The sequence below is a fragment of the Parus major genome, chromosome 2 (assembly GCF_001522545.3).
Source record: "Parus major isolate Abel chromosome 2, Parus_major1.1, whole genome shotgun sequence".
Classification (NCBI taxonomy): domain Eukaryota; kingdom Metazoa; phylum Chordata; class Aves; order Passeriformes; family Paridae; genus Parus; species Parus major.
Window position 1 is genome coordinate 130,313,723 of NC_031769.1, and position 71,371 is coordinate 130,385,093.

At 42.7% G+C, this 71,371-nt stretch overlaps 2 protein-coding genes and 1 long non-coding RNA gene across 18 annotated transcripts in view; 1 reads left to right on the top strand and 2 right to left on the bottom strand.

Annotated features, from left to right (window-relative positions):
- Positions 1-10,532: 10,532 nt before the first annotated feature.
- PABPC1 (poly(A) binding protein cytoplasmic 1) lies at positions 10,533-26,453 on the bottom strand. 2 transcript variants are annotated; one of them, XM_015619160.1, is made up of 15 exons: positions 25,733-26,379; positions 21,065-21,258; positions 20,857-20,972; positions 18,912-19,051; positions 17,566-17,660; positions 15,923-16,060; positions 15,731-15,826; positions 15,047-15,319; positions 14,780-14,873; positions 14,503-14,613; positions 13,388-13,542; positions 12,858-12,942; positions 12,559-12,689; positions 12,179-12,274; positions 10,533-10,974 (listed from the first exon to the last, which is right to left on the bottom strand). In XM_015619160.1, exons 1-14 carry the CDS (start codon positions 25,923-25,925, stop codon positions 12,182-12,184), a joined length of 1,914 nt encoding a protein of 637 aa, XP_015474646.1. In that variant the 5' UTR covers positions 25,926-26,379; the 3' UTR covers positions 10,533-10,974; positions 12,179-12,181. The 2 variants fall into 2 exon arrangements, 1 of the variants encoding a protein (XP_015474646.1); XR_004496189.1 differs by lacking the exons at positions 10,533-10,974; positions 12,179-12,274; positions 12,559-12,689; ... (3 more) ...; positions 14,780-14,873; positions 17,566-17,660 and having other exon boundaries at positions 15,214-15,319; positions 25,733-26,453.
- A 331-nt stretch (positions 26,454-26,784) lies between these two features.
- On the top strand, positions 26,785-47,839 carry LOC107199996. Of its 15 annotated transcripts, none has more exons than XR_004496196.1 (7): positions 26,786-27,675; positions 27,951-28,153; positions 28,426-28,492; positions 28,771-30,710; positions 43,745-43,869; positions 45,399-45,528; positions 47,682-47,839. It is a non-coding gene; the product is annotated as an uncharacterized LOC107199996 (long non-coding RNA). The 15 variants fall into 15 exon arrangements; XR_004496197.1 differs by lacking the exon at positions 47,682-47,839 and adding an exon at positions 46,790-47,675; XR_004496195.1 differs by lacking the exons at positions 43,745-43,869; positions 45,399-45,528; positions 47,682-47,839 and adding an exon at positions 33,024-39,712 and having other exon boundaries at positions 26,791-27,675; positions 28,771-28,895; positions 29,366-29,434; positions 30,252-32,313.
- A 12,752-nt stretch (positions 47,840-60,591) lies between these two features.
- Positions 60,592-71,371, bottom strand: part of YWHAZ (tyrosine 3-monooxygenase/tryptophan 5-monooxygenase activation protein zeta) — a 23,147-nt gene continuing 12,367 nt past the window's right edge. The window contains exons 2-5 of the mRNA XM_015617837.3: positions 68,705-68,828; positions 65,077-65,240; positions 64,892-64,987; positions 60,592-61,651 (exon numbers count right to left, since the gene is read on the bottom strand). Of these exons, the coding sequence (XP_015473323.1) occupies positions 61,592-61,651; positions 64,892-64,987; positions 65,077-65,240; positions 68,705-68,828 (444 nt within the window). The 3' untranslated portion in view covers positions 60,592-61,591. The remainder of the gene's footprint in view (positions 61,652-64,891; positions 64,988-65,076; positions 65,241-68,704; positions 68,829-71,371) is intronic.

The following is a 71,371-nucleotide window of genomic DNA, read 5'->3' on the forward strand; positions in this document are numbered from 1 at the left end:
GTATAAGATTTTTTTAACTATAGGCAAACACTCTCAAGAGAAGGATAAGCTGTATTTACTTTCTCAAAATGCACATAACTAACACAGCAAAATACAGTATGCCTGGAAACATTTTTTAACCTAAATCAAAATGATGTGTCATCTGATCAGTAAAATGAGACTCCCTACAGAATGCTGAGACATTTCTACTAATTAAATTTATTCACCAGTATTCAACTTGGCAATTAGTATCATTAAATCATGTGGAAGATGACATTTTCCCCTCTGGCCCTTGCTACCTAAGTCTTTCACATGACTCCAGCAACCAAAATATGAAGGAAAAAAGTTTATTACTGCAAGAATTAGTGCTATCTTATTTTTGTTAGCTAAAACCTGGAGTGAAGCATAGAATCAAAACTGTTTTCCCTATGCTGGCAACACACCAGCATATCCAAGGTCTTGATTTTTAGATATAATGTGTGAATTGCTCAGAGACACACAGCATAAAAGAGTCAGATAACATGACATGCTTTGGTTTAATGTAAAGCTGACTGCAATAGTGAGTGTAGAGTGGTTTTTATCTTCAAAGCCCTTCCCATACATGATTTTCCTCCAGGGAAAACTTATCTCTGCTCTACAGGCAGGCAAACTGAGGAGACAGAGCAAGAAAATTTGCCAGGAGTCTGACAACAAGGTGGTCCCCTCTCTTCCCTCTGTGTTCAGCCTGTGCCTCACCTACAGAAAGTGGTGCTGTCTGTTATCATCACTTCACACAAACTGAGACTCTGGCCTACTTAAAAAAATAATTCATCTCAGTGCCAGCTGCTGGGTAAGTTTCTTGAAATGCAATTGTGTGTCCTCGGCATCTAGGCCACAGAGAAGACCAACTTCTTGCAACTAATTTAATTTTTTCACATCTCAAAGAATTAAAGGAAAATGCCCATAAACTTTAAGTGTTTATTTGTGTATGGTGCTGAAAACCCAGATAGACTGTTCCAACCTGGTGCAAGAGGTACGTTGTCTTTATCCAAGATTTCCACCTAAAATAGATAGAGTAGCTTTCCTAAATATGACAATGTTAAGCTCTAAGTGCTATTATCTTCAAAAAGAGGAGTAAAGACACAGGCCATAGTTGGTGCTGTTTCTTTTACATCTTTCTGCACTGAACATTCTCCTCCTCCTCAGCATGAGATACCATCAGTTTCAAAGTGTAGTTGACCAAAATTAATTATCTCCTACTTAGTCTAGTCCCATCGGTTTGTCTTTTGGTGTTAGTCCTGTCTATGCTGCCTAGACCAGCTGTTTCACCCAGGGTCATGCTGGAGATGTCCAGATCTCAAAGTCAGACAGAATAACAGAAACAAAACTGCTAAATTGTTAAGCAGCTGCAAAACTAAAAAGCCAAATGCAAACATCACATCACAAACATAGAAACCAGGAAAGGCCTGGATCTTCAGCAACTGTTTGATTTCAAGGAAATACAGTGACATTTTTAAAGCACAAACCATTGTCCAAATTATCTTGATCCCACTCTAGAAACTTCCGTAAATTAGTCTTGCAAGAGAGCCTTACCTCTCCATAAGCAGAATAAATCCCCAGAGCTCTATTAGGGGTGCTCTGGTCAGTGTGCAATACCCAGAGAACACTCAGGAGAGAGCATGACTACAGCACACAGCACTGCCTGGCTGTCCTTGGGTGAATCTAGGGTCAAAACTTAGATCCTTCAAATGCATATCCATCTGCCATCAACACTCCAGCTGAAGGTGTTCAGTCATTTGCAGAGAATGGCTGCACAAATCTCAGTTCAGCAAGTGCAAACAGCCCAATGTGTGTGGTGTGGGATTCATCACAAGCCAAGGCAGACTGCTCCTTCAGCTCTCCTTCCTTCTTCTAGTACTTAATAAAATATCCAGACAAAAGAGGAAAAGAAAACTGGATTGCTAGAGAAATTGAATGCTCTAGCTTCTCAAAGAAGAGGCAAAGGGGAGAACACAGAACCACCTCTGGACTCTCTTAGAGTCCAAACAAAGCCCCATCTCCCAGAGGAAGGTGAAGGCTGTAAATCCTCCTACCGAGACAGGCACCTGCTGTCAATCCACAGCCAAGTGCCTATGCAAAAGGAGAAGGGCTAAAGTTGCACCACTCTCCTCAGCATTTCTGCCAACCCTATCTAAGAAACTCACTTTAAGCAAGATCTCTTTTAACATATTGCTCTCAGATGATCACACTTCCCTCTATATGATTTTCCTTGGGTCCTGAGCTTAAAGCTGAGATCCTATAGGAGGTGAGGCACCAAGGGGTAAGTTGCTCACAGTCAGTATATCTGCACCTCCCCATTCAACAGCGTATCCAAACCATCATATACTCCATCACCACACAGTACCTCTGAACAGCTGCTCCCTTCAGACTGTCCTTTTTAAGAGAACAGCTGCTCTGGGAGACAGCAAGGAAGCAGTGTCTAGAAGTGTCAAACAGAAGCACTCTCAAACTAAAAAGTAACAGGAAGAAGGAAAATGCACAGCAAAAGAAAAGGGATAGATAAGACACAGCATCATAAACAAGAATTATGTGCCCTTTGCTTCACAAGTCAGGAGAGGAGTTTGCAGAGGTGGAAGAGAAGAACTTTGAAAATTGCTACCTGGGAAGGGGTACAATTAATTCAGCAGCTCATCCAACAGATGACAGAGACAGACCCTCCATAGTACTCAAGAAATACCCTCAAGGTAGCAATCAGTCTATGAAGGAATTTTATTTCTAATTTATATTATTTGCATCACGGAATTTTTGCATCTGTGGGACACTGTGGCCATGATATGTGATCTGGTCACATGTGGTGAGAATTCCTTTATCCTGGAGTAAGACTTCTCATACATGTACATTTTTCTACATTAAAAAGTATTTCAAGCAAGATAAACAGAACAGGATATAATAATTTTAGACAAGCAACCTCACAGAAGATTAGGGAAGGCAATTAAGAGATGGCAGTTGTAAACTTCAAGACCAAGTGCTACCAACAGCAGGAAGGAAGGAACTGAAAACAAAAATCAGCCAACAAGTTCTGAAGACCAGCAGGAGGCAAACTCTCAGTTACCAGGGATGCAGAGAAGGGAACAATTTTGCTGAGGGCACTAATGATGTTAAAACCTGTTGAGCAAGAAACAGTAGGCCTTTTAAAAATGGAAGCAAATGCATAAGCTGATTTATTAGTTCAGATAGGTTATCCAAAATGCTCCATTAACCAAAGCAAAATACTACTGTGAGAGGTCCCACAGCGAACAGAATCGCAGAACTGCAGCTCCAAGGGCACACCTCAGCAAACATTGCTTCTCATGGCAGCCCTGCTGTGACTCATCTACCTTTCAGCTGTGCTTCTCCAGCTGGCTGTGGAGTCACACCGAGTTGGGAGAGATGGATTGATATCCATCCAGGTTTACTGGCTTAAAAACTACTTCAGAGTGGTCCTATCACTGCAACTGAGAGCACAGCAAGTTGCCAAGAGAAGCACCTACCTAACCCACCAGCATAACAGTTCACCAAAAAGGGCCCTAAAATAGAGCTGGTGAGGTAAAAGTATGCTGCTTAGAAAACAGTGTGCACCCAGACTCACAGAGAAGCCAGAAGAGATTTTGCTTGAAGCCAAGGACTGGCAAAGGCCAGCCAGAGAGCAAAGAGAAAACTAGCAAAGAGAAGGCTGACAGACACTGCTTTCACAGAAAACTCAGCATCACATGCTCCCCCTTCACTTTCCTAAGAAATACAGAGGAATTGATAGAGACCAAAAGGACAGAGGGAACTCAATAAGGAACAAAGCAAAAGTAGAGATAAACTTGCAGATTCACCCTGAAATAATCCACTTCTGTTGCCTGGGGCTATACATTATTCCCTGAGGCTCGCTATTCCTTGGAGTACTTCAAGCCTGTGTTCCAGCTGTTTTGTAACTCTGTGTGGAAGGGGTCACTTCGGAGGTATTGACGTAGGCAATTCAAGATCCAACACTTGATTAATCCCCAGTCAAAAAAAAAATCTTGCATTCAGCTCTGCAATTTGCCTGGCCTGATCTCCATAAACTTTCTAGCGTTGTTCATGGGATTAATGACCAAAATTGAGCAGCTTCACCTCTCTCCCAGAGGCCAAGGAAAAGAGGGACTTGGAGCTGACAGTTGCTTCTGCTTGGCCATTGTTTGCCATTTAGCCAGCTTACCACACACTTCTGCCACAAGCCTTGGCTTTTTTTTTGGATTTGCCTCTCAGTGGCTGCTGGATTTCACCAGCAAACGTGTGCAAACATGTGCTGCACAAGCAGCACTCTGCCCCTCCGACAGGACAGCACCAGGAAGTTCAGGCAGGTGTGAGGGCCAGGTGTGAGGGCAGGGCCGGGGGTGGCACCAAGCTCACCCTCACCTGCTCAGAGCTGTGGCTCAGAGCTGCGGCCGTGCCCTGTGGAGCAGGAGCCCTTTTGTACACACAGGTCCCGCTGGGGCCCTGTAGCACCACCTTGCCCTCAGACCGGGCCACCCTCACACCGCACCCTCACACCGGGCCCCCCTTAGACCGCTCCCTCAGACCGGGCTCCCCTCAGACCTCGCCCTCAGACCTCGCCCTCAGACCTCGCCCTCAGACCGGGCCCCCCTCAGACCTCGCCCTCAGACCTCGCCCTCAGACCTCGCCCTCAGACCGGGCCCCCCTCAGACCTCGCCCTCAGACCTCGCCCTCAGACCGCGCCCTCAGATCGGGCCTGCGGGGCGACACCGGCACTGAAGAGCTGGGGCTGGGCAGGGCGGGAGTGCAGAATAGCTCGAAGAAGGAGCCTTCAACGTGGTAATTCATTATGAAGAAATAGTAATTCACTATTTCTCAAGGAACATGAACTAGTGACCATCTGCTGAAAGGTGTATACAGCAGGTTCGTAGGAAAACTAAATCCTTTTCTCACAAAGTGCCTCACTGAAGGTCAAGTGTAGTAAAATGGTGCATCTATCTCTGGCCTGGGACTTTAGTTTATCGCTAATTCCTAAACAAGAAGGGTGATTTATTCTTGCTGTTTTCTTTCTCGTGTTTCTGGTACCCTTGAGGGAAAGGCACTGCAGGACTGGGTCATTTCATGTGGAACTCCTTGTAGACTTATAGAAGTAACACTGCTGGAGATGTGGAATGTGCTCATTAACAGGGAAATGATGCCACTGCAATGCCTGCCCTGCAACTGAGGGCCTGAAGTGAGCATATTATGCTGGCCTCACCAAAAGACCCTTTTTCAGAGGAAGAAAATTGCTTTGCAAAGGCTGTAGTTGACTGGATGACCTGGGGAAACCCCTTCCCAATAAAATAAGGCTTACGCATATTTTTCAGGAAACAGGATTAACTGTGGGCATTGTGAATGAAATGGAGAAGAGTAAGTAAAATAAAATTATATAACGTGCTTGAGAACTTGGTTTGTTTTTATTTTTCATCTGTGCAGCCAAATGTAACCAGTCTGGAGATTTCAGGAGCACCCCACAACAATCATCTTACAAAGCCAACTTTGTAGCCTTGCTGTCACAGTTACCTGGTGTATCTGGGAGATGAGGCTCTGCACACCCTGAGGAGCCCTGGAACAGCTTTTCTTCCACTCCTGAGCAAGGTTGCTGTGTGCATCCTTGTTTGTATCCCAAGACATTTTGCCAATCCATATATCCACTTTTGTAACCTGGGAGGTTAAGCACCTGCAGAATGAGTTTAATGGGAAAATGTGAGGTATAGGAAGACAGAGGAAAGATCTACACTCCTGGTCACAGGAGTTTTCTACTGTTGTCATTCTAGGTTGCTGGTCTCTTCTCATTTGCCTAAATTTGGTTCCTGAAAACTAAAGGAGGAGGAACAACTAATTTTGGTGGTGTCCTGGTTGCAGGGTGGGGACATGGTGTGGCTCTGTTGCTGTTCTATACCACCCACGTCATTTCTGGGGACACAGTTTTGGGGGGAAGCAAAGGTGAGTGTCACCACAAGTGCAGGGAAAACAAACTCTCCAACAACATATTTTCAGTGTTAGAGACTTAGCATTAGGTTATTCTGGCCAGGATGTTATTTTGGCCTGGATGTGCAATAGAAATAATTTCATCCACACATACTTAGTTCTCTACCAGACCTTTCACATATTTATACATAAAACCCCAAAGAAATTCTCATTCATTGGGCCCAAATTACACAATTCTTAACATTCAATCTCCTATAGGTTATTGATCCCGTTGCCTTTGATGCTAATAGAATGATGGTCCTCATTCTGTGATTCTCTTACCAATCTTTTCCCAAACCAAGTATCTCTGACCACACCACAGGGTGATGTTTGTTTATATTTATCTCCTGTGTATCTTGTGGCCACTCCCAAACAGTAGATGTTAAACTCATCAAGCCTCACCTCACCTAGCATTGATGAACAGCCTTTTGAAGAGAAACTTCAATTCTCCTTTCCCTGAGGCAAAGGTGAACACTCCCCTAAAGCTACATAAAAAAAATTTAAAAGTTGTAAAATTTCCAACGAGTGCACCATTTTTGCCTCCCTCTCCCCAGTGGGAAGGCTGTCAGCATCAGCCCTGAGGACCCCGTCCTCTGCCATCTCCCCCTTTTTTCTCTGAGACACAGCTACAGGACATGGTGCTAAAGAAAAAGCATCAGAACACAGAATCCATATGGTGCTGAAGGACAGTGCTGGGGAACTGAGGAGTGGGGGTGAGCCCCAGTCCAGCTGAGCTGGAGGAAGCTGAGCCAAGCTGAACTGAAAGGAGCTGAGCAGAGTTGGGACAGGAGGGAGCTGGCAGCAAGAGAACAACCACCATCTTGGCCACTATCGTGCTGTTCCAGGGCCATGTGGAACTAAGTTGAGGTGGTAAACATCTTTTTGTGGGTAAAGCATCTTTTTTTTTATATACTTTTGTTACTAATATTGCTGCTGTTACTGTGTGTTTCTTATTCCATTGCTTGTTGCTTTCAATAAATTGTTATCCCAACCCATAGTCTCTGCCTTTGTCCCACCCTAGGACAAAGGGGCGGGGGGAAGTAGGTGGCTTATTTACAGTTTAATCTTTGGTGTTAGAAATTTGCCACAGGTGGCAAATCTCCAACAGTGGTAAGAGACAGGATTAAGTAAGCTTCCACTTAAAGATGTGACAACATAATATGCTTGGGGCTTACTTTTTGAAGAGTAACCCCTGTTTTATGTTATATCAGGTTTAACCTAGAACACATGTAACCCAAGGTCCCAGTTACTGAAATGTGACACAGCTATTTAGCCTGTCTAGGGCATCATTTTTGGTTTTTGAATGCATAGATATCACATGGTATATTTTAGAACATGCTCAGAGCTATAAAAAAGTACAGATGTCTGGCCAGCTATAGCCAATTGGTACATGACAGGATTAGGGATGTTTCCTTAGCAGGTGACATGGGAAATAGGAGACCACTTGGCAGATGTACTGCTCTTAGTACTTAATGTACAAAAGGGCCATTATGTTGGCCTAGCTTATCAATTCTTTTTTTTTTCTTAATGATTACTTTCAATCCCAATACAAGTGAGAAATCTAAATTTCAAATTATATTTTTGAAAATATTTTTCCATAGTTCTTGTTGTCCAAGTTGTAACTACATGCACACCTTGTGTTCTCAGTGTAGGTGGAAATGTTTTAAATTTGTATTCACTTCAAATGCAATATCCTAAGGATTTGTAACCCTGCCAGCTGTGTTTTCATTTCCATACATCTACTCTTTCTCATTGACCACGTCCCATAGAAAAAAAGTGAGACTAAAAGCTTTCTTCAGTGAGGTAGTCACACCACATGGACTCACATATAACTATGAAAATCTAGGGAGAATTGTGGTCCCAAGGACTGTGGCTCTTCTCTAGTATATTAGTTTGGATCACAACTCCCAAACCTATTGAAAAGAAATACAAATACTTCTTGTTTTGGACCTTTTTCTTTTTTTATTTCAGTTATCCCAAGCACAAATATGTCTACCAGATGTAGATTTCAGGAAATCTTTTTCCCAAGACTCCTAACTCAAAATGTTAAGTGGCCACCTTTGAACATCCAGCTGTCCATCACAATCATTAGAATGTTACCAAGGACACTCAAGATGCAAGGATTGTTCAAGGGTAGACACCTAATTGGCACAAACTGGCATAAGACACTGTCAGACTCTAGAACATCTTTATTTCCACCACCTTACCCCCTCCTCCCCTGGACCCAGTGAACTCAGAATTCCCTAGACTTCAGCAGAGCAGCAAAGAGAATGCACACAATCCAGATTACCTCTGCACCAAACCTTTGATTTAGTTGCTCATAAAGCCATGTCCTGCTTGGGAAAGTGATGGCAAATACAATACCATTCATTCGTTCATTCATTCAAATCACCACCAATTTCACAGGCAGGCTTTTGGCTGCTGCTAAATTCTGAAGTGTTTGCTGTGGTTAGGATGGAAGACACAGAAGACTGAAGCAATGAAATGCCAGAGGTTCCAGCAAAATCAGCTTAGCACTGACTGGCTGCAGTGTGCAGAGGATCAGTGTAAGACTCTGAGACACATAACAGAGAGAACGTGTGGCAGCAGAAGTGCCTGCCAGTCAGGCTGCCGATTAATTCAAAGGTCCAGTTCTCCACTATTGAAAAAAAATATTTTTATGCATGCTACATTGTTTTACAGTAGTGCTCCAAAGATGCACTGGTAGAGGCACTAATAAATGCCTTATTTGCTATCTTTAAGATTTAGACATAAAATAGAAGACATTTATTGAATAAGCATCTGTGGTATACAGCAGGGAATTACCATGTAATCAAGACTGTGAAGAAATAAACCAAATCAATCCACAGCTTTGTTTTCTTAGGCTGCCATGATCACCTCAGCAGAATTGCCTCACTGTTCCCTTCCATCACAGAAGTTACCCAGTATTTCATGCTGGTACAAATGCTAGTGCATGACACCTACAGGAGTCCTGTACAAATGGGAAGACTTCCTGTTCTCCTTTTTCAGTTTCCCCATTGGCAAGACATTAAGTAACTTGCTCATTCTTATAAAACAAAAAATTAGTTTGGTTAACTCCAGCAGACTCACAGAACACACAACCTATCTAGGAAAACAAGGAGAAGTGAGAAGTGGCCTCTTACTTTCCTGTGAGTACCCTGAGAATCCTGAAAATAGGTTTTTGTAATAGCCTTTAGACCTTCCATTAAATCTTTAATATCATCAGATTCTTCAGCATTCCTATTATGGCACTAAATATTTTTAGGTCATTAAAACAGTCTCCAAAGTTTAAATGTTTTTATAGTTGACATTACATAAAATGAAGGTTATACATTCAGCCTCTTAACATATACATATCTCACTTGAACTGCCTCTTTTGTAGGATTTACCTTGCAATTTCAAATATTCTTAATTCTAGTCACACACCTCAGCAAGACCACAAATTAAAGGCTATCCCAGTCTGCTGCCATCAGGACAGGACTGAGTGTAAGCATTACACAAGTTTAAACTAATGTGTTCACAGCAAAGGATTTTAGTTAGATTCCATTTACACCACATCACTTTCACCTTATTATGTTAGGCTTATTTCTCAAATTCTTTAAGAGGAAACCTGAAGATTTTCCCCTTTGCAAGAGAGGAAAAATAAGGGGGCTCCTGAACTGTATTTTGGGGGACTTCAGAAACCATACTGAAGGGCTTTGACTGCAACAGATCAGAGAACACTGGCATTTGTGAATTCCATAGAATCTGTATTCTTTACATATAGCAGCTGAAACCCAGAGATTGCAGTGGTTACCTCTCACATCTTCCTCCATGACCAACAGATCTTTGTGCCTCTTCCCCAGCCCAGCCTGACAGGTTTTACCCTCTTCTTTGTAACAGCAGTGCATGCCATTTTCACTTCTTCATTTCTCCCTTTGCATTATCAATTTTGAAAAAGCAACTTATACAGCCAATTATGGGCTAAACTGGGTAGAAAATACCCCTTTTTATTCCATAGGTCTGTAGAAAGGAGAAAACAAAAAAGCAAGGCAGCAACTGTAGGATAACACATCTGTGGATGGACAAACTTCAGAGTATCTGCTAACTCACACAGTGGAAGTTTGTTTTACAACAAAAGCCCTTTTACTCTTGTTCATGCATTTAACACTTAGGTTGGTTACACATTTAAGTAAAACTCCCAGTCTCAGTACAGTTCTGTAGCAAATGAAATAGCTCACGTGTTAGTGTTCCCTCTTCCCACTTTAGTGTCATTGGCCATTTCACTGCAAACCCCCTTTAGGGACACAAACTGACCTGATGACCCCATCAGCCCTGAGTGAACACAGAATTATTCCTGTGCTATTGTGCACTAGACCAGAGACAGGTCAAGCAGCAATTTGTTAAGAAAAACCCAAACACTTTCCCCCTCCCTTCACTTCTGTTATTTAGAAGACAGTCTACAGGTGTAGGCTTATATTTGCCACAATCCACTAAAACATACTATAGAACGGGATTCTAACTTGGCATTCTGGGTGACAAGCTTATGAAAAGTAGACTGTACAAAAGAAACCATCACAAGTAAGTCAGTGTTTAAGGAATTTTTATTAAACCAAGAATTTTATAATCCAAATTATGTTTCTTTGCTCAGCTATCAATTCTCACTGTCAACTAAAACAGTGGTGATAATCTGAGCTTTTCCACAGTAAAGAATTACAAAATTAAAGAAAGGAATGCTTTAAATTTTTGTACTGTGCTGAAAATTCTTTTCCCCTGGGTTTATAAAACATTAATTTGTATTTTTTATTTTACTATTTTTTTTTAAATTTTAAATCAATAAGTAATCTAGGGCTAGCATTTGTTTTGCTAGCCCCGGCGTTGCTCTGTACGTAAGCTTCAAAGTTTCCTTTCCTTTTTTTATTTATTTTATATTTTGCAATGTTTTTCTCAATATTTAATAGTTTTTCCATGTTTAGATTTTTTTTTTCTTCGGTGAAGCGAAGTTCTAGATTGTAGTCCCGGATAGTTCTGCAAAGAAAGACAATGGTGTTATGTTTTAAAACAAATGCAGCACCTTGTTTGTTTTCTGACTTGTTTACTATTACTGTACACCATGCAGCACTCCGGGCTTTCACTGAGTTTAAATGATACCAAAGTTCTTTAGAAACAGAATATCAGAAGTCCTCTCTCTTTTTAGGGACACAAAAATACTCAGAAGTCTGTGATCCTTGGCAAGACAAGACTGACTCTAGAACTGGAGAGTCCCTCATACAGCTCCACTTTAAGCACAGTGTTACTGTGATTGAGTGCAGGTCACCTCTGCTCTTGAGGCCAGCAGACTGAGGCTCATCAAATAACTACCCTAGCAGTATTTTCAATTTCCAGTTGCTAAAACAGAGTAATGGTCTCAAAGTATGGGTGCCTTAGTTTAGGAGAAACAACCTATTCAGCACTTATCTCTGTAGTCAAAGTGTCACTAGCAAAAAATAAGTATTAAAACAGAAATGTTAAAAATAATTACTCAAATTCTGCCTCTGAAAGGAAAATTACAGAAATTAAAATATCAAGAAAAAAGGAAAAATTTTATGTGATCAAATGTTAAAGCAGGCACCTTCAAATTACAGCTACAAATGCAGAAAGCACATTTGCAGGCAAAACCTAACTAGACAAAAGAGATAATAGATTCCTTTTTATCCTCAACTTCACACTTTTTCCCTGTCAAAATTGTTAAGGTAAGACCATTTGCCGCTGTCATGCACAATTAAGATATCAGCCCCACAGAAGGCAATGAAGAAAGATCACTATTTTAACTGACATTAAATTCACCCAAATGTGAAGTCAAGACAATATGTAGTTTAGTTTTCACTTACTGTACAATTTTAGAATTTGGTAACTATATACAAATTACAGTGTAAACAAGCTCTTTAATTCCTAAGGAAAAAGGGGGTTGTTTCAAGCTTATTTCAATTCCACAAGTTGTTCTCAACAGTAGCATTTGGTAGAACTGCCTGTTTTTGCACACATGCCTAGAACTAATTCAAGATAAATGTGTTGTTAGAAATAATGACACATCAGTAGTTTTTGCTAACCAACTGAGCACAGAAGTTTGTTTACCATAGCTGCTACTTCCTCTGGCTGCACATGACACAGAGCCTGGACACACGCTGCTTACAAGGCCATGGACCAAAGACTTGCTTCAGTCAACCTATGGAACTACAGTGGCCAAACTCACCTATTAAACACTTGGAACCCCAGTGGGATTATTAACTGCCTTTTGAGCAGCCTCTTTAGCTTGGTGGGCTTGTAGTACGGCTACAGCTTCATCAACCTGTTATGTACAAATGAGAAATAAATGAAGGGAAGCATAGCAGTTTAAGTTAATAATACAGTGGAAATCACACATATAAACAATGCCTGCATTGTTGAAAAGATAAAGGAGAACATTACAATTCCAGTTCATCCATGTAAGTCAGTGTCACCCTCTGGAAGACGATACTCTTGCCCTGAGCCACTGCTGCACTGCTGTTACTCCACTGTGCCAGCATGAACAGCTGTTAGATCAGCGTAGACTTAACCACCTATGGAAGCAGTACAAGGCAAAAGTCCACCTACCTTCGAACGAAGAGACTCAGGAGACTCGAGCATGTGGAGGAGTTCAGAGTTGTCAATCTCCAACAACATACCAGTGATCTTACCCGCCAGAGTAGGGTGCATGCTTTGAATAAGGGGGAATAGACGTTCACCTAGAGAGAAAAAAGTTAAGTAGGGACAAATCCAGCTTAAATTGAAGGGATAAGGGAAACCAACTTGTTCTACTGCTAAAACCATTTACTCTGCATGTTAAGATTGAAAAAGTGTACTTTTAACTGTCCTTTTGCTACAATACATAGAGAAAGGTATCATGTACATACCTAACATCTGCTTTTGTTCTTGTGGAGGGGCAGAAGCCAACATGGAAGCAGTCAAGGGTTCCTGACCTTGCACATGGACAGCAGGCTGCAAATTAATTTTAATAACATTTTAAAATTAAACCCTGGCTCATAATTAGGTGCAGCTTAAAACACCCAATATTTCACAACTCAGCATACACAATGCCTACAGTGTCAGAAACATCAAAGAAATTAACAACTATGTCTATTTAATCAAATACTACTGGTTAGAGCTGAGTGATGATGCTGAGGAATATTAGAAACAGAGGAGCAAGCACAAGAATTTAGGCTAAGGTATGAGGGAACTGGAAAGTATGATGCAGCATGGGATCATATCCTGTCCCAGGTGAACTTCAAATATACTTAACTCTCTAGTGCTTTTACTCTACTGCCATGATGCAGAGCCTGAATTTCCCTCCCATCACCCTCACTACCTTCCTTTGGAAAGAACATCAGTAAAAGCACAGAAAGAACATCAATAAAAGCACAGAGCAGTTCCCCAGATCACATACCTGCTGCATAGCAACCTGTGGCTGCGTGTTGAGGTGCTGCTGAGGATTGCGAACACCCGCAGCGTATTTGTACTGTGGTACTGTGCGCACGGCAGGAGTGGCCGCAGTAGCTGCTGCTGCAGGACGTGGACCCATCGTTTGTGTTGATGTATTAGCTGAAAAAATAGTAATAATTCCAGATGTGAATAATTATTATTATAATTATTTTGCCCAACAAATCAACTTGAACCAAACACCTAATTTAGGTATTGTGTTATAGATTCATCTTAGTAGTTTTATCAAGTGTCACATCACTGGTCACATACAAAGTTTCAAACCTTGAAATTTACTGGATGCTACTTTCCAGTCACTTCATTCATGAATTGCCCTTTTTACATGCCATTGAAAAAAAGATCCATGATAAAAAATCCACTTTTTTTGAGTATTAATATGATTTCATTATAAGCTAAAGGACATCTGCTTTCCTAAGCACATTACATCAGTCATTCTAAAAAAGATACTTTTAGGAAGTAGATGGCTGCCTGATACATTCTGGGAGAATTATGCCTTCGGAGAGGTTGTGGACTCCCTATCCCTGGAGATGTTAGAGACCAGCCTGGATAGGGCTCTGAGTACCCTGGTCTAGTGGAGGGTTCCCTGCCTCTGGCAGGGGGTTCAACTACATGAGCTTTAAGGGTCCTTCCAACCCAAACCACTCAATGAATACAGTCAATCCTGGTTCATTCAGTGATGTGCAGATTTTGCATTCATGATACTGTCTCACAACAATAAAATATGTATATGTGAAATATAACAAATTAAGACCTAGAATTGTATCATCTCAGTATTTCTACATGCAACCTATTATTACAATTGCTGCAACTATGTTTAGAAATGACAGAAGCCATCATCCAGTATTACTGAAGCACACACAAAAGTACTTCATCCTGAAGAGATGGGATCACAGCTGAAGTCTTTGCTGGGACAGCATTTAAAGTAAATACTAGAAAATGGTATTACATTAGGAATATCACTTGTGATATTAAACTTACCAATCTTTATTTTTCAAGATCATGCTAAACCATCAAAATTGAAACAGAAGTCTAACACTTAAAGTTGGCATAAATCAAACTCACCCACACGCTGTGTTGACATGACTCGTGGAACTTGGGAAGAAGCTGGTCTCATGGTACTGAAAGGTGGTCTGGGTGCTGCTGGGCGGATAGCACCAGGCATGTTTTGGAATGCTATGGTTTAGAAAAAAGATACTGTTACATGCTGAAACACTGAGTGGTGACAACATGACAAACAGAAGACTGATAGGGCAATGCCATGAAAAAGTATTTGAGAGTACAAAGGTAAATGCTACAGCGTTTACAGCAATCACTGGACAGAGGTAAAAACATGACTTACGATGAGGTCTGGCACCCTGAGCAGTCCAGCGAGGACTAGGTCTAGCAAGTTGAGCAAGCTGATTAGTAGGATAGTACGCAGCACGGTTCTGAGTCTGCCAAACACAACAACATCACTTAACTTTGTTGTCTGTGATGGGCATGCTGAACAGCCCAGCACACTCCCACCATGAGATTAAAATGCTGAAATCATTGACACATGCTAACAGTTACATTTACAGTTAAATCTAAGCAGACCTTATACGCAGTTATTCATCTCTACACTTACCTGAGGAATAGCTGCCATGAAGTATCCTGAAGGAGGTGCTGGCTGGTAGGGGTTGATTACAGGATTAGGTACTGCTCTTACACTTGCCATCCTCTGCATGTACTGGTTGGTGAGATGAGCTTGGCGCTCCTCTTTACGCTGGGCTAGAGCTACATATAATGGTTTAGTAGCCACAATTCTACCATTCATTTCTGTGACTGCTTTGGTGGCTTCTTCTGGTGACGAAAAGCACACAAATCCAAATCCTTTGCTGCGGCCACCTTCCATCATCACCTGTCAGCACAAAATTTAGTTTTAAAACTAAATGTTCTGTAATATACCTACTCAACTTGCATGAGTTTCTTGTTCCAGCTTATTAGAAGTGACACCACAACTTAAAAATGAATATTAGTGTGTAATTAACAGTTCACTGTCACCTGAATGGAGATTAAAATCTCACTGAAATAACAATGAGCACAATATTGCACTGGAAAGATGTAATTTTTCTTACACTAGTCTTACTACTTAATTTATTTCAAGAAAGGATGATCATACTGTGTTTAACCTGACATGTACAATAATCAAGAAAGCTGACACCCGCATTTACACAGTGGGTCACATCTGTTACTGAATGAAATTAACTTTTCTTTGGTTATAGATCACTACACATTTTCAAAAAACATGAACACAATCTATGAACTTTACCTTTGCACTAGTGATTGTACCAAATGGAGAGAACTCTTTTCGGAGACGCTCATCATCGATCCCATCATCAAGATTTTTCACATAAAGGTTTACACCCTAAGAAAACACGCAAGTTATTTTTAAAAGCAAGCGTTCTGTGTAAATCTCAAAATATCATATAATACAGTTAGCCCTCTTGATTTAAAACTGAACCTGGTATCTGGTGATCCTGTCCTGCTTCATTTGTTCAAACTTGCGCTTCAGCTCCGTCTGTCTTTCCACCTTTTTCTGAGCCCGGCCAACATAGATTTGTTTTCCATTGAGCTCTTTCCCATTCATCTCATCTACAGCCTTCATTAACAAACAACAAGTTAGCAGTGCTCCAGCATTTTTCAGACACACAAAAAAAATGCATTTCAAATATAAAAACATAAGAATCCTATCTACATAAGGATTCCAGAAAAAGAGAATCCATCTTAAAATACCACTAATTGAAACAAAATACCACAAGACTTCCCCACTTGTGGAAACATGGAAACTGCTTCCCAGTATGTTTGTCTTGAAGACAAGTCACAAGGGATACAAACCACTTTTTTTATATATGAAGCTGGAGGAAAAAAACCCAAGTTGCAAGAACTATTTCTCCAGCCTTATCTTACTAATGGCAGGGAAAAAATAAGCAAATAAAGTCGAAAGGCTTTAATCCATCTAGTCCCATCTTTAAAAGTAACACCTGAAACCACAGTACCTATCAGATCTTTCTATACTAGAGCGTCAAGCTACAGATGACATACAGAGTTATTTTGTCACTTTTAGTCTTTCATTAATGAAATACTTTAAAGTATGAAAATGTGAACTTTTTCCCTTCATACTGTTTTGAGTTACAACTCTTCAGATGTAAAAACTCTAGCACATAATTAATTTAAAACCAGAACTCACCAGTTTATTGTATATGTTTAGGATCAAAGCCATTAGACATTTTTACAGAGATACTGGAATTTTATGTTATTTAAAACACCCAACATGTCCTTCTGACTACAGTAAAGAAACTATTCATCAATTAATGTATACAAGACTAAAAAATGTTGATGTTAAGTGACAGGATTTGTTCTAATCTCTTGCTTGTTCACTTGCAGTACCAACAAAACACCAAAATGCTTTTTGAAAAGCAAACTTTGTTGTCATGATTTGTTCAGTACTGCATTTTTTCCTGATGTTATGGCCCTACTGTCACAGTAAACTGACATATCAAAGCAACCAGTTGACAAAGAATTAAGTTATACAGCATACTGGCATGTTATAGACATATACATGAATAAAAAGGACCCTTCTTCCAAACTTACCCCTCAGAGTAAAAGCAACACCACCGGGCTCTACAACTATTTCCTCACAGTTATACCAAACATGCTTTATAAAACTAATAGCGTTCCTGCTGACTTTGCAGAGCTACAGTTTGAAAACACAATTCTTTCTGCCTTGCACAAACATTTTGTGCAACCAAATTGGATCCAAAGATTCAGAGATGTAGTAATTTGCTATGTTGTATATTGCTCAGCATGTGAAAGTCCAAGTATCATTAAGAACTTTAAGCCCAACTACAACAGGTTTTTAAAGTATTCAAGATTCCCCATTTCTACACTTGTTCCAGCTGTATCAGAGTATCTTGACTTAATAGGCTTCTCAGACCAACTGACATTTCATAGGAAAACATTCTAAATGACAGAAACTGCGCTAAGTAATTTAGGGGTATCTCTTTTTGCAGTGGCCTTGACCAATTAAAGAAACTTAATCATTCAATGAAACATATTATTTGGGTCTCAGTTACAGGATTCCTAAAATTAAGTCCAAAAGCTTACTTTCTGGGCATCTTCGTGTCTTTCAAAACTAACGAAGCCAAAGCCTTTGGATTTTCCACTCTCATCAGTCATAACTTTTACACTTAAAGCAGGACCTAAAAAGAGAACAAAATACTTATGCTTCATACACAGTGTATTCTTGTCACCTTTTGAACAACTTTAGAAGGTAATATTTAAAAGACTCCTGCACCAATAATAGTATCAAGTGAATGTCACCCAGTAATATGAAATTACTAATTTGCTCTGATGAACTTCAGCCATTATGACTGAAGTCCAGCATGTTGAATTTCTTTTCTACTGTATTTTCAACCAAAATTCACCTTCAAAGTGAAAGAAAATTTCACCACAAAATAAATTAACTTATCATTAAAAATTATGACAGTTGAAAAGTATTAGTGTTTCCATCCTTTGAAGTGGGTACTGAAAAAGCCAGAGGAAGGCCTTGTAATTAGGTATACGTTTCACTATTTATCCTGGTGAAAAAGGCCATCCTGGTTCAGCAATTTCATAACCTCCGAAAAATTGCAGTTCACAGACTCAATTGGAAGTAGCCAATTTAGCTGTAGCAGCTAAATTTGCTAGTGTTTCAACCACAGATACTTGAAGTGCAGAAAGGAATTTCCTGTACATGCTATTTAAGGCTGCTACAGGGTATCTCTCATACAAGACTTCCCTTGCTTTACACAATATCCACTGGAGAACAGCAAAAGCATACAGGGGGGGAAAAAAAAAATAAAATAAGTGAGATTGAAAATAAAATGTGGGGAACCTGTAATGGCATTAAGAGATTTTCCATTTCCTATTTTGATGGTAACACATCATCTACATTACTACATCCACCATCATTTTGCCCTGTGCGTTAACTGAGGATCAAGGCAGAATCTCATAGCTTGGTGCTGGAATAGTTCCTTATAATTTTGTATTACATCGACCATCACAATGCAACTGAATAACAGAGGTAAGTCTGCAGGTCAACAAAAGCAATAGTAAATTCATTTGTCACACAGCCTGTAGGTGCATTTATAAAATTAATCTGTACTAAACCAGAGAACACTTCTATTTACAACTTTAAAAAATTGTAAAAGGCATAGACACACTATTTTGAGATTACTGAAAACAGTTCTAATGGCAGGATTAAATCTGAAATTGTGTGCATTTAAAATTCAGATATTACTGCAGTTTTGGGTCTGAAACTAGAATTCTGTACCAATTTTTCAGTAACTTTTATTACGTTTTTCCAACAACATCAGGCAGCCCTGTTTCCTTGTATTTCAAGGAACTGTACAGATAAGAGACATGTAGTAAATTGAAGTTCACTTGTGTTTATATAAACATTAAGACATTACCAAACTTGCCAAAGAGTTCCTTAAGTCTCTCATCATCCATGTCTTCTCCAAAATTTTTGATGTAAACATTGGTGAATTCTTTTGCTCTGGCTCCAAGCTCTGCCTCACGTTCCTTGCGAGATTTAAACCTTCCAACAAATCTAGTTGCAGGAAGAACAGAGTAATACAGATTAATGCAAGTGTGTCTCAAGGTTTAAAAATTTACTTTAATCCTCTGGCATTGTATTTTATTCTTAATCAGTCTTGTTCACTTATAGGTATGAAATTCTTGAGATAAAATATTTATGATAAAACTCAATCTGAAAAACAATTCCATTGTCCTTTGTTACATCAGAGTGTTTAATCCCATGAAAATACAAGTTACAAGGCATGAAAATACTTTCAAGCCATTGGTGAGATTGTTCACTTTTATAAAACAGCCTCTGAGAACAGGAGCTTGACAATGGAAAGAGTACTAAGTAAAGAGGCTAAACAGAAATTCTAGGTAACAGCTCAATCCCTCTGCCACACTAAAAATATGGTAGCCTTAAAGCAGTTACTGCTCTGTTTTTGAGCAAGGGATTTTTAACTAACTGTCCTCACTCCCCAACACACCTTTTCCAACCTGCATCCAAGACTGTTTTTTGGCATAGTGAAATAAATAGTTCAACTTGCTCTTGAGTCAAATACCATTGCAAATTGGCTGGAAACACCAATGGTTAGTTTATACTGGCAGGAAAAGAGCAGAACCTGAACATAACATTCTGCAGCCCTACCAGACTGTACATGGCTGACACTGATTTCTGACCGTAGCAGATTCCTACTTTCAAATTTTATTGTAGGCTCTAACTTTAAAGTCACAAATTTGGCAAATGCAATACAGGTGCATCCAGTACCTCAGTAATTTTTAAACTTTGATTATTTCACCTTATTTATAGCAATCAAGTACAGTAAGAATGGGAATGCAATGTGTTCTGCAGATTTAGATAGTGAGTAAAGTGTTTGAGTTGATTTCTAAAAGACTAGCCTGAATAGAAATTCAAAGCAAAATTAACTCTCACAATATAAAACATATTTACCCCTGTGCTGTTATAAATGCATACTGACCATGTTTATTAATTTAAGGCTGTATAACAACAGATGCTGAATAAAAACATCCACAATATATCAGTCAAGAACAGAAGAGCCAGGAAAACTGGAGTTTCAAAATGTGTTTTCCCTGTATGTGTCTTATCTATCCATCTCTACATGTAAAAATAATCCATGATGGTAACCTGATGCAGATTTCTGTCATCATTTTTCCAAACCCTCCTAAGTATTTAAAAAACTGTTCTTTTGCAATTATACCAAACACAGTAACGATTCCTTAGGCATAGCTGTGAGGCACATTCACTCCTCCAACTTAAATATTATTTTAGAAGTTGCCAAATAACATTTTTTTCCTACAATGTCGAACAGTGATGTTTAAAACAGTACACTTCTCTAAGTTTTATTTTCTACTCCCTAGATATGCCTATTAACAGACATTCATACAAAAATATTAGTCTAATCTGACCACTCTTTAGTGCCAAGTAACTCTCAGCTAACTCCAAAATATGGATAACACACTTATCTCACAACTCTTATAAAGAAGTATTATTCAGAATACTCAATGGATTGTATTTAATCTCAAACCAGTAAGATCAGAAAACCAGGAAGATCCCAAATCCTTATTACAATATTGGCTTGTGAGACAATTAATGAAATTACTTTCTCCTCTGGAGTCCATTATTTGTCTTTTTGAACTCAGGCTGCCTCTAGAATAGGCAGGTGATACAATTCTTAAAATCCCTAACACTAAAACTCTTCAACTTAAAATTAGAAAAATTTAGAACAACCCTCCTTTCCTAAGTAAAGTTTTAAATCTTTGTCTGCCATAAAATGAATTTCAGTTTGCTGATCCCTAAATACTTATTTATGTACTTACACTTTGCGGTCATTAAGCAGCATACCATTCATTTTTTCAATAGCTCTTTCTGCAGCTTCTTGTGTCTCAAAATGTACAAATCCATAACCCTTGGATCCATTTTCATCACACACCACCTATTAATGAAAAACCTTGCTGTAATACTCATGGAATGTTTCCAGCATAAATTGAGGAGTTTGTGAGTCAATACCTTTTATTTTCCACTAACCTTACAAGACAGGATGTTCCCAAAAGCAGAAAATGTGTCATACAAAGCTTTGTTATCAATTGATTTGTCCAAATTTTTGATGAAGATGTTTCCTACACCACTTTTGCGTAGAGATGGATCGCGCTGAGACCACATGATGCGCACTGGTTTGCCTTTAATGACATCAAAGTTCATGGTGTCCAAAGCTCGTTCAGCTGGAAAAACATTATGGAATTAGTAGAAAACTCTAGTTATCTTAATAAGCACACAAATACCAGCTGAAGTACAATTCTTAGTAACATTTTTACTATTTCAAGTCCAGCACCATCACCAAGCTGCAAACCCAAGCCTCCAGTGTACTCTTGTTGTATGCAAGGAAGAAGTAGAAAAAACTCATCAGCAAAAGCTGCACTTCGAAAGGAGCACAAACCAGCTGAGAAAGCTGCAAAAAATGTCATCAGCCCGTAAGACTAAATCTATGAAAAGATGGTAAGGTGACAGGAGAAAATGCAGCAAGTGGCAGCTGTTACAAAGTTTTAGCATTTGTGAAAATCAGTTGGCTTCTCCTATATCACACAGATGTATATTGTGTCAACAAAAATGCTTTTAGGGGTACTGCTTGTGTCTATACGAGACCTTTTGCAAATATTAACATAAGAACATCTACAATGTCAGTACCCTAAACTGACAAAATTTCTTTTCTAGGTGGATGTTCAAGCCTCACTCAGGCAGCTATTCCACACAACTTCCTCAGTGACCAAAAAGATCTGTGATGAAATTCTGGGCAATAGACAGTTTAAAGGGATTCAAAGCTAGCACTTACTTGGTTTAGTAATTCAGAGAATCTGAAATGATACATATATTTTAAAAGCTCACAATGAAATACATATGAGCTCAATGAAAGAGCAAACATTAAAAGAGCAAACCAGGGTAATGTAAACCAGGTTTTGTTACTCCAATGGAGTAGTTTTTCCAGTAAAACTCCATAACTAACTTTTCAAATCCTGTATGTAAAATATCTTGTGTATTTAGATGAGGAAGTATCAAGACTTGCTCAGTTTTCACATGACTCTTCAAAGCCACAAGGTATGTTTGTGATCTTATAACTCAACTGGTGTATTTAAGCACAAAAGAGCAATAGTTCTCAAGTATAGCAGCTCCTTTTCATCCCTGTTCCTGTAAGTCTGGAAGAGCACTGAAAAAAGTTCCACTAAATACCTGAAGTCACACCCCTGGGTGCTAGCTCACTTCACTGTAATTTGCAAGTATCAGAACAGTATGACCTTAACAAGACTGAAATCAGCTTAGATCACTAGTTTTTTAAACAGCAACAGTGTTAGTTAAATTTTTTGGGGGGAGGACCAAGGGCCAATCCCATTGTGAAAACCTCTATTTAATGTTTTTATTTTTTAAGTGCCACTTTTGTCTTGAGCTATATTGTTGCACGTCATGGCCAAAGACAATTTGCAGTGAGCCTGGGATTCTGCTGATATACCATGTTCTATATCCTTTCTTGTGACATTTTCAAATTAGAAATAAATTTGAAGATTATATTCTCTGAAAGATATCTGTAGGCATTAAAGAGATGGACATCTAACATTTTCAGGGGAAAAAAATTATTGATACTATTACCATATTCACTTGACAGTAGCGACTCAGCAAGTTACTTAAACTGAAGCCACAAAAATTACATGCCAGTCTTCTATGTAAGTTAATAAAGCTTTCAAAAACTTTAATATAAATTAAGCAGGAGAGAAAAGGCAACCTAGATAGTGCTAAAGAGAAAAAAATAATAAAAACCTGTGGATATCAGACTAGCCACAGTAGAAACTTTTAAGACTTCACTACTGCCCTGGAAGTCATTAGAATCATTACTGCCAGCACCAATAGATGTGCCAGCAACAAACAGTTCATTATTTCCAGAAGTAGTAACAGGGCTTCCTTTACTAGAAAAGAGGCTTTTCTAATTCATGCTAATTGCTTCTAGAATAATCCTGACACTCCTCAAAAATGTGTGTTCCTAAACACATTTCCCAACCATCTGACTGAAAGTGGGTCCATGGGTCCTTTGCAAACATTACCACTCTTAACAAATTGTGAGAGCCTGTGTCTTAGACCAGCACCATTTCTTCCACGAGAACAGCATGGAAACCAGCAGCTCTCCTTGTCTCTCCTTTTGAGCAGAAGTACAAGAAATTTAAGTTTTTCTGCCTAATCAACATCACATTGTAATTCCACGGTAGATTTTCAAAACATTAATAAACTTCATCTACAACCAGGTAGAAGCTACACACATTACAATTCCCAACGAGTGAAACTGGCTCACTTTCATTATATTTCAGTCATAAAAGGCTGTGCCGGTTGCAGGAGGCAGCCCCATTCAGCAGCGAACTTGTTACCAATGGACACACCTACCCAGGCTGTACTTCTGCTGATTCTGCTGGAGCTCTCATTGAATGACTCACCAGCTCCCATTTTAGTCGAGAGCAACTGGACAGTCCACTTAAACAATTTCAAAATCACTCAGAATATACACTTAATGCCAACCTGTGTTAAAGGTAAACAGCAATAGCTATGAAATAAAAAACCTCTGGAAACATTACTATTCTAAAAATCCAAAGGATTCTGATGCTGTTTCAGATTACTCAAGAATATTTCTAGTTTAGTGATTAAACAAGATTGCTCGAGCTTTACTCCAGACTATGACACAAATTCAGAAAAGTCACAACTCTGAAATGTGTGCATAACTCACACATGTGTCATCAGGCCTAATTAGTTTTTAGAAGGGCTTTTCGATCCCTCGTTTACAGACAGCTGGTGATGTCAAGCACACCTTCAAAACTATTTTTCAAAACCCAAGGTAATTGTTACTAGCTGTTTAATAGGCATAGACTAAGATAAAGCTAAAAATTTGGCTAGACCAATAAAAGGTATCTAGTTTGGAATCAAAATAAAAGTAGGATGATATTAAGAATAACCATTCATCCTCAAAACTCCTATTTCAAGGTTTCTGTAAATGGATGTGATGACCTATAAAACACCCCCAAGCAAATGCTTTCTAGGTATTTGCCAAGAATATGAAAATTATGAAAATCTTGAAAAAGTATAATTGTGCAACACCACTGAAGTGTATTTTAAACAACTACTTCCAGATATGTGCCAGATGCAGGTTTGGTAAGAAATACTTTTAGCTGAACTGGACTAGTTATAGGTTAAAACGTGTGTCTCCCAAAGCCTGAAAAATACAGCATTTGGAGTAACAGCACCTAAGAGGCATATTCAAAAACTGAATTAAGCACTGCTCACGTGAAAAAGCGCTATTTGTTCCCACATTTAACGAATTACAAAACAAGCCACAAAATGCACTGGCTGCTTAACTAATGACAATGATAAAGTCAGCCCTTATGGAACTCTGCAATACTAAGGAGAAGCAGTATTTGAATCACCTTCACCTTATGCCCTGACATTACTATACCACAGTACTGACCTGTGCTAACCCCTTATTTTTTTGAAAACAAAGTATGTCAAAACAAGCATTCAAATCATCTCATCCTAAAGAATGGCTGAATAAATCAAAAGCTCTCTGAACTGAGAGAGCTGATAACAGGTGGAGTATCTGTCTATCAAGATTAGACAGTAACTTCTACTACTCACATACAGATACCATCGGTACACCAAAGTCTGATGTGATAATGGCTGTATGCTAAAGCTAATTCTGAAAGCCAGTTAAACCTAATTGCTTGAAAAGTTTGTAATTTAAGTATCTCACTTTCATATGCTTGAAAATAAAATCATCATAATAGAAAACTGCTTACTTAACTCTACTTGAAATCACGTTATCTTCTAGCTGGGCAATTACTTCTTTTCTTTTAACTGGACTCCACAAAACTTAGAAGCAGTCGCATTCGGTTCCTTTAATGAAACACCCTCCAAATAGATCACACTGTGTTTCCCAACATGACCAGCACTACAGAGAAAGTTTCTTTACCGATATAACTTTAGAGAAGCAACAAGACTTCGTGAAAACACAAGTTTCATGAAAACGCGACTTGGGAAAAACGATGTCAGAGAATTTACGGCGAAGAGACAGGAATGAGAACACAGCTAGGGCTCCAGCTACATGAGGAAGAAGCACAAGGAGACCCGAGTAGTTTCATGCCCTCCCTGCACGTGACGGATCTGCCATGGTGTTTTAACAAACGTTTCGGCCTGGACGCCTGTGAAACTACCCAGCCACACCAGTGCGTCCTACTTCCTTCTCCGGGCCTCTTAACCACGCACTCACACACACCCAGCTCCTGCGCGGTTATTAAAAGGTGCTAATGACTGCGATGTTTTCCTCACGCTACCCCTCATCTCAGTCGGACGTGAAGAGCCGCGCGCACACTCATCCTCAATCCCCTCCCGGGGAGCCGGGGCAGCCCCGCCGGGCCCCCGGGCGCTCTCCAGCCCATGGCTGGGGCCCTGCGGCCGCTCTCGGTCCGCGGAAGCGCCTCCCCCCGGCTTCTCCGGGCGCCACGAGGCGCGGGCGGCCCGGGCCGCGTGCGAGCGGCGGCCTCGCCGCCAACTTCCCCCCGCTCCCCGCCGGGTCCGCCCCGTCCCGGGCGGCAAAATGGATGCGGGGCGGCGGCCGGGGCGGGGGGCAGGGGACAAACATGGCTCCGCCGGCGCCCGCGGCCCGGCACTCACCGTCGGCGGGTTGCTGGAAGTTGACATAGGCGTATCCGAGCGAGCGGCGGGTGATCATGTCCCTGCAGACGCGGATGGAGAGGATGGGCCCGGCGGGGCTGAACTTCTCGTAGAGCATGGCCTCGGTCACGTCGGGGTGCAGGTCCCCCACGTAGAGCGAGGCCATGGGGTAGCTGGGGGCGCTGGGGTTCATCCTGCCGCCGTCTCCCGGCGCGGGGGGGGCGCTGACGAGGCGGAGGCCGCGGCGTTCGGTGCGAGCGGGGCCGGCGGAGACGGCGCGGGGCCGCTCGGACTCAACGGCTGCGGTGGGTGCGGCGGATGGGCGGGCGGGGGTCGGGTCGCTCCGTGCGGGCCGGGTGGAGCTGGTGGCGGCGGGTGCTGCGCTCGGCGGGGTCGGGCTCGCTGTGTGTCTCCTCTCGGCTGCGCCGGGTCCGGGGGACTTCGCTTCACCGGGTTATTTTATATCAAACCGGCCGTTTGCAGAAAGGTTGTCGGGAAGGTTGGATGAGGAAAGAGGATTATTTTTTTTAAAAGGTTTTTTAAGATTTTTGGATTTTTTTTGGCTTTTTTAGGTATTTTTTTAGTAATAAATGGTGCTGCGGGGCCGGGCCGGCGTGTCCGGATGGTCCGGAGCACACGCACTGCGCACACAGCTCCGACGGCGGCCGGGGGACAAGGGGGCGGCCGCCGCCCCGGCCGCGCTCTATATATACCCGCCCCGCCCCCCCGCCCCCGCCGCGCCGCGCGCCACGCACGGCGCCGCGCGCATCGCGCACGCGCACCTGCGGGCGGGGGTGGGGACACGCGCGGCAGCCGGCGCGGGGCGGCGGCTCCGGCGCATGCGCGAGGGCGGGGCGGGGCGGGGGGGCGGCCACGCGGGGAGTGCGCCTGCGCCCGCCAAGCGTCACGAGGGGCGGTGAGAGTGTGGGGACGGCTCGGCAGCAGGGCGCACGCGCGGGAGGGCGCGCACATGTGCGCGGTTGGGGAGGGCGGGCGGGTGAAAGGGCGCCTGCGCGCCGAACGGACCAACGGCTGGCGTTAGCGGCGCGGGGCGGGGCGTTAGCGGCTCCCTCGCGAGCTCCGCGCGCCCCACCCGCCGTTGGCCGCTGGGAGGTCGCGCGCTCGGGGCCGGAAGGGGGCGGGGCTCGCGCGTGCGCTGTGGCGGGTGGGGCGGCGGCGGAGGAAAGTTTGGAGGTGCGGATCCCGGAGGAATATTGTCATTAGGCCGGGAATAAAGCGGGGTTAGCATTTCGGCTCTCCTCTGGTCGCTCCTAAAGTTAGGGGTGTTTTATCGCTGTGTTTTACGCTAAAGAAGTTCGTGCTGTCGGTAGAAGGGCGTTGGGAGTTGACTGGGCATCTTGCAGCTTTGTGGGTGGGTGAGGTGACCACCGTCATCCCGGGCAGTTTGGGGAGGTGGTGTAAGGCCACATTCCAAACTGCCTTTGGAAACCTGCTAACTCAGTGTCGTGACTTGTGCCATATACAGAATTTCTCAGGGAGGATCGTACACAGAATCACAGAACGAATTAGGTTGGAAAAGGCCTGCGAGATCTTGGGGTCCAACCCTTGAGTGAACACCACCATGTCAATTACACCGGGGCACAAAGTGCTGCCTCTAGTACTTCCTTAAACACCAAAGCAATCCTGTGGAGTTTGGAAAACCTTGTTTTATTCTTAGGTGTTGGGTTTTGTTTCGAATCTAAAAAAACCATTAATCCTTTTGTGAGAAAGCAATATATTTTCCTATCAATTAGAATTCTATGAGGCTTTTTATTACCAGCTAATCAGTCATGTTTCAGAGTCTCACAAAATAATAGAATCAAATAAATTGTACTTCATTCCTGCTAAACAAATGTACAAGTACTTGCCCTTGGACTAAACACTAAACATTAATGAAAGTGTAATGCAGGAAGCCATATCATGGATTTGCAGAAGTCTTGGAGGTAATTGCTCTTTTATATTTAATGTTGTTTTTCTTACTGTCGTCTTACTGTTCACACAGTTTCAATATAAAGAAAAAGAAAGGTCTGCAGTTTTACATCTTGCTTAGTTTTCTTGTTTTATATTTTGGATGATATTTTATTTTTCTTTGACTAGTATTTGCCATTATGGGTTTAAGTAAAGCCGTAGGGGGGAGTACTTGTGGAATTTTGCTGTCAAGTGTGAAGATTCCACTTGCACGCAGCAGCTGCTGCAGTTTCACTGCCTTTTGTTGTAGGTGACCAAACCCACGGCAGAGCTGGCATCTCCCCATGGCAAAATGTGACGTCTTTGTTCAGCCTCCACCCTGCCCTGGCTTTAAACTGAGGTAATGACTGGAATCTGAAGCAGCTGACAAATGAACACATCCTGAGATGGCAGTGGTGGCTTCTGTCAGCTGAGTACAGCAGATGGCCAGCATCAGCAGTGTCTTACAGTGAGGTGTGATGTGTTGTTAAAATTTAGATGGTGATTTTTAGAGAAAAATAAAATTTCTCTCATTTAAATAATGGTTTATAATGCCCTCCCTAGGATGTACTATGTACTGTTTCTGGTCTCTCCTTTCCTTACATGGTTCTGTTCTTCACCATGACTCCTTTCTCCAAACTGTCTTTTTTTTGTACTTGCTTCTTCTTTCACACTTTTCTGTTATTGGCACTTAGTCATATTAATATATGTTTTTTCTTCCCTTGGCATGTTCCTACTCTTTCTAGTGAGTTACGTTGCTCTGTTTCTACCCTTGGCACTCCTGAACAATGGCAAGATAGAGTCTAGAGCATGGTAAGATATGTCTCTTTAACCCAATTTAAGGAATCAAATTTGCAAGTTTTGCTCAGCACAGAGAGGGACTTTCTGGAGATCTTGTCTCTTAACACGGTATGATTTCAGAATTTTCTAACACTAAATGTGATTAAGGCAGTAAAAATGCACTCTCAGCCTTTTATGGATATCCAAAAGAGTTCAAATTATTGTTTAAAAGCACTGTGGCATTCTGAATAAACTTGTCTAGTGTTTGCTTTTTCAGCAAAATAATATATTCTTGGGTCTTGTCCTCATAGATTGCATTCCTTTGGCTTTGACCTGAAACAAGGATCTAGCTTAATAGAAGTTTTACTGTCTATTCCTTCCACTGCCCTCCTCAAAGCAGCAAATACGTTAGATAAAGGCCTTGTCACAGTAGGAGGTAGGTATAGCCCTTCTGATGATGCCCAAAACAAGTATCTCGTTCTCCTTCTGTAACAAACTGACTTTTCAAGATGCGACCTAAGTGTTTTAAGGCAACAGGAAAGGATGCTTTTATGCTTGAGGCACAGAATTTGCATTAAATTTTAGATTCTGGTGCTGCAAAATTATCTTAGAGATTTAGGATTGAACCTTGCAAGGGACCTGGATGTTTGTGTGCTTGTTTCTGCTGATTGCCCACCAGAACTGCAGTCCAGAGCCCTGAGTGCAATTTGGGGTCTGGGAGGTCTCCTGGCAGGAGAGTGAGCCCTTGTTGAGTACTACCTGATATTCTCATCTGGGTCTTTTCAAGATCCATTTTAGATTTGCCTCTCTTGAGTTCTATGTGGTGTCTGATAAAAGTTGCTGTGGAGAGCCTGTGTCGTCAGCTGCGCTTATTGCCCAGACCTGGTGTGTGTCCTGTCCTTGCAGGTGCTGCATGTGGGTGGCTGGGCCTGGAAGTTGGCCTTCTTAGCAGAAACTACTTCTTTGAAACCCCAGGTTTGAGATTTAGCTACAATATATAGCTTGGTGTTTCCTTGTCAGTTTCAGGGAACTGCAGTCAAATAGCAATTGAATGAGGGGCAATAATTCTTTAATAATAAATCTTTTAAGTATTTTTTCAATCCAGATAAGTTACCTGGATGTGTTGCCTCCTTTCAGCTCGATGTTCATAGAACTAACAAATGGGAAAAAAAGTAAAGTGTACACAATGTTTTTCAATGACAGCAATTGAGAAATATTTCAGTGTTCACAGATACATTATTTCTAAGCATAAGCTCTACCCAAGTTAAATAAAGATCCTTTGTAACATAAAGCTCTAAGCAGATACAAGATTTTTATTGTGTTCCAGTGGTATTATGATTTGTAGGTGCAATTGGTTTTTATTCTAGGCTATAATGGAAATAGGGAAGTTATTGAAATTAATTCAGACTTCAATACATTTTCTCTCTTGCCTAGAAATTATGACCTTTTGATACATGATAGATTGTAGTAAACTGTTGGACAGTATGCAAACCCATCTTTATAGATAGCCACAGGAAGCATTTTTAAATAGTATCTGTAAAGTGCCAGTATTGAAGATTTTCTTTTAATTAACACAGCCTGATAGTAAAAAAGGTTTTATTGTTTCCCCAGCTTTATAGTTAGCCACAGGAAGCATTTTTAAATAGTATCTGTAAAGTGCTAATGTTGAAGATTTTTTTTTAATTAACAGAGCTGATAATTAAGGTCTTATTGTTTAGAATACAGACACTGTTTCTGAGTTCAAGAACTGCTCCATCATTTTCACATCTCAGCATTTTCCTTTTCTGTTCAGCTACAGGGCACTGCCATGTGCTAAAATGGAACTGTGAAAGCTAAAACCTTGATGGTCTGTGTTAAAGAGATAAGGAAGAACACGTACCTTTTGAAGGGGAGTGCCAGTTTCTTTAAACTAAGTGCCTGACTGATAACACTGTTTGCTTTTGGTAGCCTACTTAGTCCAGATAGTCTTTTCAGTGCTAGATAATCTTTTGAGCCCAGCCAAACCCAAGTTCTGAGTAATTCCTTTTAAAAAAAAAAAGTGGGGAAAAAAATACATGTCAAGACCTCAGAGATCTGTATTTTGAGTCTTCTTGAATGTGGGCAGAAGCAATTTTGCTTGCTTGTTTTTGGGACTGTTCTTCATTCATACAAAGAACTGTATGTCTGTTTACTGAACTTGTGAAGGAGAAATAATTTTGGCAACAGAACAGGGAAAGAAGTGTCATTCTCAAGCAGTCATGACGTGGGAAAGGTAATAGTTAATTACTTTGTAATGTGCCTGAAGCAAACAAAGCAACAGGTTTGTGCAGTGGGATTGTTTTCCCCAATGCCAAGTGCAGCTGAGGAAATAGGAATGTACTGAACCAAATTTGGTCAGGAATATTGCCTCAAATATGCTTTGTCTTCCTCTCCTCACTTCAAGAACTAGTTAATTATTGAGCCTTGGGATGTACTACTAGGATTGGAAAGATGGATGGGCAGAGGAAGAGGTACTAGAGCTGGGGCTGGGCAAGAAGCTGTTCTGTGAAGGCTCTGTCTGGAGGAGAGGAATAGTGAGATGCAGGAGCAGGGCAAGTCCATGCCCAGCTGTCACTGACTGCACTGAGGACAAACTCTGCTGCTCTGGGTCTTCTGACAGTGCTCTCTCACCCCTTCTTCCTTCCCATGAGTGAGCTTCATTCTGTTCCATACTTGTCCCTAGTACAGCACCTTCTCTCAGCCACATCCTCTGCTTCATTTCACTCTGCCTGATACAGTCTGCCCTCCTCACTAAGAAACCACCAAATCAAGGTATTGTGAAAACCAGGTTGGTGTTTCCCTCTGCCTTTTATTAGCTACAATCAGAGCTGGTTAACTCTGAGGCTTGTTCCCTTCACCAGTAGCTGCAGTATTGCTTCCTGAAGACCTGAAGTACTTTAATCAAAAACATTTGGGTATTGTGCTGCTGTTCCTGAGCAGCACAATAGATGCTAGGTCCTCTTAAGTGCAACACAGTGACTGTTAAATGTGTACTTGAGAGACAAAATTATTGCCATATTTCTATTCAAGCACCTAGCTTGTAGACTGTTAAAGATGCAGAATTTTGGGGAGGAGGTGGGGGAGATGGTGTAGGGAAGAGACAGGAAGAAAGCATAGTAAGTATCCTACTCCGTTCTCTCCCCAGGTGAGAACGCTATCCCAGCTGAGATGTTTCAAGCTTTTTCATATACATCCTCTAAGGTTGCCAGCTCAGTCTTCTCTAAGACAGTCTGTTCTGGGGCCTTACTCTCCTTAACTTGGAAAACATTTTTCTAATGGCTGACCCAAGTTTCTATTTTTGCAGTTCCTTCTCATTCTATCCCCAGTGGAATTGCAGAATATTTTTTCTTTTGTTGTTTTTTTTTCTTTTCTTTCTTTGTTACTTTTTTTTTTTTTTCCCCCTAACAGAGCCATGCTGCTTTTCCAGGGTGTACATTTGAAAGTGTTCTGGTCTGTGGTGCTGACTCAGAGAGTAGGTCGGACTGGAGTGACTTCTGGCATGAGCAGATAATCTGCTTCAGATGGGCACTGCTGAATTAGCTCGTGTACAGGATAGTGATTCCTGTGCCAACATGCGCCAATCTGTGATTCCCTGTTCCAGAGGAAGCTGCTATTGCTGTGCTATGTGCACACCTTGTGCATGGTGAAGTGCCAGGCCTTTCATGTTGTGGGGATTTTGTGTAGCTATTCCCTTTACAAAAGGTTGATGGTAATACCATAAGAGTGTGTTGCTTGAGAGAATACATGAACTTTCACTGCACCAGCTGCAGGTCATTCAATTGCCAGGAGAACCAGAAGGACCAAATAGCAAAGGATGCTTTGGTCAGTTTCAACAGGTAAAGTCCTTCAGCTGTTCACTGTGACTTGAGATTTACCCATATACAGGACAAATTTCTGTGGTCCATGGGTAATGTCTGCCCTGAAATTTTCTCATAGGTCTCAGTCCAGGCTCTTTGACCATTTTATTATGGTCCTGCCACCTTTCAATCAGTAGCCTGTGATCTCCTAACCCAGTGCTGCAATCCTGCTGGTCTGAGACACCAGCCTGCAGCTCCTCTAGTGCAGCCCTGCAGGCCCTGCCAACCTGTGATTAATTATACCAGTTCACACGGTGAGCCAAAGAAAACTGCAGGGACCAACCATCTGAAAACCAAGTACACAGAGGAAAAGTCAAAATAAAACTGAAGTAGAATGTGATTCACAGGCATGTGTGAAACTGAAGGAGGGCAGAGAGGCAGAGTAGGTGGCAGGGCTGGGCTGTGTGCCTCCTGCAGACTGATGCTGAGCACTGGGGTCAGTCTGGGCAGGGGCAGTGTGGCGTGGGAAGGATGCTTACTGAGGAAGGAGGGTGCAGGGCACGGAGACACATACTTGAATGAGATTTTGTTGTCCCTCTGCTGGCTTGATTGAGCTCTCACACCTCATGGTGGTCAATATGTATTGGCTTCACAATGCTGTACACCCACCCAAGGATCTTGTGGATTTGTTTGCCAAGCTCCCTTTTCCCCCTGCCAGCCCAATTTCTGTTCTGTGCTCCCATTTCCAGTGTGACTTTGCATCAGTGGCAGGAGGGTCTGGGCAAGCATGTTTTGGAGTTGGACACACGACCTGAGATCTGAGGCAGGAACAGACGTGCAAATTGCAGAGAGAAGATGCAAACAGGATTGAAAGATTCTGTGATTGAAGGGAGCTGGTGACATGGAGGATAAAGGGGCAGATGGAGAACAAAAAGAAACAGACCATAAAACCTCCAAGGTCCTGTGCAGAGCCAGGGGTTGGCCTGCACTCTTGTGCATAAGTGATTCTTGTGGGTCCCTTCCAACTCGGGACATTCTAAGATTCTACATAGGAAGTGCCATGAAACTCTGCTCATGTAAGTTAAACAAACAAATGTTTGGACAAATGTGTTCCATTGTGAGGAATTTATTTCAGTAAATGCCTTTAATCCAATTTTAGGACATTGCAGTTCAATTTATTGTGTTGCTAAACTGTGGGCCTTACTTGTGAAAGGAGCCAGACCGCTTGCCCATAGCATAACATGGGTTCTGTGGCTAAAGCTGATGCTGTTCCCCCCTCCACTTCTGACACCACAGCAAAGTTCTTGTCTCAGCTCAAGGGGATGTGACTAGCCATCAGCCACTGCCCTGCAATACAGCTTTTACCTGTATGAGGTGGGGAGAAGTGTGCTGCCGTTGTTACATACTGTGATAACTGTTCTGTTGAGGTATGTTTTGTGGTCTCTGGCTTCTAAAGTACTTGGGGTTACATTTGGGACCCATTGTGGCCAAACTTGGTGTTTTTGCAGACTGAGAGTATGGCCCTGCCTGGCCATCCTTTAGAGGGCACTGACTGACTGTGGTTCCATCATCTGCTGAATGTACCCAGGGACTTGTTGCCACTGAGAGAAGAACCATTCCCCTTTCCTGCTCTCTTCTTCGCTTGTACCCAGAGCTTTTATCCATTCTCCAGCCCATGCTGTCCTGATCACTTCCCTTTTAAGGGCTGGCTGGCTGCAGGGTTGGTTTTTATTCTTTGCACTGAGCTAATTTGGGATGTTTTAGTGATTTAGATCTGCTCCCAGAGACAGAGACACAAGATGGTAGCAGGGTGTGTGGCCCAGAGACAAAGGGAAACTATTGCAGTGCTGATAAAATACTAAATGACCTTATGGCCTCCTGTGGAATTATGTCATTTGCAGCACAATTCTGGAGAAATATTTAATTTTGGTCACCCTGTTTTGCCTAAAAAAGGGGGAGAGCAGAAGGGAAGGGGACATCTAAGGGATGAGTAATGGTGAAAGGACTGAAGAGAGAAATGTGTCATGAGGGGCTTCAGATCCTGGGGCTGGGGATTGAAAGAGGATTTCAATGACTGTCCAGAATAAGGGAGATTTCACTAAGAACTGTAAGAGGTGTCTAGGGCAGGATTAAATGTCCAACATGTTTGGCTCATGTCCCTTTTGTCCTCACAGAAGGGCGGGGCCCAACTGGTGTGGAAAATAGATGTGTCTCTGGCTAAGCACCTGGCTCTCTCTGAAGACCCGAATACTTCTCCCACTGCTGTCACATTGTTGGTGTTAGATAAAACACATTCATATTTTTTTTGTTGTGTAAGGTCATCAATTTATACTCCTAGAACTGCCTCCATCCCTCTTGCCAGTTTTGCACCTTTCCACTTGGGCTTTGTATAAGTCTGCCAAGAAAGAAAGTCAGTGGGCAGAGGAAGAGGAGCACTGGGCTGGAAGTGGAGCAGGAACTCTCCTGCCAACCAAGATAACCACAAAGCCAAAGGACCCATCTGGGGGTGGTCCTTGGCCCCTCAGCAGCTGGTGCTATTTTCATCCTAGCTAAGAGTGACTCTGCTTCCCCTGGTGCAAGGCAGTCAAACCTGTCCAGTTACCTGCAGCCCCAAGGGGAAGGTAATAAAATGCCAGGTAAAGCAAAAATTAGCAAAATATATAACAATATACAAATTTCCCACCCTTCCTAGGCAAGATGACAATTCACTGTCTTTGAGAAGCTGAAGCAATTGGACTGTTATTTTGAAGCATGTGTTGAACTGGAACTGCTTGAGTCTCAGCCATCCCTGCAGAGGAGCAGAGCAAAAGCACTGGCCGCTGTAGCCTGCAGTACATGCTGCCTGCTTGTGGGTGGCTTAGAGGCATCTGAACATTTTGGTACTTTTCTGTTTCTAGAAATGTTCATCCTGCTCTAAGCATCCTTACCTCGATGTCCATCCATACGTTGCATGCAGCTGCCTAGCTTATGGGTGTTGTAGTGAGAAATCCCAAACCCTTAGTTATGATGTTGTGTTGTTCCCATGCAAACTCACTGGAGAGCCTCATGATGAATGCCTGGTGAGAGCTTCCTCTCTGAGGCTGATGTGTTTGGTAGATGCAGTAAAAGAGGCAGACCCTGGTGACTGGGCCCAGAGAAGTGAGCTACCAGTGGTTCATTGCAGCATTAGCCTTGCTCCACCTTGGCCAGGACTGGGTGCCAGGGGTGTTTTATGGTGCAGCATGAGCTCTGCTCCGCAGTTGTGAGGAAGGGTCCGTAGTGATGCAGTGTCCCCAGCCAAATGCAAAGGAGAACCACTGTATTGCAAAAATAGGCCTTTTAAAGCAGTTAGGCCTTTATCAGTTACATAGTTTTAAATCATAACAAATATAATTCAACCTACCACTATACACTACCATGTGAACACGTGATAGTTATGTAGCTTATTTTTCTACCTCTAATTCAGGTGAGTCCCTTTCCCACAGTCCTTTTCTACTTAGCTGAAGTAATAGGCTTGAGCCATGATTTTACAATGCCTTCCTTTTGTAAGGTTTTACGTATATGCAACACATCATCTTATAGCTGATGACTGAGAGGAGAAGGGAAGGGTAAAGCATGTCACCAGGGCTGTGTATAATCCATCCAAAAGGGGACTGGAAGAAATGGAGCATGGAGGGAATTACATCTAGCCCAGCACTGTAGACTTCACGCAAAACAGCTTCAGAAACATCTCTGATACTCTCTTTGATTGGCCTGCATAGTCTGGGGAGCATCCTGAGTTGCTCTGGGGCAAACCCTTCCATCCTCGTTCCTACAACACTTAGATGCTGCCTTCCCCCCAGATCTGCACTTGCTCTGTTGGTACAAGTGACAGGACCCTCTGAATAAGCAAAGGATGTTAGCTGTCATCCACTGAGGATGTGGCAAAGGCCTGTGGACAAGCAATACTCTAAACATACCTGCTTAAGATGAAAGATGAACATTACAAGGCTGGTGATTCTTAACTACAGTAGAATGAGCACAGTGAAACCCAAAACAAAAGGGAAAATTAAATAGAAAACCTACTAAAAATGTCATTGCAAAAATGACCTAAATAAATATATAAATGTAGAAAAAAAGAATGGCCTTTTCATATACTGCAAGCTGCCAGTTTTTGAAAGCATCAGGAAACAAGCTGTGGAGCACTGGAATGGATAAAACCAGGTTCCCAAAATGCAGCTCTACTGAGCTGCCTGGCCCATGAAATCTCATTGCCAGTGATGCTGCTGTTGGGCCAGAGGCAGGCAGGGGCATGGCCAACCCACGTGCTGAGGGGTGGCTGGGGCATCTGCTGAGTGGCCACCAGACCACGTTCCTACCAGGTGAGCTCAGCCTTCCTTCCATGGGCAGGGCTGCTGCCAGCTACCAATTTTCAGTAAATTTATCAGAACTCCGCTGTCTTTGAGGCATCTTGGTCAAATTTGGTCAAGGTTACCTAGTAATACTGGGGGAAAAAACAGGCAATCAGGCCTTGGGATTATACAAGTCTCTTGCCTTTATGAAATGCAGACTGAAAATAAATTCAGAGCTCAGAAAAGTAGCAAATGCCTCTGGCTGTTGCAGGGTGCCAGAGAATGACATAAGCAATGTGCTTTGTGGCACAGAGGTGCACAGTACTTTTGCCAAACATGACACTGACCTGAGCATGCAGCACCAGAGGGGATGTCCAGCCAGCATAGGGATGGGCATCACAGTGCAGATCTTCACCTAGTGGGAATCTGCTGCTGCTGTTTTCTGCTGCTCTCAGCCTAGACTGTGCCTATTGCGTGCGAGGTGTGAAGGCCTTCAACAGGTCAGATGCCCCTACTAAGACAAGGGATGTTCAGGTACTTCAGTGACCTTGAGTGTGAAAGTCTTTATGAATGTGCACTTGGATTTGGAGGGGCAAAAAAAGGTCTTTGATCATCACAAGGATCTGACTTACTCATGGATGTAGACTGGTTTCTTCTAATTGGCTAGGGGGGTTTTCCAAGTATTTTTCTCTGTAAGAACAAGTCTGTTTCACCCAGCTGCACTATTCAGCTCTGCTGCTGATGTTTTTGTTTTCTCTGCCTGTGGTATTCTGCATGGGCATGAATAAGCAGGTATCACTGCTGCACATTGGCAGTCTCTCAAGGGATCTGCAGCAAACAGTGAGCACAGTGATCCAAAATCACCTTCCATATCATGTTGGCAAAGAACAAAGCCCAAGGGAACTGATGCCAGCTAGCATAGCTTGGCAGGGAGAGATGGGGGAGTTCTAACTCCTCCATGTCTTTTCTGACATCACTGCCCCATGGGGTTCATGCTGGGTGTTCAGCAGTCCCTGTGCTCCTCAGGGTTGCAGCCAGCTTTGCATGGCAGCGACACAGCTTCGATGGAGTGAAAAGGAGGTTAACAACAGTCTCTGCTTCCTGTAACAGTGCTGCTGCAGCCAGCTTACTGGTCTTCAAAAATAAGTTGTCACTTGTTCAGCTGTTTTACATAAAAGCAATTCCCTCTCTATCTTCATAAGAGCTGGCTGGACAGCTCAGACTTAACAGCTTCAATTTCTTCCCCAGGGCACAACCAAGACGTTGCTGTTTTTTTATCCAAAAATTTCCCAAATCAAGGAGGAAGTCTTTGCATTGGGGGTCCTGGTGGACAACAAGCTGCCCGTGAGCCAGCAGTGCCCTTGTGGCCAAGAAAACCAAAGTTATCCTGGAGTGCATTAGGATAAGGGTGCCAGGAAGTTGAGGGAGGTGATCCTGCTGTACCTCTGCTCAGCCTTGGTGAAGCCTCACCTGAAGTTCTGTGTTCAGTTCTTAGATTTCCAGTTCAAGAAGGACAAGGAAATACTGGAGAGGGTCCAGCAGAGGGCAATGAAGATGATTCACAGGGTCATGAGGTTGGTTAGCATTGGAAGTGGCCTCTGGAGATCATCTAGTTCAATTGAATAGGGGTTTGGAGCACCTCAGTTTTGAGGAGGGGCTGAAGGAGCTGGGCCTCTTTAGGCTGGAGAAGGAGAGTATCAAAAGGATGCAGCCAGGCTCTTCCTGGTGGTGCTGAACGATAGGACAAGAGGTAGCAAGAAGAAACTGGTACACAGTAAGTTCTGACTGAACATGAGGAAGAACAGCCTTACTGTGAGGGTGACAAAGCACTGGAACAGGCTGACTAGAGGGGCTGTGGAATCTCCTTCTGGAATGACTCAAAAGCTACCTGGACACAATCCTGAGTAATGAGCACTTGAGACCCAGCTCATGCAGGGAGGTGGAAGCAGATGATTTCCAGTGGTCCCTTCCAACCTTACCCATTCTGTGAAGTGATTCTGTGAAGAATGTGAAACAGAAAAACAGGGGTGCCTTCCCATGTCTCTTCATTCTCAGTTTCTGAGTGATTCTGTCATTTTGAGAGTGAAAACAATCCTGTATTCTGCTCCAGAAGGATCAACCCAGGAAGGTATGAGTGTCTCAAAACAGATCACAGAAAATTCTGCTGCTAATTAGCTTTGGCTTCCCTGATTTTCTGTATAATTTTATGTTTGCTCCACCTTCATAGATGAAGCCTTCTGCTACTGTAGCCAAATGCTACAGTATGGCGCAGTTTGGTGCTCCAGTCCCATTTTGGGACTGGAGCAACAAATTGAAAGGCTTTCTTTTCTGCATTTTGTTCCCTTGGAAAGGGATTTGCCTCCATGAATTACCCAATGTCCAGTTACCTGTACCTGCCGCTCATCTCTGCTCTTCAATTTTCCTGCCTATCCCCTTTCCATCTTTGTTCTTATTGCTGGGTCCACATGAAAACCATTTTTTTTTATAGCCAGAATGTACCACTAATTCCCACTGCCAGGGAGCAAACAGGAGCCCTGACATGTATTGCTTGGCTTGTCAGACAGCAGGGTTGTATGGTGAAAAACTGCGGAAGGCAGGAACACACAACTGGTTGTGCAACTCCCTTCCCTGAAGGGAAGAGTTTACTGTTACCTAAGCAGAGCAAGTCCAAGCAGCCAGCACCCTGTGCTCCTTCCACACTGCTGTCTCTTGCCTGTGCTGTGAGGGAAGAAAATGGGGGGAAGGAGATGGCCTGGAAATGCTGTGTCCTGCCTAAGACAACAGGCTGCTAGCACATTGTGCAGGCAGGCCATAGATTTGGGCCATCTCCAAGCACCTCTGAGCTACCTGCAAGAAATGCTTGATGCCAGCTGAAGAGCCATGGGGAAAAGTGAACCCAGTTGAACCCAGCTGCCTGTGTGGGTGAACCTCTCACTGCCAGGCCTGCTGCTGGTGGTGAGGCACTCTGCGGCTCCCCTTTCCCCCACTGTTCACAACACATGCATCTGCAAATTGCTTCTCTTCATCCCCCTTTTCCCCCTTTGCAAAATGGTCAGAGCAAGAGTCCTATCCAAGAGTTTCCTGTTCTCTGAGGAAGTGAATAAAAAAGTAAAAAAAAATTTCTTTAATTATTGTATTGTTTCTTGCTTAGCCTCCTGACAGATCCCTAGCTGTTTGCTTGGACCATTTGAAGACCCTTGGTTGCTGCCCCATTCTCTGCTCACACAGAAGTTTGTGGCCAGGTTGTGATTGCTGAACATGAATCACCTGTTCTCTAGAGCCTGACAGTTTCCCGTGTCCCAGTCCTTCTCCTGCAAACAGCTACCAGACAGATTGTTTTAAGCCACAACTTGTTTTAAGCCACAGCCATACTTTTTAAGCATTCCATATTGTTAGTATGGAGATTATGCAAGAGTTTTTCTTCTCAGTCACTAATGAAATCAGCCTGAAAGGCAAACTGGAAGCAGAGGGGTCCCAGCTTGGTCTTATTTGGTGTAGAATGTCCCATGCCTCATCAAGGTGCTGGAGCACATTCTGCCTCCATGTGCTGCTCATGAACTGGATTGTGTTTTGAATCTCCACCTGGGGATGATTCCCAGACTGAAAACCAGTAGGTATCACACCTACCTCCTTATGACCTTCACACAGGTGGTGGAGACAAAGTTTGGCTTGGTTGTGAAGCCAGGCGTGAGTATCTGGACTAAATACAGATCTGAGGCAGGCAAGTTAGCAAGTTAGTCATAGAATAGAATCATAGAATAGGTTGTGTTAGAAGGAGCCTCTTATAATAATCTTGTCCAACCCTGCTGCCAGAGACAGGGACATCTTCAAGTATAGGGAGGTTTCTCAGAACTCCAAGCTGATCTTGAATATTTCCAAGGATGGGACATCCATTACATCTCTGCACAACTGTTCTAGTGTTTTGCTACCCTCACCATAAAAAAATTCTTCATTATATCTTAAGTTCTATCCCATATGCTGAGCTTGGCTTGACCCTACACAATGTAACACATTTCAGATTACCAAAGTTCCTAAATTGCTCCAAATTGGCCATTATCTGAACCATCTAATGTGACTAATGTGCTCTTCATGCTGCCAGTGAAGTGTGCTAGTGTGAAACCCAAAAGGAAGTGGGAACCACTCAAGAATACTAAGCTGGGTCTGGATCTTTGTCTGTCCCTTACCATGAGGGTTTTGCAATTAAGTGCTCATGTACACCCATGTCTCTCAATGTCTTTGAAAAAATATGTAAGCAACAGAATGGTGCTCAGGCTGTTTCCTTCACTATTCTCCATGAATGTAGTTGGCACCCTTAACAAAGTTGTCCCAAAATGAATGAATAGTTGGTAATCTCTGTTTCCAGCTTTGGTGTGAGAGCCAGCCCAAAGAGGGTCTCCTGGCTTCGCTGGCTCCCCTCCTACCATTCTTTAGTCCACTATCCTAGTGGTGGTACAAAGGCTTTCTCCCTGCTGTGAGCAGGGATGATCACACCTAAGGCTACATTTCTATTCCATTATCTCAAGTGTTAGTTCAACCAGTTAAAAACAGTTACCTTCTCCTTCTCTCCCCCTGTGCATTTCAGATATTGCACCAGGAAAATCTGTGTTTCTCAGAAGAGCCTTGTTCTCCACTGCTGTTTTGACCAGGATCAGGTTGGTGGTAGCCTGCCTGCTGCATCCTCCAGAAGTGCTCAGCCTGGGGCCTGCCTTGCCTGAGCAGGGGGCAGAGGGCTGACAGGGATTTTCTAGCTGTGCCCTGCCTTCTATGTCACAGTTAACCTCTTGGAGCCTGAAGGAGGTGACCAGAGGTACTGGTGCCAAGATGCAACTCCCAGGCACTACTACTGCCGCTATTTATAATTTCCCTTGCATGTGCCATGTGGATAAGATAATAGGATAGCTGTTCTGCTAAGCAAGCTGTATTTGTTTTTACCACTGAAATATCTTGCTTTGTCATGGTTTCCTTACCTTAATAAGAAGCTTTCTTTTTATTGTTAATTAAATGTCTCACTAATTTCTGTAAACAAGGAGGGTGAGGCACATGTGAGAGAAACTTAAAACATATTCAGTGAAATCCAGTGTCACAGAGCAGAGGTGTAGAGACTGCGAACTGACCATGACTCACCACTTCATCAGTCTGAAGAACCACATCCAGAGAGGGCAGTATTTGCCATTTGATGGCTCCTCCTTTGTGCACTGTTGGTGGCCTGATCCAGAGGTTACTGGCTCCTTATACTGACTTCTGTGGGAATCTTCGTGTGCTTTTTTGTCCCTTTGCAGGACCAAGGTTGGAGTGCTTTGTGTGCTAAATGACAGAACCTGCCAGGTAGACCTGTCTAGTCATTAGTTTCTCTGACAGCAACAAGGTTTGAAACATTTCTCTGAAATCCAGTAACAATCCAGAAGGGAACGAGATCCTATCTGCAAGAGCTTGCCTGGAGAGCTGAATGGAAAATTATAGCCCTATAACACTATTTACAAAAGACTAGTGCAAGAACTTTTTGGCTAATTAATACTGCCTACCTTGTCTTTTGAAAAGCAGAACTGTAATTTACAGAGGAGCTTGATCCGGAAGCTGGGATCTCAAAAATTGCATATGTTCCTGTAAACATCTGATTCATGTCCAAAATTTTCTGCTAGTTTCCACTTCACTGTATCTCAGGACTGAATGTGGGAAGACGGGCTCTGCTTCCCTGAAGTTCAAGCTGTGTGGGTCTGGTCACCTCTCCTATTTCACCTGTACAGCTATTACTCCAGCCTGAATCCAACCTGTATTTACTTGATAGGCTGAATTCAAGCTGTTGGTTACAAGCCTATATCCTGAGAGGACCTTTCTCCCAGCAGTGTCAGAATCCTCCCTGCAGACCTAGGCAGCTTGTCACCCCAAAACAATATGGGGTGGAAAGCCACATTTAGGGTGTGTAACAAAAAAGGGAATTTAAGAAAGCTGTCTCTCCTAACTTGTTGCCCTGTGATGTCTCGCATGCAGGTGACCACAGCAATCCAGAGGAGCTTATTTTTTTGTTCAAAAAGCTGACTGCTCCTTTCCTGAGTTCTCCTTCAGCCTCCACTTTTTAAACAGTTGATTTTCATCCCCTTTCTGTGAGTAACAAATTAACGGCGCACAGATCTCACTGCGTTTACTGGTTCTCTGGCTTCCTTCCTGTTGCTTCACACCCTTTAAAGGTTTTAGAAGGTAACAGCAGAACAGGAAAGGTCGTCCTTAAATGCTGATCTCCCTTTGCTGATCTCCAAATGGCCGTGTCCTGCAACCTTCAATGGAGGAAAGGAAGGATGTCACCAGGCTTTTAAATTCACTTCGTTTTCCTGGCAGCACTGCCCTTCTGCCCAGGGGAAGTTACATCTCTTGGGTCTCCTGCCATCCACTTTCTTGTGGCACAGGGCAGGAGACTGCTCTTTTCTCTGTGCAAAATGATTACTCTTGAGGACAGCTTCTCCTTTAAACCATGTGGTGCCATAAAGGAATGTCCAAGATTGCTCCCAGTTGGATAGGAATAACTGAATCAAAAAGCCTCAACCTGCTTTCACCAGTCCATCCCCTCAGACATGTTCTCCAGGCATATCCCCAGAGCACAGCCCCTCTCTCTGCAGGCTGCCAGGTGATGCTGCTGCTTGCAGGGCATCCTGCCCCTGGGCTGCATTTGGGCTAGGTGCAGGCAGAGGAGAGGCTGATGTTGACATTACCACCTGCTGTGGTCCACCACTGCATGTCTCCTGTACCACCACACTGCTGGGGATGAGAGGGAATGAGGTGTGTGGGAACAGACAGCCTGTCCTGCAGGCACTGTGCTGTGACTGCTGGGGAATCACTGTGTTCATGCTCGTAACTCCACCATCAGCTTGTGACCAGTGACTAAATAACCTCAATTTTTTACTATCCCAGCACATGAGCTCCTTTTTTAGCAAGACAATGTGGCCCCTGGGAGGCTCCAGCACTGATGAAGCAGCTGTCTTGCTGGATTTCCCCTCCTGCTGCTGATGAAAACCACTGCTTCCTTCCACAACCCCCTCCGGCCCAACCCTGTCCTGTTCCCTGGGGTAGCCAGATGCCTGCTGATCTCCCCAGTGCTACCTCCAGCCCCTGCTAAAGATACCAAGTCCCCCACACCATTTTTTGCTCCTGATCTCTTGCATCCCTAGGTGAAGGACAAAGGAAAAAACTGGTATGTGTGAAATGCTCTGAGGGAAGTCTCGGTGTGGCACAAGGAGAAGAGGGTTTCAGGGCTCCTGACAGCAGCTGGGCACCGCACCTGAGCAGCACTTGGGTACGTTGCTGTTGGTCTTGCTCCAAGCAGAGGTACTGGAGTGATGGGCAGGCACATGGCAACTTCATCTCTCTTACATAATTCCTTTTTGTGCTGGGTAATCTACCTGGCTATGTTCAAAAGGATGCTGGTGGCTTTCTGAAGGCAAATAAATACATGTGCTCCATCAAGAGTGATGCTGCCTCTCTTCTTCCACATGGGGGGGGGGGGGGGGGGGGTGGAGGGGGGGAGGGTGAGGCCAAATCAATCATTTAGTGCTGATTAATAAGGAAGAAAAGGAAAGCTGGCTCAGGTAACATATCCATGCACTCTGAGTACCTGAGCACAGAGTGTTCAGGTCAGGGTGCTCCTCAGTCACGGCCTCAGACACATGGAGTAAGCTGTTCCTGGCTGCTTCTAAGTAGACAGCACAAAAGCATCAGGGTTGGGCAGGGTTGGCCTTGGGCAGGAAGGAATAGGGACCAGGTGCGGAGGGGCAGGGTCAGTGAAGCGCAGTCACCCCACGGGGTGCTGGCCTTGGGAACATATCTCAGTTCTCCCTGGTTCTCAGACATTTATGCTTCATCACTTTGATTCCTCTTTTTCAGCATTCCAACCTGCACAGTGGCAAAGGCAGTGCTGCAGCAGTTTCAGGTCTGCTTGGCTGTTTTCAGTGCCCGTGGCAAACAGACCCCAGAGCTGCTTGGTTATGGTGCAAAACCATGGGGCTACTCTAACCTCAGGAGCTCAGCTCAGCTCCCAGAAAGCAGAGTTGCCTCTGCAGGTCTGACCTTGTCTGTTGAGATGGTATCAGATTCCCTTTGTTATAGACTGAGGGCTGGGATACACTTCTCTTCAGCAGGGAGCTCTGGTATGTTTCGTCCAATGTTGAAATTGAAGGCATTGCTGGTGGGAAGTGCTGCCTGTTTGGGTGAATGGGACCTGTATGCACACCTGAAGAGGCTCATTAATATGGGAAAATCCACTGATGCCCAGACTGAGAGGCCTCTGAGAACCAAATTTTTGTCCTTCACATCCTGACCTCTGACTGCAGCAGCACTCCCTCAGCTCAGCTTACATCTGAAACATTAAAGTCTTTGGCTAGAGTCCTGTCTTGCAAAGGAAAGGTAGGGACAGACCTTGTGAAAGTCTTTCCTATAATGGGAGCATCTTAATGTGAGTTTGCTGAATAGGAATAACCTGGTATCTCTTCTGTGCTGCCTTACAAACAGCACCAAAGTGCTAACTTTTTCTTAACACAATATTTTGTCACTTCATTTATTAGTGGGAGCAAGACTTACAGGTGCTAGGCTTGTAAGCCCTCCTACCTCCAGAGAAGTTGCCTGTACCTGGCACTTTGACAGAGGCAGCCTGAGACAGCCCACACAGCTCTTCCTTGCCCAGCATGCCAGGGGTAAGGCTGCTTGGGAAAGCTGGAAAGAGCAACACAGTGTATTTGCTGCATTATTTTAAGCACAAATTTGATTGTTTTCCATGTGGATGTGAAGACATGAAACATGGTGTAATTTATGGTTATGTTAAAATTGCAGGGCATGAGCTGCTAAGGTGGCCAATGGTTGAGTATCAGAGCAGGCTGCAGGTCGGATTACAGCAGGCATTGAAGTTTGAGGAATACTCAAGGGCAGGTTCCTCTTGATCCTCCAATCTATGTGACATTTGGTAAGGTCTACATGGAGATGCATTACTCACACCCTGCTTTCAGTGGGAGAAATTGCTCTGGGCTTCCCTAGGAGTGTCATGGGCAGGAGTGGGTGGGGACTGAGAGCAGGTCACAAGAACAGTCCTTGCGGTGCCATATATACATACCTCTGTCAGCTTAATGAAAGCCTAATAATTAGGATTGCCATTTTCTTTATTTTTAATTATGAGGTAGCACTTTATTGTAGTGGGCAAAAGTAACCCTGTAATTAGCTTGTATGATTACTCTGTTATTAGTCAGCCTCTGATGCTGCAGATACCCAGGAGAACCCTTGTCAGGCTGTCACAGGGCTACGTGAGTTGGGTGGGACCCCTGGCAAAAATCCCACCCTACTACTGAGACCATGCACAAACCTGGCAGGGATGAGGACAGCACAAGGCTCCCAGCACAAGTGGGATGACCTCCAGCAGTGAGATGTTGCCAGCCAAAAGACTTTATCTCAGATTCTCTGGGCTGCTGAGGCCTCACCATCCTGCATCCCCAGTGCTCCCAGTCTGATTTCTTTGACCTGCAGAGGCACAGGCTGGATTTCCCAGCTCCAAGGCCCCACCATATTGATATTCCATGCTCACTGGGAGCAGCCTCCTGCCAGAGGGTATTGCTTAGCAATATCAAACTGTTGAGGGCATGGGCTGAGAAATTAATGCTTTATAAAACAAATCACTTAAGAAGGAAAGAATGAAAGGAGGCAGAAGGCTACTGTGAGCAGCCCTGTGCTTCTCAGCCATCTGACCCCAGACCCCAGCTTGTGCTGGTGCCTGGGGTTGTTCCTCCCCAAGGACAGGAGGTGGCATTGCCTCTGCCCAGGCAGGTTGCAGCCTGCTTACCTTGTTTGGATCTGAAAGACTGAGAAATTTATCTGGTCACTGCAGCGAGAACCAAAGAAGCTTTCCCAGGCAGGAGGCAAGAGAGTGGTGCACTGGTGCAGGGAGCAGCTTGGCATCGATGCCAAGGTGCATGCAGGCTCACAGCTGTGCTGAAAACATGATGGATGGGTTAATTTTGCCTTCTGTTGGGCAGGAGCAAACCCTGTTCTCAGCTTAGCTGCCACTGCTGCCTGCATCCCACGCTCTGCTGGGCTTGCGGGGGGTTTCTTGTCCCCTCCTCTCACCCCCGCCAGGTTTGCTTCTTTAGCTGAGCCATTCCGGGGGCCGGCTGGTATTTCAGTCACTGAAGAAATTAGTAACTGATTTATGTAACATCTTGTGTGACTGACTGCAGGGTCTTCACAGAGAGACAACTGCAAACAAATGTCCTATTAGCAGAATAAGAAAAAGGAGCCCAGAACATACCCCACAGTGAACAGTGGAATCACACTGCAAGGCCAGATGCCACTTTGCTGCCGTGCAGTGGCACCTGTACCCGTGTGCCATGGCCATGTCCTGTTTCACTGCAGCTCAGCTCTGCAGGAGAGGCCCAGCAGCCATGTTACCATGTTCTTTCCAGGGCTGACCAGAGCTGGCTCTCACCTTGAAAAGGAGTTTCTGGTCTCCTCTGTTTCTCCAGATGTCAGGCATGTCCCAGCATCACAGCACTGAGCACTGAGGTGCTGTGTCTCCCAGGACGTGCTCAGGCTGGTGTCACCCACCAGCAACACTTCTCCTGCTGCCCCTGCCCAGCTGCATCAGTGCCCAGCAGACACAGGAGCTGCAGCTCAGCAGGTGCTGGATGCTGTTGGCTCTCGCTCCTCCTCCTGGCTCCTTGCTGAGACTTTGGTGTCTGTCTCTCATCTCTGGTCATCAATGCTTATGGTTGGGCAGAAGGGATAGTCACCCCACACATCCATGGGGAAACCTGGGCAGACCAATTCTGGGACATCAGATTCTGCATCTCTCCCTGACTCTCCTGGGGCTGAAGCTTCCAGCTTGGATGGTCCAGGGGTTATTCTGAGTCTGCCCGTGTCCCTGGGCCACTGATGGTGGAGCTGATCCCTGTGCAGGAATGGAAACCCCACTGGTTCAGCAGCGGTGGGCAGGAAGGCTGAGCAACATGCCAGCATCCCTCTCAGCAGCTGTGGTTCAGTAGCAAAGGAAATAACAAAGAAATGCTTGCAAAATAAAAATGCTTTTGATGTGAATAGAAATGTTTATAATAATCTGGATTTTTTTTTCAGGTAAATAAGGCACAGAAAATGTGTTTTGTCAAAGTGACACACAGCAAGCACTAGTAGGTGTAGCCATCTCAGGATAAAAGGAACAGAAGCCACTCACTTGATGAACCTGAAAGCTTTCTTAGAATTACAAAAGGAATAAATGATCTTAATCATATTAACTCCTGGGTGGTCGCCTGAGTCTTTGTGAGCAGTATTCATCACATCCCAGACAGTGTAGTTTTAAACTCTCACAAAAGGCAACTTCAGATGATCTCACGAGTCTCCTTTTCAGCAGTGTAAATTATTGCTAACACCCAAAAGGCTGGGATTTAACCCCAACATGAGCGTGCCCATTTCAGCAAACCTCAGTGTGGAAGGACAACTGCTGCTCTTGGTGGTGAAGGAGCACTCTGTGGCAGCCTCCCAGGGCCTCTGCCACAGCCTCAGCATCCACAAGTGTCTCTCAGGGGATATGGTGGTTGACAGCTGGTGAGGGGAGCAGAGGGGCTGCAGGAGCTGGGACATTCACTTCTGCCATGCCAGCAGCTGGACAGGAGATGTGGCCCCTCCTCGTGCCCCCCACAGGTACTGTTCAGGACAGTGCTTCTTGCCCAAGGTCATGGAAGCTTAGCACAGCATCAGCCAAGCAGCTGCAATCCTAACATCAACTGCTGAAGCTGCTATATCATCATGTTTATAAAGCATGAAAAACAATGTCTGGATTGTACCTTTCCCTCTGGCAGTGTTTTTTCAAAGCAATTTCTCAGACTGTCTTGCTCTCAGGTGAGAGGTGCCACTAAATTTTTGCCATACTGACATCGATTTGGCAGCTGTTGCCAGTCTTCTTGATGGTGAAATGAAAGTTCTTCACCAAAGGACTTATTCAAATGCAAAATGAATTAGGCTTTTTTTATCTCACTGCACATGTACTTCAGGAATTTAGGAATATTAAGAACCCCTAGAGACTACCTTCTTTTCAGTTACCATGGTTCATCTCGACAAGCAGCAACCCCCTCACTTGCAGGCAATGCCAGAGTTTTGGTTTTTGATGAGGGCAGGTGGGAACAATCCTGTGTTGTTTCTGGAAGAGGTGCTCGAGTCTGGGCACCTCAGTGTGTGAAGTACTGTGAAGGGCAATGGAAACAAATTAATCCTCCACTCTCCCTTTCCCATCCCCTTTCCTGCAACTGAGCTGGTAGGAGATGGCAAACACTGTAAAATTCAGTTTATTCACCCAGGATCCTGGCTATGTATCATGGAGAGATTATCAAGTGAAAATGCACCAAGAGATGCTATGCCCAACATTTATGATCTAAACTTGTTCTGATACAATGTAAGGGTTGTTTCCCTACAAACCTCTCACGGCTTCTGCCTCCAGCTCATCCTGGTTATTGCAGCATGCCCCCAAAATCATAATCCTGCAGCAAATGTTAAGAGATCTCACCAGCATGTTGTTTTCATTAACTAACAACACAACAGGAGAATGAGAGAAACTCTTTTACGAAAACCCTTCATATGTATTGCTTATAAAGAGAAAGTTCACCTTTCTCTTTCCTTTTGGGAAAAAAAAATGATGAAGCAAAGTGTTTTTTTATTGCCTAACCTAGTTTCTTTTCAAGAATAGAAAAAACTGTAAACATTTTTAGCCTCAATTTATATCTTATGCAGGAGTAGAGTGTATGCAGGACAGGATCCAGCAGTGAGTGACCTCTGCTTCACACAGGAGTGGCTCATGGATGAATCAGTCTGGTTTAGATCATAAATGCTCAAACAAAATATGGCTTTCCTCCATGGGATGGAGCAGCTGAGTACTGCATGTGGCTGTTGCAAATTTGCAGGATCAGGCTCTGCATGCAGGCTGTGTTCCCTAAAGGACTGTGATCACAAAGGGTGGGCCCCCAGTACTGGTGCTGAGCCTCATGCCCTTGCAATCAGGGACCTCACTGCAGAAAATACAGCTTGGTTTTCAGCTGCATCACTTTTCTGATTGAGAAACTACATAAAGAGATGCATAGGATAGCCCAGTCCTCCTGGGAAAGAAAAATCAGGACTGTAAATCTTATCCTGCAGTGTAAACTACAACTTTTGTCCTGATGCTTTTGATCTCCATCTGCAGCACATACTTTCTACCCTGTTGAGCTTCCAACACAGTTTTTCTGAAAGACAACAGCAAGGCCTGTGCTGATTTCAGAAACAGCCAATTCCCTGCCTGGGATTCGGCACAGCACAGTGCAAGGACCAGCCTCTGTACCTGGCCTGTCCTGCCTGTGTGGGAACTGCCTGGGGCAACAGGGCTCCTTCCCTTCATTTCACAGAGGAGAGGAGGTCGGTGTCCTGGCAAGCACCACTCCATGCAGGTAGCACCAACATGCTGCAGCCAGCTTTGAATTAATAAGAAAAATGTGTCCAGGTCCCATTTGCAGGTTTCCTGAATATTCTGCTTGAATACTTACTCTCAGCAGCATTTGGATTTGCATGTATGACAGGTTGAATCAAAGGTTTATTGTCTGCACAGCTCCTCTGTTTTATCCAGAGATTATGATTTTGGCAATAAACAGCTTCTTGGGGCCCTGGGTTGTCTTGTAGGCACAAGGGTCACTGCAGGCACCAGCCCTGCCCTCCTGCTTCAGCCACAAAAGGACAGAATTGAAAGAAACCTGGAGGATTTTGCAGGAGCTGCTTTCCCCACTGCTTGGCAGCAAGGGAATTTGTTCTAAGAACAACAGGGTTAAGAATCTCCCTGCTCCTCGGAGTGTCATCTCCAGCCCTGCAGAGGGTGCCCTTCTGGAGCGCCTCATGCACACCAGCTGCAGGGCACTGCTGCAGCTGCTCCCGGGACAGGGACAGGGACCTTTAAACACACCGAGCCTGGCACTGAGGTGGGGCCAAAGGCCAGTGGACAAGGCTGCACACACAAAACAGAGCAGGCATGAGCAAGATGCAGAGGGGCAGCTCCTCTGACTTCAGCCATCAAAAACATAGCTTCACTTGCCCATCACAGGAGGGAAGGGCATCTCCAGGAGATCCCTGTGTCTGTTGCATGCAGCATTAGTGACCCATGTAGAGGGACCCATTCTCTTCTGTTGGCTTTAGAGGGGGCCACAGGGATTACCACTACCCAGCATCTTGAAACCTGCTCCTGGGGACAGGTGGAGGGGACGCTCCTGCTCTGCCTTTTCCATTTACAGTACAAAGTCCAAAGGTTAGATGCTTTACAGTTCAGCACCATGGCCTCTTCTATGGTTCAATGCTGAGGACTACTGTCCAGGGGTCTTTGGGCTCAAAACTACTCCATTAGGCTGGATGTAGTGTTGAAATGTGGAGCCTGACACCCTTCTAGACCATGACCTACCACACCAGACACTTGCTGTCATGAGACAGATAATGATGCTTTCCTATAAGCAAGGCAAAAAGAAAGATTTTGGGTGTTCCGGATAGAAAACATGTTGCTGCTCTACCAAAAGCGCTAGAATTCATTATTGAATACAGAAAATGAAGTTTCAGTTTGAACTGCCAACAGTGTTCATTTGCAGGCACCGAGGCTTTAGTACTTGAGACTCTGGACATTTCTCCACTGAGGTTACACATAGCAGAGGGAGCTGCCAGGCAGTTGTAGTCAGAGAAATGAACTTCAGCATCGTGTTCAGCCTCTGGAGGAATTCTGCAGGTGCACTGAACTACAGCTGAGAGCATCAGCCCCCAGGGCCTGTGTTTGCTATGCCCTGTAGAGCCCAGCACATCATTTGCTACCATTATCAACAGCAGAAGCATTTCTTGAGAGGTTTTCCTCTTCTCTCATATAATTCTGCATTTTCTGAGAATTCTGAGAAACAACACGCCCTTCTCTCAGTACTCCATCTTCAGCTACAGAATAGTCAGACCTCAGCACAGCATATCAGGCTCTTCTCAGAGAGGCAGCTGAAGGTGGGTGTCAAATACTTTTCAACACTAGCTCTTAAGTAACTACAAAAATACTTTGTTCTTCATCAACAACATAAGCAACATTCTCATTTTTTAAACATAGATTTTATTTCTTGCTGTAACACACCACTGAAATTGCATTAGTGAGTCTGATAACTTCTCCATTTGTTATTTTGGTGGGTTTTGTTTTTTTATTGTTAGATGCATATGGTCTTATAACAAGGGGTTTCAGTCTATGACACAACTGAAAGCCTTAGCACACAACACATGATAGAAAAGACGTATTTAAAGAAGATCATGTTACAAAAAACCAGTATCAGAGTCAATTCTGCAGGACTTGCAAGTAAAAGAAAAATGTATCATCAGAGTGTAACAGACCTTTCTTGAATTGAGCGAAGGTCATCTGGCTCATCTCTCAAGGACATTTTATTTCATCGTGAAGAATTCTTAACTGATTCTTTAATTTATTCCAGGAACCTTGTTAGGGAGAGTGTGATGTAGTTTTTGCTCCATTTGTGATGTGGAGTCTTTTCCAAATTCAGCTTACACACCCTCAAAAATATCTGTGATTTTGTATAAGATTTTAATTACATCTTGAAGTTCCCTGTTTGAATAATAAATGCTTTAACTGAACATTTCAATTAAAAGATCTCTTACATGAGCTTAAGTCAAACCTGGCAGCCTTACAGACTGAATTCCATTCTTTAGCCAGGGAATAGGAGCAGGAGCAAGGCAGTCAGCCACCTTGAATTTCTCTGCCAATGTCTCAGGTGTAACTTTTAAGGGCAGCTTTTAAGGGCAGAGAAGGGTTTAGGCTTCCTCATTATCATTCCAAGAAAATGGAATTTCCCATTAGCATCCCAGAAAGCACAGACAGCACCGGTGAGGGTCGGTGTGACTGCAGCACAGAGAGCTGGCCCCTCTCTCTGGCTGGCCTTCCATGGGCCATGAGCTGTGTCACCTGCAGTCAGCACTGGGGGCCTGCAGGAAATCCATCCAGCTTCTTGTGGGTTTATCCCTCATAGCACCTTCCCCTCTGGAGGAGGAGCTGACAGGCAGGGGAAGGAGATCGGTCACATTATCACTCCAGGTTCAAACGAGCTGAATTCCTGGGGGCCCAGTCCAGAATAGTGCAGCATCAGCGATGCCAGTGTTTGCCATACACTTATGTTCTCCTGATGGCTCAGGACTGGCTCTCCATTTCCTGGCTGACTTGTCATTCACACTGTCAGCCTCAGACAGGATGTTCATGTCCCAAACCTTAATGACCATAATGCATTAACTGGCTGAACTGCAAAACTGCCTCAGGCGCCCGCTGTGCTGGCCTGCTGGGAAGGGATCTTCATGGCTTTGCTGGAATTTGCTCTGTGTTTCAGAGAAGTGAGGCACAGCTGGGGGTGCAGCCCTTGGGGCTCTCCTGTGGTCAGCAGCAGGTGATCTACACACACATCGCCACCTCCAGGTGCTCATGGAGATGGGGAAGCAGCTCAGCTTAAGGAGAAGAACCAAGAGAATGAGCTCTTCTTAGAAGATTCCTTATCCTTTTGCAACAAAATACATATACACAGAATTACCAGTGAACAGGCAATTCAGTAATTGGCCACCTTGTTTCATCTATTTGATAACAAAAAGAAAAAAAGGAAAATATTGAAATTCAGAGACAGAAGATCTAGATATTTTTTAGTCTAAAGCTTTTACAGTGAAGTTTCTTTTTAGGTCAACTACTAGACTAAAACCAGCCCAGCAACTTCTTTTTCTCTTCCCTTTGTTATCAATCCCAAGGTATTAGTAGGATACAGGAGAAGGTGACTCATGAATCAGTGTGCCTCATGCTATGAGTTTTGGGAGGCTTCGAAATCATCACAGATTTCATCCAGGTGATCACTGGAAGCCACTCTTCCCCTCCAAACATACATTTTCTGTCACCACCAAATGGCCCTCTAGGCATGAATTTTAGGTTTTCATATCACTTCCAGAGGCTTTACTAATTAAGTTCAGTTTGACTAAAAACCATATTGGATCCATCCTTTACATTTCCATGTGTTTAGAACATGAGGTACTACAAAAATATTTAACATGGGACTTTGGAGTTTTTTTCCCCTGCTATTATTACATTTATCCCACTGTAGGAAGACTGTCCACTGCACCCCAACCATTAGAACTATTCCCTTCTTCCTCTTGAAAATCCATCACCTTCTGCTTTCCTAAGCCCACACCTCTCTCCCAATCTGCTGAACACTGCTGAGAAGCCCAGGGCTTCCTAGGTGGATTGTCTGCCAGGGCAGTTGTTCCTGGCAGCAGGAGCCAGGGAAGGCAGCTGGGTGGGCAGCAGGCAGGTAGCTCCCACATGATGGCTGGGGATTGTCCTTGGCTTGGGCAGGCTGCAATTGGGAATGTCAAATCCAGTTTTCATTTCACTTTGCAAGCTTATTCAAAACCTTGGGCCTTGCATATAGAGCAGGTTCCAGAGTGGGGAAGAATTGTTCATGGTATGTATTGTACCACTGAAACAGTTGCTGAAGCAGAACCCCCCTAGCTGACCAACCCCACAGGACAATCATTTTGAGCTCCTGCAGTAATGAAGGAGAAACTCCATTACTGCAGTCATGGAGAAGGAGTCTGTGATGACATGCCCCAGCACTGACCAGGCACTGGCAGGTTTTTTTAGCTAAGAAAACTCCAAATCAATTAGACGCTCCCTTTAAAACTCTTATTTGTGCAGCATTTGGTATCTTCACTCCAATAATGATGATGTCATTCTACTGGTTCCCCATGGACCTTAATTGTGACCTAGATTTCTACTGTGGATAGCAGTACAACCAAAACTAGATTTTCATCAACATCTCATCAGTTTTGTCAGTAACACAGGCCTGATATATGCTTAAAATATAAATTCTTAATTTAGAAAGAAGTGGCGAAAAAAGAAAAAAAGATACAAATCTAACCATACTTTTGAAGGTCACATTTAGCGAACCTGATCCCATTTTGCATTAAGTCCAGGCCATTTTTCTAGGTGTCTTTCTGTCTAAAAATTCTCATGTGTGTAGTCCACTTGTGAGCAGCTTGTGAAACACGTCCCAGTCCTACAGCATGGAGGGTCCCACTGCATGTGCTACTTGGATGGTCCCAGCTCCGAGGGCTGGCTCGGAAGTCGGGTTGTGTAATCTCCTATGTGCTTTGAGGTTGAATTCTTGCTGCCTCACTTCCCTATGTCTCTCAGCACGTCTTCTTACTTCCTTTTGTTTTAGTCTTGCCATCAGCATTTTCTTTGCTCACCTCACCAAAGTGTCTGTTTGCATTCTTTGGAAAATACCTATTTAGCTTTCAGAATACTCAACACCACAGACTTCTCTTCCCTAAAACTTAAACTCTTTCTATAGCCCAGCTGTGCTACCTGCTGTTTTGTTGGGGCTATAGCACACAATGAATTTCAAGCATGACAAAAACAGACTGGGAAAAGATGGCTAGCTACAAAATTTGCTATGCAGATGTTAAACTTCTTTAATACTACTGATGGGCAGCAGAAGGTAAAATCCATCCTCTTACTTCAGCAGATCAAACTGCTGGACTTGCAGAATGACCATCAACCTGCTTCATCTTGGAGGAGGAACTTGCTCATTGCTGATGTTTGTTGCCTTAGGTAATAGACCTACACTTCTGTTTCCCTGTTACAGGGTAGGCACCTTGCTTCAGTAATTTTCTGCTCTAGTGCAGAGCCTATCACCCCTCCATGGTCACTGCTCCTCAACACACAGCATGATGACCACGTGGAGGTCTGGAGTTACACTGCAACGCCTGACATCACTTAGTTTGGGTGAAAGCTCAGCTGTAAGCACTGAGGAGTTAACCTTCCTCTACCTTGAACAGAACTGTGAAGGCACATAAAGAAAAACTGCCAGGTCTCAAACCACACAAATATGCTTTGCTGAAGATCAGTGTTTTCTTTACAAAGCTTACTGGATTCCCCTTCGGTCACCCCAGGAACATCCTTCGGTCAGAATTCTCTTTCATGGAATGCCACTTGCTGGCCAGTCCAGGGACAATCTCCCTGACCTAGAAGGGTACTCCAGTTTGTTTTGGCAATAGGAGTGGAATTAGACATGCTGATGCTAAATGGCTTAGCATTAGCAGCAGAACAGCTTAAATTCCCTGTCCCAGAAGGTTAAACTGCAATGAGCCTCTTAAGAAACACTCAGTGCAATGGGCAAGCACTTGGCTCTGTGGCATAAGGTTGGGGATCAATCTTCCTCTCACCTCCTTGTGTGGCTATACAGCAGCAGAAAGCATGAGCATTAGAGGATAACATTTCCAAGTGTTACTTTTGAAACATAAAGAAATAAAATTATCAAATTTAGATTAAAAAACCCTAATGTAATTAAATTTTATATTAATCTAGGAATAAGGATATTCTACCTTGATTTTTACTTATGCAATTCTTTCCTCTTTAAGGAACCTAAAAAATACAGCAGCAGGGACTTGGCTTTGCAAAGTTGCACATTGACAAGCTGATGTGTCTGTCCTACAGGTCTCTGGGGTCCACCCAGCCTGCCTGGGATGGCAGCTCAGGTGTATGATATTCAGATTTTATGTGGTTTGCACACTCCTCTACAGCTAACAGCACTGCCAGTGGATGCTTCCAATACACAGATACCACTTTGCTCACCAAAATATGATTCCTGACAAAATGGTCCAACTTTAAAACACTGCAGTACAGTTTATACAAGGGACCAAGATTAAAAGCAAGGAGACCATAAAACAAACGAACTGTAAAGGATTAATTTCTCCCACTCAAACTGATGTTTCCTCCCAGGCAAGAAATACCTGGTCAACAAAAATAATTTGCTAATTTGCTTCAGAGAAGAAGCATATCTGTAGTAAGAAACAAACCACCATAAAACACACACACCCTAAGAAAGAGCAAAACAAAAAGAAGGTTGCCTATGGTTGAAAGTACTACTTTCCAATCCCTTTTCAAGACAAGCCTCAGATATGTAATTCAGGGCATGACATATTTGAAGTTTTGTCCTTGAAACCTCTTCTTTTTGACCTCTTCCTCCCAGTCAGAAGTCACATAAAGTAATGGGTCTGCAATGAATTACAGCATTCCAGATCTGCATCAAATAGCTGAAATGGGGGACCCTGTCCCAGCTTCCCTCAATGCTACTTTCAGCCACTACAGTCTGGTAACATCTGGAGGCATTGCCAGGAGGGCAAAACAACCATCTGAATAGTGATCGTAAAAGGTTTCTGGGGAAAAAAAAAATAAAATAATTCTGCAGAACAGCTCTACCAGAAAGTTCTCCAAAGATATCTAAAACTGCCTTGTTTGCTACAGGAACCTCGAATGTTCCAGAAATGTGGGCTCCTGAGGGGCCAAGCAAAACTGCATGGCTTGCAGTGAACCTCCAAAGCCCTTAGGAACTCCTACTTTTAAGCCATAATTGTTGCTCTATTTTGCCTGAGACCAGAGTCTGAAGTTGTCATTTTCTCCCTAGTTCTAAAAAAGTAGTTTGGCATGTGGCATGATTGACTTGGCTCTTCCCTGCATTTCACTGCTAGTAAGTGTTAGCAGGTGCATCCCTCACCTAAATGGTGGAGACAAGGCCCAGTCAGAGCCTCACCCCAGGATCCAGGAGTCCTCCCACTCCAGCCAGTGCTGATGGGATGGCTTGTGCCCCTCATGGCCCTGCTCATCTGTGGAGCAAATCCACTCCTCTAGAATAGCTCCTTCTGCTTCAAGCACAGTTAAAGATGGAAGTGCTTTGCATCTATTGAAGCTACGCCTCAGCCTCACTGAGGAGAGGTAATTTGACTCTCAGCTCCCAAGACTGGTGATAATGCGAAGTGCTGACTCCAGGAAAATCACACCAATCCTGAGACTAAACCAGGGGAGCTGCCTCAGCTTTTCTGCTTTCAGTTGGAAACTGAATTACACAGGACAGAAAGCCTTCAGAGCACTTTTCTGTCTTCATCTCTCAAAAGCAGAGCTTGGACACAGCAGAGCACAATGTAAAAAACATTGAACTGAGCTTAATTACCAGGATTCATATTGAAGTTGTGTCTTATCATTAATGTTTCTGAATTTTTCAGAGATCAAGTACCACTTAGGACTTGGTAGGTTTAAAAATGTTTTTTGTTATTTCAAACCCAGACACAAGAGGATAGAAAAAAAGGAGAAAAATCCTTAGGACAAATGATTTTGTAACAGAAGAATAAACAAATAAAGCAACCTTTACTGTAGAATTTGTAACCTCAGGACTTGAAAAGCCTGCTTGGGTCTCATCACAACTAGCAGCTCCTACTACTACAGCTAACAGGCAATGACAGCTTTTCCAAGGTTTGAGTAGGCAAAAAAAATATTTTCAGTGAAATACATAGGATTAATGGAAGGTCTCTGAATACTGCTCAAAGATAATAGTAATTGTTTAGAATAGCTTTCCCTACATGAATTTTGAGGCACCTTAAAACCATACCAGTAGCAAACAAACTCCCCTGTTTATAAGGTGATTTGAGTGATCATTTTCCAAAAGGCTGAAATTCCCCTTCAACAAGTTTTAACTGTACCTTGGAAGAAAATAAAACTACTTACCATTAAAAAAAATCCCAAGAGAGTTGTGAAAAGTGGCTACATCTTGACTTTCAATAAATTTTCTTATCCAAAGGGCTGTCTGTTCTTTTTTCTGTCCTCTGTCCAGAATCAGGAAATGCCAGCCTCCCAGGACCTGGCTGAGCTGTGATTTACTGGCAGTAGGGGATTATACCCCACCACACGCTGCCTGCTGCACACCTCAGCACAAAGTGCAGCCAGCTGAGTGACCACAAGTGCAACAGGCACTCTCTGGGCTGTCAGGGCTGCATCTGCAGCACCCCAAACTTGTGCCTTTAAAGCTTCTGTGTGGCCATGGCACCACCCTGGGAGGCATCCCCATCAGAGGGGAACAAGGCTGCCAGAGAGGCTTGGCTGCCCTAGGTGCAGTGGTGGGGTTTCATGCAGACACCCCCAATCCCTCCTGGTTTTGTCTGCTCAAGCTGTGCTGCCCATCCCTCACTTGTAGCCCTGTGCAGACCCCAGGAGGGTGTGCAGTGTGTGGTGTCAGTCCTGCACTCAACACTCCCAGCATGCGAGGCCCACAGCAGCATTTTCTGCTCAGCAAAGCAGGAGGCGACGCTGTGACACCTCAGGGGCTTCGAGTCAGAACAGAGACTCAAAATACATGGAAACATGTTTGTAGTAAGAGAAGGCTGATCGCTCAGTACAGGACATTTTTCATCATCATAGATTGTAGATCACTTGAGTGTAAGAACGGGGGAAATGAAGACTCCATGTGAACCTTCTGTGGTATTTAAAAGATCAGCATAACTGCTGAGTTCAGAGAAGGCTTTCTTTCTTACCGTACCATTCAGTAACCTATGTAAAGGTACCTTTGTATTTTGTATTTAAGGGCACAGTAGTAAAATATTTCTTCTGCTGTGTTCCACTTGGTTGATTATATGTGCTTCATAGTTTTCAGGAATACCTTGATTTCTCCAGACACCTGGAATTACTTCACAGAACCCTATTACTCAAAATTTTCTTAGTCGGGGAAGCAGGCAACATCTTCATTAAAGCGTCTCCAAGACAGAACTCACATATGCTACAGAGCCGTGGTCCTTTCTAAAAGTGGATCAAATATCCCCACTGGAATTTTTTTAGTCATGGTCTGTCAACTCGCCTTACTTCCAGACTGGGATGTAGCTCTTTGTTTTGTAAATGTATTTGATTACTGCTTTTTCCTTTTGACAAGTGCTTTCATGTATTAAAGAAGTCATTGTTACTTTTTCGCTGGTGACAGAGATGTACCAAGCTCTCCTCAGAAAGCCTCGTTAACCTCTGCCCTCCATACACTTCCCTTTTTCCTGTTCTTAATCAGATTCTAATTTTTATTACGTACTGTAATGGATTATCACCTTCCAATTCTAATAATGGTGACTATGTCCGTAACTACTTTTAAAAAGGTGTAAAATTACCCTAACCACCTTTACTACCAATCTCAATCCTTAATACCAAAATAAAGAGCTCAGGTGCTTCTGGAAATGGAACATGATACAAATGCAAAGATGAAAACTTTTTTAAAAAAAAATACAAGAATAACTTGTAAAAGTAAGATCTGTAACTTGCTGAAGTCAATTCCATATGCAGACGGGTAAGGCCACTGAGCTCATGTTCAGTGAGGTGGTTCAACTGTTTTCTCCAGGTATCAAGATTAACCTGGTAACTTTTCACCCCAGTAAAGAGTATGTAAAACTAGACAATACTTTCACTGTGCTTACAGGCGCAGCTCAGTCAACAGAAAGCCACTCAAGCTTCCCTCATGGTGACTATGTAAGTATAACATGAATAATTTAATACAATTCAATTATGTTCCAAGATCCTTGACAGGGATATGACACTGCTTGAAAATCAGTCTCAATTTCCCTGTAACTAATTCAGTTTCACACCAAAGTATCCACAAATGCCATAGTTACTCTGAATACCATGGGTGCACACCTCGCTGGGGATGGGGAATGCATGAGCATCACTGCTCCATCACTCTGGGCTTTTCCACAAACTGAGCTGTAGTGTCTGAATCCTCCATGGAGGCTCCCACTCAGTTCTCCTTTAAAGGCCCAACAATAGCAAGACAGGGTTTTCCATATAAATAGAATTATTCCAAAAGATCAGCTCTTAAAGAATTTTTTACGCCTTTTGCTGTAAGTCTGGGGACCACCTATGTTTGTACATCTACAGAGTTCCAGTCAGGAACAGTCAGAAAGCTCGGGCACCTAAAAGTTGTAAACTAATCAATTAGAGCAATCTTAAAATCGGGTACGGGGTATTCAATCTCAACTTCCCTAAAATGAACTAAATGCCTACCTAATGTGTATTAAGTTTTTCCATATCAGAAATACACTTTCATAATGAATTTCTGTATAGTACTGCCATTCCTCTAAAAAGTCTGGGAAACAGATGACATGAAATCTACACCAAAGGTAGTTGAAAAGTCCATTCATAAAACTTTTATTCCACTTACATCAACTTAATACACATGTTCTGAACAGTTATGCTTGGATTGTTCATGAAAATTTCATAAGACATTAAACAAAGCTAGCCATCATCTCAAGTTATTTCCCTGTTAACTATTTTTACAGCACATGCATGTTAGGCAAGTATCAAAAAAAAAAATCACAAAAGCAAAAAACCTAAAAAAGTTAAATACATGGGTTTTTGTTTTACTGCTGTGCTCGATATACAGTGTCATTATGAATATCAAGCAATTCATTTTTTACTGCATCTTTACTTGTACATTTGTTCTTAGGTTGCTTAAACCATTTAAATACAAATAAAATGTGTAGCAAAAATAATGAAAGCAACAGCAGGTAACTTTACAAATAATGGAATGTGAACCGTTTCTCTGTCCTTCTCTAGAGAAAGCTGACTGGGTTATCGAACTGTCTTAAGGAACACTTCAGCTGCAATCAAAGATGTACACTTGATTGGAATATTCCACAGATGTCACATGTACACCTGACATGCAATATCTGTGGGACATCAGTTATCCACAGCCATGTGTGCTCCAGCTTGGATATTCAGACTAACTACACCTGTGGCTGCAACATTGATTATCCCTTTTTTCCATCGTGACAGACCAATATGCAAGCAGTCATCTTTGCCTGACATAGAAAGCTGTTTTAACACTGGCCTTGTGGGAAGCCACAATGTACCAAAAGTACTATGCCAAACATGTAAAACTTGTATAAAAATTTCACAACCCTATATTGGCCACCTCAGATGAAAACAGATAAATTCCCCAAATGTTAACTGGCTCTATTCCCCTAATATTAAACAAAACCACATGGGAAATATAGAAATCCAAATAGAAGTAACATAAACCTGTCAAATCGTAAACAAAAACTATTTGTGGGACAGCATGGATGACAAATGGTCTACTGTTTAAATTTCAGAATGAGGCAGACGGAACTTGGAAGGCTGGTTAATTCTCCCCTCCTTCTCCTGCTTCAGCTTCATCTCCTTGGGTATCCGATGTCCACAACTGTTTAGGAAAGAAAACAGAGTAACAGGTACATTACTATACACTTATTACTAATAAATAGCAAGTAATTTTTAGAAAGAAGGTTTATGTGTTAATAATAACAACTTCTAAGAGAGCCTACTGAGTACTGTGGAGAAAGAAAAGGCACACAGTAACATGAATCTCTTTCTTGGCTATGGCAAGATGGAAACTCAGTTCTAGATGACCCAACCCTACACTGCATTTAATGAGCAAGTTTATGAACAGTCAAAACCCAAGCCTCTTACTCACAAGGCTCACTAAAATATGACTAACAAGCAGGCAAGAATCAGACCTACTGAACAGCTAAATGTTTTCTTTCTCCTCAAGCAAGTTTTATATCCCTTTCTGAAGGTTTTTTCTGTTTTTTAAACCCCAAAATATTTCATCAAAATCTTTATCCCTTGGTTCTGTTCAGTTAGTTGTGCTCCCCTTTAGCAACTTTCAGAACACTGAAAGTTGCTAAACTTGGGCAGGGCAAGGAGGGAAGAAAATCAGGCTAAGCATGCACAAAATTTTATTTTCAGCTCCATAAAATCATACTAAGGAGCCATATATCAAGATTAAATACTAGCTAAGGAAACTAACCATCAGCTCCAGAGCAATAGTCATGGCCAAAAAATTATTTTGTGAACCAAGTATCTCCATTCTGGCTGCTTCCAAACTAGTCCCAGCCCAGTACGATTTGTCATCCCTCACTTTATGGAGTCAGAGAAGCATTAACACAATCATTCATGCTCTATAGTATAAGATGGTGGAACACAAAACCAACTAATTCTCTCCACCTACAGTGCTATACCACTGAAGTCTTACAGAACGCCTTTATTTTTAAAATCCATCATAAGAAACATTTAATGCTTTCAGGAGCAGAAGGCAACAGTGAACCTGCATAAGACCAGTAGCCTTGTCCTTGCTGTGAACATAATGCACGGTATCTGCACTTAATCTTCCTTGCTGAAGGCATTAAAAACAACAAATTATTTCACTGGAGACAACAGCACACCAGTAGTCTGTTTCTAGACCTGCACTGCAATCTTTACTACATTGTAATATTACATTAGTCTCAATTTCAGCGCTATTCTTGTAAAGAAGAGTTAGTAAGAACAGTTTTATGAGAATTCCATCAGAGGTTTCCATCCTAAATCATCATCCCTAGAATACAGTCACAGTGTCTTTCAGGATGAAAAAGACTTTCACAATTATGAAGTCCAACCATTAACACCACCAAGTCCACCATATCCCCAAATATCACATCTACACAAACTGAATACCTCCAGGGGTGGTGACTCAATCACTCCCCTGGGCTGCCTGTTCCAATGCTTGATAATTTTAGTGATGAAAATTTTCCTCATGTCCAATCTAAAATACACATCAATTAAGGTAAAAGGGCCTGAGTGCTTTGAAAGGGGCATTACCAATTTTACCAACTGAGATATTAAGAACAATTTAAAAAATCTGCTGAGTGGGAAAAGGCATAGGAAGAAGGAAATTATTTAGAAAAAAAAAAATCATAAGAGAGCAAAAAAATTATCTAGCAGTTCCAGTAAAATAGATGTTGACAGTATGTTAAACAGCACTCTGAACACTTCTTTGTCTTCAGTCCCCACTGAGAATGAACACAGACTTCTTCAGCCATACAAGATTTGAGGTAAAACAGAACCAACAACTGAGGAAAGTGCTACTGCACAGAACTGATCAACATGCTGAACCACTGTCTAAAGCCCACATACCTCAGACTTCCACCACTTGCATAACTAGCAAAACAGACCTTTTTTACGTTTATGAAATTCACTATAGTCTTTGTCAGTCACATATATATATATATATCAAAAGTTATTTTCTACCTCAAGAAGCTGTGGATAAACATGCAATCAATACAATTGTACAGATCATGCTAAGCATTTAAGGAAAGACATCATTCATTCAAGAAAATGGAATCTTGCATCTGTTTACAGCTTTATCCCTTGTAATGGAAAGCTCACATCAATTACCAGGCCTACTTCCCTAACTCACAGACTATGGTAGCTCAGTCCAACTTTTGTTCTTGAGTGAAACAATTTGCTTTCTAACTGCTATGACAAGCTTTACATTATTTTTACTGGGAAGCCGGCAATTGAAGTCAGCTTCTACTCTCTGTTTCAAAACCACTCATTCAGAAGGCAGCTCTTGAGCAATCCCACTCAAGGGGACAGTACACAGACATTGAGAGCAGTGCCAACCCTGTATTTGTCTCCAATACAGAGGTTGAGAAATCACTTCCATTTGTTTTGTAAGCAACAAATGGAACAATTACAAGTAGTTTTTGCTGCAGTGTTAAGTTGCAATTTCAGTGGAAAACGCTCCAAAAGACAAGAGAAATTAAATGTTAGACACAAAAGCAGAAAGTATGGCAACTCCAATTTTATACAATTGTACAATTTTACTCGTAGTTTTGGGATTTTTGCGAAGGTCCCTAATGTCAGAAGCACAAAGTGTTAACAAGGAGCTACAAGTGGCAACAAGAAGTGTTTCATACTTTTTATTTTCTTGCTTGCAGCTCTTCTCCCCACAGACCAAGGAGTGAAATAAGCCATTTAATTAAAATATAAGCAAACATGCAATATTTAAGTTTCACTTGCTTTAGATGTTTATCTTTGCCAGTTTTAAAGTTCAAAGTAGGGTAAAAAATAAAAGGAATTGAGACAGTTATGCTACAACTGCCATGGAAATAGCACTGATTTCCATTTCAGCTTTACCAAAATTGAAGCCAAACAAAAATCCTCTTAACAACAGGTCCTTAAATGGACTTGGTAGATGCTAGCTTTGTTTCCAGTTTTCATGTAGAATCTCTTCTTTGCAGATACATTCATGCAGAACAATCTATATGAAAACTGATATAAGCTTTAATGAGGCAAACACTACTGTATTCTCAAATGTTGTTTAACACTGGGTAGTAGGTTTGCTAGTCACAGTCCAGACTCATCATTTAAACATGCTAGATTCCTTGAATAAAATAACCTGAAATTCAGTTAACTTGTCATTTGTCAGAAAATCATGTTAATTAGCATGCCAACAAAAAAGTTAAAAACTAACTAGGCAGGAAAAAGATTCAGCTCAGGGTGATATACTATAGACTTGCTTGTAAGTGACAGACACAACTCCATGGCCAGGAACAAAAAGGATAACTTGGAGTGCCAGGAAGACCAATCCTGTAATCTATATGCAAAGTCTGATGATACTCACTGTCAAGTTGTCTCTCAGTAACTGCATTATTAGCGTGCTGTCTTTGTATGACTCTTCACTTAATGTATCAAGTTCAGCAATTGCTTCATCAAAAGCCTAGTGTTATAAAAACAAACAACTCTGTTAGCCATGTGACAAAAGGTTATGCAAATAATTTAAATGGAATTTCCCCCTCTTTGACTTACCGTTTTTGCAAGGGAACAGGCTTTCTCCGGGGAGTTGAGGATCTCATAATAGAACACGGAGAAGTTCAGAGCCAGACCTAATCTGATGGGATGTGTTGGTTGCATCTCCTTTTTACTGATTTCAAAAGCTTCTTGATATGCCTGTTGTGATTGCTCCACTATCCCTTTGGGTAAAAAACAAACACAAACAAAACCCACAACAAGTAAGTAATTCACACACTGTATCCAGACATACAATCAGGACTGTGCTCACACTTGCATGAAGAAACCATGTCAGGAGTGCCTGTGAATGAGCACTTTACCGAGTAAGTTGCAATTTAGCAAAGATTTTATTAAATTTCATTTTCAAATAATTAAAAAGGAGGGAAGTTGTTACTGACCAAATCACAGGTTTGAGCCTCTTCCCAACACCCTGTGACTACTTGCATTTACAAATGTTTGCAGCAGTTTTGTCACACTGAAGTTAAAACCCACCATCTACTTGATGGAGTACCACAATTTCAATGTGTTTAAACACTGAAGTGCATTAGAGAGCCACGTTTTAGTCACAGGAAGCACTGATGATCTTTGCCTGTCATGCTGAACCCTTTCAGTAACAGCCATCTATGAGTCTCCATTCAAACTGCTCTGCAAAGATAGCGTGGCATGCCCCAGCTCAAATAAAATATGTATTTTTAAAAGCTTCCAGCATAGTTCTATTTCCTATACAGATATGGAAAGCATTTTTACCTAACTTAGAAGTTCTAGTACCTACAAACTTTGAAGGGAGAAAGATTAATAATTTGGCTTTTTTATGTTAAAGGCAAATCTCATGTCCCTCTTAATTGGTTCAGTTGTACAAGTTATTAACACCTGGCAAAAACCAGCAGCTACAATGTTTATATGAAGACTGAAGAGCTCAACAGTTTCCTTTCTCACTGAAGGCACCTGAACTTAGAGCTGGTTCTGCCTGCACGAGTCAGAGCTCATGGCCCAACACAGCCCACAAGCTGCTGGGGCTAGGGAGAGGCTGAGCACAAAGAGGCACTTGTTCCTCAACTCTCCACCAGCAGCTGAGAAAAAGGTGGGCAGAAAGTCATTCAATTCAGATGCAAAAATCACTCCAACCCTAACATTTCTAGATCAAACCAGAAATGCATCCAGCATGATGTCTGCAAGAGTGCAGTCACACGTATTTCAAAACAAAGAAAGGAATTTTAAGGTAAGGACTTAAAAGTACAGCAGGATTTAAGTATGAAGTTTTCAGACTCCAAGTCTGAAAACAACACCAATACTCAGGATGTCTATACAATCACTATTTGTTCACCTTTAGATATTCACAAAAATTAAAGCATCATATTGTTCTCCTCCAAATGGAAGAGTGAGGACATGCACTGCACAGTCATCAACACTGGTCTCTCTGCACTCATCACTAATAATGGAATGCTTCAGATCAGACAGCTGCCCTAATACTTTGAAAATGACCAGAAGTTAGTACATTACAGTTGAGAAGAACTAGGTTTACTGTTAAGTTAAATTTAAAAACTGTGAGAAATGTTTAATTCTTGTCATAATGGAAAATCCTTAGAAAATGGTGCTGTTTATAAAAGGCAAAACAAGCAGAGTGAAAAATAAGTAACTTCAGGGAATGAAGCTGAGAGTGTTATGTTTTAATAATTTTTCTTTAACATATTTTCAAAACAGAAAGTGTATTTTTTTTCTCCTTATTTGAGAAAACAGTTACCTTTTGAGCAACAATTCAGAGCACTCAGTGTATAATTCGATGTATTCTGTTAATTTTTAAATCAGTCACACAGTATAAAAAAGTTTCTAACCTTGAATTCTTTAGAAAGTGCAGCTCCAAAGTTCAAGGATAAAATAGAGTGAGGTACCTGCTTGACATTCCTGTCTGCTAGACTGCCATAAGGAAGCCCAATTCCATAAAAATAAACAATGAGGTTTATGAAGATAAAAATCCAATTCCTAGAGTTGGAAGCTTTATATTGTTGCTGTATTTGTACTGCAAACGGCTGGAAGAATAGTGTCCAACTCAACAGCTATTCTTTCCTTAACAATAATTATCAACTGCTCTTCTTCAAGGTCACAGACAACATACAGGAAAAACATGTGACATGAAACTCTGAAGGTGGGGCATGAATTGAAAAAATGGAAACCCACTGGAAAATGCTCAGCCAGGAGACTGGGTAAATAAACTTTAAAAGCACTTTAAACAAAGATTTTCACAGTCTAATTTTAGAGCCCGTAACTTAATCCTCAACAGAAAAAGAAACTTTGGGACTTGAAATACTGTACCTCTTATGCATATGAACAGAGATGACCAAAATCACCAAAGGAAAACACAGTAACTCTCTACAACAGATCTAAAGCACTGTAAATGTAACATACAATTCTGCAATCACCAACACTGGGTCAGTGTGCATGCAATAAACATCAGAAATCAAATTGAGCCTTACATACTAAGTCTGAGGATCTTTGTGTAACTCCATTGTCCAGCGTGCTAGGAAAACTGGGCTTCACTATGTAATGTGGATACAACACATGCCAGTAAAGCAGACACATCTATCCCCCAAAATTATTCCATGCTTGCTTCCCATCTATGCCAAACTCAATCTAGTCCCTGAAGTCCCACAGACATCGTTCTGTGCCGTACTGGGGGGGTTATTAGCTTAAGAGCAGCGCAAGCCAGGGGCTGCAGGTGCTCAGGAGCCCCACAAGGAGCCGAGCAGATGCTGCCGAGGGCAGACTGGCACCGCACAGCTCATCACGAATCCCCAGCTCCTGTGGGCCTCAGGGCAGCCCAAGTGAGGAGTGTGACACACCAGGCTGGCTCTGTGCTCAAGTGTGCTGCTCCTCAGGGCACACTGCCAACAGCCCTGAAGTGGCTCCAGGAAACAGCCTGGCACTGATTGCAGTGAGCTGGATCTCAACTAATGCATTGCTCTGAACTGAAGGGGACTCTGCACGGAGGCAGCAATGCTGTTAGGGTGTTTCCAACCACAGCACATAAGGAACTCAAGAAGTTGAGTACCTAATATTAACTTTTTAAGCTAAATTTAGACAAAGGCAACTTACCTGTGATTATGATAAGCTGCTTACATGAAAACAATTCATTTGGACATTAAACTACCAGAAGAAATTACAGAAAATTTACAGAATAAATTTTCCTAACAGTAAGATTAATTTTATTAAACCTTTTCTCCTCCAGGTTGTTTCTTGTCTCTTTGCTCACTGAACCTATGCAGACTTCTTATAGTCTGTAGAAATGCAGGAGAAATTGCAAGAATAAGTCTTCAGAAAGCTACAAGACGACAAAGAGGTAAAACCCCTGACATTCAGCCAGACAGAAATGCATAAGCTGGTATTTCAGTGATAAACTAGATAAATGCATTCGGAAGTTGGAAACAATATCAAGATTTTGTGACTCAGTGTCTGTTTCACGCTTCCATCAGCATGTACGTGGAAATTTTTGTACCTCCTTTGAAAGCCAACAATCTAGGATTTTCCTTCAGACAACAGGAAGCCTATTACTAAAGAAATTTACATACAAATCAGAATTACTCTAAAATTAGAGTTGTCACCAAAAGCAATCTAGCTGGACAATGTTTATCCATGAGCCGACATACAATACCTTTCTTGTCATCTCCAGCAGCAACCTCAGCCAAGTAACGGTAGTAGTCTCCTTTCATTTTCAAATAGAAAACTTTACTTTCTGCTTGCGAAGCATTAGGGATCAAGAACTTTTCCAACAGAGACTAAAAGGGAAACAAAGAACACAGTGTTTTGAACATATGCTGAACCAACAATTCAATTATATTTCAATTTATTTCAAAGTCAAGACAGCTTCACTTCTTGCTTATTTTCTTCACATCCTACATAACATAGTCAGCTAGAGAACGTGTTCTGGATTCCAATTCCAGATATAAAAGGAATGCTGCAGTGTGTGCTTTAATGGGGAGAAGGAGGCTGTGTCAATTTAGCAGATGAGTTTTATACGACCAAAGTATGGCTTTCTATTATAGAGAACCCTGGAAAAAATAAGGTAGTCCAAAGACTCTGGGCAGAGGGTATACCATGGAAGAAAGTCTGCATCCACAAAATACAATAAAAGGATTTGATATATCAGTTGCCAAATCAGAGACCAAATTATTTTACATACACAGGCAATAAATAAGCCTCCTTAGCCCAGTTCCCATTAACTTGAATGCTCTATTGGCATCACCAGCAAGAAACCACAAGGTGAACCTGTATTCTTGCGTTTCCAGTCAGCTAACAATCTGGCATTCAGCTCTGTAGCACCTCTATTTGACTTTACGTGCTACCCTAACAGGTATTTCCTTTATCTTCCACAGCAAAGGTAGCTCTCTGGAGTCACTCCACCAAATCCTCCCCATGGGCTGACAGTTAAGACCAGGTTTTTCTAGATTATTCTAACTGCTTATTAACATAGCAAGTTAACATAGCTGAGGCAGTCATGTAATTTAGCAAGAATTCTATTATGATAAAAAGAAAAAAAGGGAAAAAAATTGCTAGCTCCAACACATTCAGTCAAATTAGGTACAGGCTTGTCAAACTTTGTGATATTGAGTGCTTGAAGTCAGACTTTAAAAGAAAAGCCAGTTATTTAAAAGTCAAAAAAGGTACAGCATACCTAAATAGTCAGAATTGAATCAGAAGCTGTTATGTATACTTGGTGAAGGCTATGCAAAGAATAATTTTTAAAAGAGGTTTTAGTACAAATTTTTTGGCCATCTCTTTTTTTTTTTTCCTTGTAAATTAGGTGACTGACATTACAGTTTTCCTTCAGTTTTTTAGCTTTTATTTCCAAGGATACCACAGAAAAGGACAAACTAATTTAGTTCCAACTTACAGAATGATGGCTGCTTTAGAGCACTTTCTCTCAAGGCCATTCAGCAGGTTAAATGAACCTCTTACAGGAAATATTCCTGGGATAGGCATACCCTGGACATGGTAGGCTGCAACTACTTGCACTGTGACATAGGCACCTGCAGTACCAGCTCTGCTTAACAGGCCAGCTATTAAGCCACAGAAAACTGTCTCAAAATTCACAGGAAGAGCACGAAGAGCAAATCTAGTCTTGGTTTTTGTTTTGGTTGCTTTCTTCTTTAATCAAAGTACTGCTAATCCATTTATATGAATAATGAGTATCTACTGGTAGATTTAAACTTGCATGAAACTCCTCAAAATGAAGTGACCCATCACAGAATATCTCTCATCATTTCTACTGCAGCAGAAAGATAATAAAGAAATCAGGCTGACAGTCACGAAAGTCAGACAATATTCAGCCACACCTATGCCACAATGAGGTAAAAACCTGTAAGTGGACTTACTTTAGTGGCTTCAACAGAGTGGATTTATTTGTTCATCTTTAAAATTAGGTCTTTCCAATACTGTGGGACTTGGTATATAACTTTATTTTATAACAACACAGGGAGACACTGAAAAATACTGCATGTCCTCACTTCCCATCCAAATGACAGCAGAGACAATTCTTTGGCAACAGAAGGAACTCAACACAAGCCAGTCAGCAACACAAGTATTTTTCTGGAGACAGTCAAAAGGGCTGCCAAGCTGCCTCATGCCAAAGGCACCCTTCTGAGGGCATCCCACCACGCCAGGAGAAGGGTTCAGAGCCAGCTCTGTGCCAGTGAGGCTGGAATGTAGCAGGAGGCCAGCAGGTTTACGGGTCACACACCTTAGCTCTCTGTAACTCCTTACACACTCTGTCCTCAGTAGAGAGTTTCAAGGCTTGCAGTTATATCTTCTTGAGTGCCAAGAAACTTCAATGACAACTGAAGGTTACCAGCTGCTTTGAACAAGGCTACTTATTAGCTTTTATCTGTGAGATTTCGATTAATCCAGGTATGTCAGTCTGCACTTATGCTTCTGGCATTGTGGGGAGTTGCTCTCCTTCTCCATCCTCCATTAACTGCCCAGATCAAAATACTTCCAGTGATTCCACAAACAGAAATTATTCCTCATCTGTATAGAAGGTCATTTGATTAAAATGTACAGCTCTGCTCACTGACACAGCAGCAAGCTCCAGGATTTAAATTTCACTTTTAGATCACAAATAAGGTAAAGTAGTTTGCAAACTGAATGGGTGAATTGCACCAGGAGACAGATAGGAAGAAAGACTACTAATTGTCATCTTAAACAGACAAACACTAGCAGGGCAAAAGGAGCTTGAACGCTGTAAATCTTATACTGCAAAAAGTTCTAAAGCCATGCTGAATTTCAAAGACTGATGAACTGAGAAAAAGTCCCTTTGAACAGC

Bases quoted from the DNA above. Each gene is read 5' to 3' on its own strand.
- PABPC1 (XM_015619160.1), bottom strand. From the start codon at position 25,925: ATGAACCCCAGCGCCCCCAGCTACCCCATGGCCTCGCTCTACGTGGGG. The intron at 12,943-13,387 runs GTATGTGATCTG...ATTAATTTGCAG, and splicing joins CACAGGTTGCTATGCAGCAG to CCTGCTGTCCATGTGCAAGG. The intron at 12,690-12,857 runs GTATGTACATGA...TTTTCTCTCTAG, and splicing joins AGAACAAAAGCAGATGTTAG to GTGAACGTCTATTCCCCCTT.